Source organism: Scyliorhinus canicula, chromosome 9 (assembly GCF_902713615.1).
Source record: "Scyliorhinus canicula chromosome 9, sScyCan1.1, whole genome shotgun sequence".
In the NCBI taxonomy this organism is placed as follows: Eukaryota; Metazoa; Chordata; class Chondrichthyes; order Carcharhiniformes; family Scyliorhinidae; genus Scyliorhinus; species Scyliorhinus canicula.
The window spans coordinates 138,636,732-138,704,456 of NC_052154.1; the positions used below are offsets into that span (position 1 = coordinate 138,636,732).

Consider the following 67,725-nt stretch of genomic DNA (forward strand, 5'->3'; position numbering starts at 1 on the left):
ACCCACCTCTGTTGGTGGGATGACACCTTGCAGGCTTTTTACAAGCTAAAGGGCAGAGGCCGTGCTATTTGGGCAATCTGTGCTCTGTAGAGTGTCCTCCCCAGTACTCCAAACGTGGTTTCACCCCCGCATCGCCGTCCCAAACCCTGTCACCCAAAACCCTTAAAGGGGCATTCCAGACAGGCCCTGGAGAAACCGTCCACTCACCTTCTAACCCAATTCCATGGCTCTTTGGTGGGGCGGACGGCTTGCAGTCCAATAAGTGGGGCTGCTGGGACGAGAAAACTACCAGCCATCTGATTGGCCGACAGCACTTGGAGGCGAGACCACCTCCCAGGTGCAGGCGGAAGTCTCATCCTATGACAATTAACAGTCCAACTGCCACAAAATAGGCTCAGGGTGATATTCTGGGCGAGCTGGAGGAGGGCTTGTCCTGTCTCTTAAACAGCGGGGTAGGGCCATCGCCTTCTTGCAAATTCAAGCCCATAATTATATTGGTGCCAGGACCACATGCATTATTTTATTTTATTTAGTCAATTTTTAAAAAAGATCGAGCCATTGGAACAGGATTTACAAACAGCCTTTGAACAGAATTGAAGACTATCACTGCATCGGCAGCATGGTGGTACAGTGGTTAGCACTGCTGCTTCACAGTGCTGGGAACACAGGTTCGATTCCAACCTCGTGAAACTGTCTGTGGAGTTTGCTCCCGTGTCTGTGGGGATTCCCTCCGAGTGCTCCGGTTTCCCCCCACAGTCCAAAGATGTGCAGGTTAGGTCATGCTAAACTGCCCCTTCGGGTGGGGTTGCATGAGTAGGACGGGGGATTGGGCTTCGGTACTGTGGTCGGTGTCAGTGTAGACTTGATGGGCCGAATGGCCTCCTTCTGCACTGTAGGGATTCGATGATCCTTAATTTAAAAAAGGAGCACTGTTCTGGATCTGTGATGAGAGAGACCACAGTCGACACTGAACCGAGCATATCACCAAACGCAAGCATAAGAAGCAACTGAAATCACGTGAAATTAAAAGATAGATGTGGGAGACATATACCAGATAACTATAATTCTGTGCTTCCTGTCAGCTGTCCCAGTTCCTTTTTAAACAGCTTGCATCAAATGCCACTGAGGAGTTAGCAGAGAGATACACAAGCCGCATCTTTAAAAAGCTATGGCCGTATGGGATGATTGCTTCAGCATTCCTTCGTCAGGGGACGGGATCCAGGCCTCGAGTGGCACAGGTGCAGCACAATTCCTGGTGGACTTGTGCATGAATGAAGTGGCACCCAGAATTCCTTGGCTTGACGGTGGAGCTGTTCAACACATGAGGCTGAATGTGCCGAGAAATCGTAACGCAATCTCAAAATTATTCCAGGAGACTATCCTGTGTCACTGTTGACCAACCAGTTATTTGAAAGTATAAGGTTTGATTATTGAGTTTGGTTTTAATTTTCACCCTTGAGCTGCCTGCTTTGACTTGGTAAGTAATACTGCCCAGAGTGGGACTGAGCTCCAGGCTAGGAACATTAGCTTCAATCCCAGGTGTATGCTGCATTGTCTGCTTTTAATCCTGGGCAGCAGCATTAAAGATGATCTCATTGCCCCAAGTGGGTTTAGAAAATTCAGATGGGGTTTTGACTACTGATCGCTATTCAATACCTCTGGATGAAAAGTGCAGATAAAGGGATTGATGCACTATCAATTACTACAAAGACGAGAGTAGTGAATAATCAAGGCTTTATTGAGCAAAGATGTGTAGCCTCCTGTAGCTGCTACCAGAATGGGAGCAGCACCGGCGAGCGCACACACTTATACGCCGCCTACTGGGCGGAGCCAGCAGGCAGGGATTTATCCATGTACCTCTAGTACAAGAGTCTTACCATACTACATCTAATATACATCTAATACAGTTAGTGGTGACTACCACAGGGATGCCATAGGTGACGACACAATTAGGTTCACCTTTGGTCCCCCTACAATTTAAATAGCCCACGAACATTCAGTGCTTGTACTCACACATAAAGAATTGCCACTGTTATAAGGTAGAAGGGACAGCCAACAACATAGGAGGAGAAAGGAGAAAATTGATGATCAAAAACCAACTGCAGGCCATTCCTTGTTCATTGTCTCTGCCTAATCTTATTATGGTTTTATAAGTGTCTTGTTGAGGAATCCTTAATAATGGATTCTTGCACTTTTCTGATGACTGATGTCAGGCTAATTGGCCTGGTTCTCAGAGATTGTCCAATTTTGGAACTCTGTCTCAGAAGATAGTGGAAGTGGGGTCATTGAATATTTTTAAGGTGGTATGGTCGTATGTAGTTTCTTGCTTTGTCTCCTCTCTCCAATAGCAGTGTTATGTTTAGTAGCTTACAATCTATTTAGACCATTCCTAAATCTAGAGAATGTTGGAAGATCGCAACGGTGACATTTTCTCCCATGTTAGCAATGGCCGATGTCTGCTGGGAAAAGTGGCTTTGCGGCGCTGATGGCAGTGGCTGTTTTTTCCACCATTTTGTGTGAGACTTTGAAGATAGAAAAGGCAGGTGAGGGTACCATGTCATGTCGCTAACGGGTGGCCACTGATTTGCCCAGCCCATCATTAATTCAGCAATTGGATGATCAGGGTGCCATTTGTAAAGGCCACCCTATGGATCACATCTCCGAGCTCCCCTGGGAGTACTGCTGGTCAGGTGCACGCCTTCCAAAATCATGCTGCTGTCAACTTAATATTTGATGTGGAGATATGATTCTGGCGTATGGGTCCGAAGATAAATTGCAAATTTAGTATAATGAGGTTCCAGATGTTGAATGGCAGGACATACGGCCTGCCACTAGAACATACATAGAACATACAGTGCAGAAGGAGGCCATTCGGCCCATCGAGTCTGCTCCGACCCATTTAAACTCTCACTTCCACCCTATCCCCTTAACCCAATAACCCCTCCTAACCTGGAGGAGTGGTGGAGGGGGATAATCACTTCCTGCTTTTACATTTTTGTAAAACATGACTTCGGCCTCACGCGATATTTTCCCCTCCCGTTGACAAACCCATTCAGCTCGTACAGGAGTAGAAAATCCCGACCACCAACTCTGTGGCTACCTCTTTTCGAACCCCAGGAGGTTTGTCGTAAGGCCTGGGGGATTTTGGACCATAACTGTAGATGATGGAAATCTGAGATTAAAGGAGAAAATACCCAGTCAGGCAGCATCTCTGGAGAAAGAAATGCAGTTACTCTTTCAAGTCAATGATCTTCCATCAGAACTGGGTATAGTTAGTTATCTTGGAACAGTTACAGCACACAGGGAGACCATTCGGCCTTTCGTATCTGTGCCATCTCTCTTCAGGTAATTATCCAATTCTCTTTTGAAGGCCTGGATTTAATAAGCCCTCCACCACAATTTCAGGCAGTGCATTCCAGATCCTCACCATCAAATGCATAAAAACATTTTCCTCATTTTGCCATTGCCACTCACCTGAGACTAGTGTCCTCTAGCTCTCGATGGATCCGCCAATAAAACATTTTCTCCCTATCTAGTCTGTCTAGACCCCTCATGATCTTAAACACCTCTCCTCTGTTAATCTTCTCTTCACCAAGGAGAACAGCCCCAGATTCTCCAGCCCCAGATTCTCCAATCTATTCGCGTAACTGAAAATCCTCATGCCTGGTACGTGAATCTCATGAATAATTTCTGTACCCTTCTAATTCCTTCACATCTTTCCAAAGTGTGGTCCCCAGAACTGGGGGGTATTATTCCAGTTGAGACAGAACCAGTGTTTTCTAGCCTGGCAAGCCATTCAGTTTTACTCAGGATGGACAGCAAATGCTGCTCAGTGACGCTCACATCCCAACAATGAAAATCAAAAAAATGGAAGGACATCGGTCTGAAACGTAGCTTTTTTTCTTTCTCTCTCCACAGATCCCTGACCTGCTGAGATTTGCTCCCTTGCTCTCTCTAGTACATTTCTTGTACTCATATTAATTATTTAAAGTTCCTCACTCTCATTAGCCCTTTGGTTCTCCACTATCTTTGGAATGTTTTTGTGTCTTCTACTGTGAAGACAGATACAAATTATTTGTTTAACGACTCTGCCATTTCCTTACTTACATAGTTACATAGAATTTACAGTGCAGAAGGAGGCCATTTGGCCCATCGAGTCTGCACCGGCTCTTGGAAAGAGCACCCTACCCCCTACCCAAGGTCAACACCTCCACCCTATCCCCATAACTCAGTAACCCCACCCAACAATAAGGGCAATTTTGGACACTAAGGGCAATTTATCATGGCCAACCCACCTAGCCCGCACATCTTTGGACTGTGGGAGGAAACAGGAGCACCCGGAGGAAACCCACGCACACACGGGGAGGATGTGCAGACTCTGCACAGACAGTGACCCAAGCCGGAATCGAACCTGGAACCCTGGAGCTGTGAAGCGATTGTGCTATCCACAATGCTACCGTGTTGCTCCTTCTCATCCTAATTTTCTTGTCTCAGCCTCTAAGGGACCAATGTTAATGTTGCTAGTCTCTTCCTTTCTTACGTTCTTGTATAGGCTCTTATGATCAGTTTTTATATGTCTTGCTGGTTTACTCTCATTCTTTTCTATTCCCTCTTTTTTTTTGTCACTTTTTGTGGCTGCCCTTTGCTAGTTTCTAAACTTCCTCCAAACTTCTTAGCACTGTTCTTTGAAATATTATGGACCTTTTATTTAAGCATAATACTATGATTAGCTTCTTTAGCCAGCCTCCATTGTTGCTGCAGAGGGTGAGTTAGCTCAGTTGACTGGACGATTGGCTCGTGATGTGGAGCGATGCCAACAGCACTATTCCCGTACCAGCTACGCTCATTTATGAAGGGCCCGCCTCCTCAGCTTTGCCCCCTCACCTGAGGTGTGGTGACCCTCCAGTTAAATCACCATCAGTCAGTCTCCCCCTCAAAGGGGAGAGCAGCCTATGATACTCTGGGACTGTGGCGACATTTACATTAATCGTTGCTATGGAGTGTTCAAACAATGAAAATGTCCACCTATTTCACTATATAAAGTATATTTTGCTTTGGAAGTTTAAGGAATAACAGTGGTTGGTACTGTTGTTTCACAGCGCCAGGGTCCCAGGTTCGATTCCCAGCTTGGGTCACCGTCTGTGCGGAGTCTGCACGTTCTCCCCTTGTCTGCGTGGGTTTCCTCCGGGTGCTCCAGTTTCCTCCCACAAGTTCTGAAAGGCATGCTGTTATGAAATGAATGAAAATCCCTTATTGTCACAAGTAGGCTTCAAATGAAGTTACTGTGAAAAGCTCCTAGTCACCACATTCCGGCGCCTGTTCGGGGAGGCTGGTACAAGAATTGAACCGTGCTGCTGGCCTGCCTTGGTCTGCTTTAAAAGCCAGCAATTTAGCCCTGTGCTAAACCAGCTCCTACTACGTAATTTGGACATTCTGAATTCTCCCTCATTGTAACCGAACAGGCGCCAGAGTATGGCGACTAGGGGATTTTCACAGTAACTTCATTGCAGTGATAATGTAAGCCTACTTGCGACAATAATAACGATTATTATTATTATTTTAGTATAGAAATAAAGCTTCAGCAATTTCAGAAATAAAACATATTGGGAGAACAATGTGCGCTAAGAACTTTATATTACTGCCATATTGTATGAAATGTCATTATTTTACCCTGATTCTGACAGAGAGCCACAATACGATCAGAATGTTGTTATTCAGAGGCAATCCCAGAACAACATAATGACCAGGACAAGATCCAGTGCAATCAATCCCTGCAGTGCAGAAAGAAGCCATTTATCCTGTCGAGTGTGCACTGACCCTCTGAAAGTACACCCTACCTAGGCCTACTCTCCAGCCCTATCCCCGTAACCCCAACTAACCTACACATCTTTAGATACTAAGGGGCAATTTAACATGGCCAATCCATCGAACCTACACATCTTTGGACACTAAGGGGCAATTTAACATGGCCAATCCATCGGACCTGCACATGTTTGGATACCAAAGGGCAATTTAACATGGTCAATCCATCTAACCTGCACATCTTTGGACTGTGGGAGGAAACCAAAGCACCCGGAGGAAACCCACGCAGACACGGGAGAACGTGCAAACTCCACACAGTCACTCAAGGCCGGAATCGAACCCGGGTCCCTGGCACTGAGAGGAAGCAATACTATCTATTGTGCCACCGTGTAGCCCCTTCTCCAAATTCTATTTTTCATTCCTTAATTTAATTGTTCTAACTGTTGTGCCAGGAGCCAGCCGACAGCACCAATACAGCTCTTTAAATAAGTTGTGGTTTTGAAAGAAGAATTACACTCTCTGCCAAATCACCTGGTGCTCTTACGTTTGATTTCATGAGTGTCTGGCATACATAAAATAGCACAGTCTAATATGTAATCCTGCTGAAGTTTTTTATACCTCTGGTAAAACAAAACACAATATCAAATATTAAGTTTTAAGCCACGAAGTTCAACTCCATAGCACCTCTAATGCTGGCACTGCAGAAACCCTAACCTTTGGAAATGGTGGCTGGAATCGTTCCAGTGCCAGTTCTCACACAGCTCACGCAGTGTGCCCTCCTCATATTCACATGCCATGCGTGTATTGGAAACATGGAGAGTCAATGGATTATGGTGTTAAACAATGTCTAACAATGATTTAGCACCCAATCTGGCATGTTGTACCTTGTAGTTTCTTTTAGCTCCCACTGTTACTCATTCCTAATGAGGGAACTAATTTTGCAATGGATCACCGTTCATCTTCAAGGTGAGGTGTGTTTGGTTTGCTGTTGTGGAATTTGTGGAACTACTGTGCTAAGTGTTATTGAAGTGGTTGACAGAAGTTTTTGAATTCACAAAGGGAGTGGCACTGAACTCTGACATGGGGCTCAGAGGAGTTGAAAGGCCTGTCAGGAGATGGCCTCCTTTCAGCCACAGGATTATAAATTGCAATTCTTCATGTGCTGCAGCATGTCTTGGAGATAGAGAACAGGCAACTGAGAAGGGAAGCTGTGTGCAGAGGGAGCTGGAGCAGGGCTCTGAACAGAAGGCCCTATACCCCATGGGCCTTCAGAGCGCACTTCAACCACCTCCGCCTCAGCCAGGGGTACCTGACAGAATGCCTGCTTTTTGCCAAGGAGGTGGTGACTGAACTGTGCCATCTCTTGCAACTGGACTTGCAGCCACACAACAAGGTGAGGACGCCACTGTCAGTGGATCTGCAGATAACCATGTTCCTCAATTTTTACCTCACATGGTTCTTCCAGGTGAAACATTTCTAACATTTCTCAGTTTGCTGTGTCTTGCTGCATCAGGTAGGTCACTGAGGTCCTGTGCAGAAAGAAAGGAGATGAGCAGGAAGAACAAGCATGCTGTTTTGCCAGGCTGGTGAGATTCCCAGTGTCACATCAAGCCACTGATTGCAAGCACTTGCCTCTAGGAGGGCAAAAATAAATTATGGTTCCCACGTTTGATCACGAGCTTTTTAAAATTTGTTTTTGAAATGTGGGTAAATCTTCATGTTCACCTTAACAAAATGGTCGAAGTTAAATGCTAGACATATAGATATCAAACAGCTGGCAGATACTTTCCCCAGAATGGGTCAGCTTGTGTAAAAGAAAACAGGGAAAAATAAGCAGAATAAAACAAAATCTGTTGTATTTAACCAAACTCCTGAGGAGTCTACATTTGGGTGTTTCTATGATCAGTCTCAGGTGAACAGTGCAATTATCCCGTGCAGTTCTCCACCGATATCTGATTAACTCTGACTGGGGTCATTATGTTGCCGTATCGACACAGTTTCTGTTCCCAAAATAATATATCATGAATATATTATGCAGTACCTCCTGCCAGTAAGTATGTTATACCCATATGGAGCACCATCAACAGCCAGATCAAATATGCACTTGTGTTGCACCAAGTTTTGTACTCCAACCAAACAAGTTCCACAATAAATGCCATCATAAATTTCAGTTAATATGTCGGCATAGAGTTGCAGAATTGTTGGTGTGCAAAAGGAGGCCATTTGACCCATTGTTTCTGCAATGGCTCTCCAAACAAGCATTATGACTTAGTGCCATTCTCCTGACCTTTCCCCGTGCTCCTGCACATTGTTTCTATTCAAGTACTTACCTACCACACTTCCAGGCAGTGCATTCTAGACCCGAACCGTCTTGTGAAAAAGCTTTTTCTCACCTCACATTTGCTTCATTTGTAAATCACTTTAAATCCGTGCCCTCTCATTCCTAATCCATTAACAACAGAGAACAGTTTCTCCCAATCTACTTTGTCCAGGCCCCTCATGATTTTGAACATCTCTATCAAATCTCCTCTTAGCCTTCTTCTCTCCAAGGGGAACAGTCTCAATCTCTCCAATCTAGCCTCATAACTGACGTTTCTCATCCTTGGAACAATTTTTGTCAACCTGTTCTGCACTCTGTCCAATGTGTTCATATCCTTCGTATAGCGTGGCACCTAGTACACAATATTCCACCTGAGGTCTAACTAGTGTCTTATATAAATTCAGCATAATCTCCTTGTTTTGCACTTTACGTCCCTATTAATAAAGCCCACAATACTATATATATATGCTTTCTTCACGACCTGTCCTGCCACTTCCAATGATCTGTGCACATATTCACCCAGGTTCCTCTGCTCCTGCACTCCTTTATGAATCTTACCCATTATTTTATATTGTCACTCCTTGTTCTTCCTACAAAATGTATCATCCTCACATTTCTCCACATTGAACTTAACCTGCATCTATCTTCCCACACCACCATGTCTATCTCCTTTTGAAGTTCTACCCTGTCCTCTTCACAGTTTAAAATACTTCCAGTTTTGCATCATCGGCACACTTTGAAGCTGCCCCCTGCACACCATTTTTAAATTAATATATACCAGGAAAAGCAAGGGTCCCAATATCGACCCCGGGAACACTCTGCTCCCTATTTTTCCACCATTTTTGCATCCACGCTGCTAATGTCCTTTTTATTCCATGAGCTATACATTTTCTCACATATTTGTTGTGTGGCACTGTATTGAATGCCTTCTGAAAGTCCAAGTACACCACATCAGGAGTGTTACCCTCATCGGCCCTTTCCGTTACCCCCTCAAAAAAACTCCAGCAAGTTAGTTAAACGTGATTTCCCCTTTCGAAATCCATAATCAAACCACATTTTTCCATCTGACTGCTAATTCTATCCAGAATAATTGTTTCTAGAAGCTTGCCCACTACTGATGTTAAACTGACAGGCCTGTAATAACTAGGGCTATCCTTTTAACCGTCTTTGAATAAAGGCGTAAAATTTGCAATTCTCCAGTCCTCTGGCACCTCTCCTGAGCCCAGAGAAGATAGAAAGATTATGACCAATGCTCCCACAAGTTTTGTGGCAACAGAGATGCATCTTAGCTAATTTCTGTGTAAGGGAGATCCAGGATATTCCAAGTTGTTATTCTTAAGTCAATATTTTGGGGCATACCGGTAGGAATTACATTGATAGTCTCTTTGATGAGTAAAGGCACTTGTGGGGTGCAACTTAACATACTGATCATAAGTCCCAGGTTTAACCTTAGCCTGTGAAGAACTAAGGGAATGCAGTTATACAGCAGATTAAAGAGGAACATGGGGCAGAGAGTCTGCACTTCACATCTTTCCCCACACTGTGAAGTATGTGTTTGTGAAGTAAGGACAGTAGAAGTAAAAATTGAATTACTTGCTGATATTTATTTTCTGGGCTGACACTTGAAGAATGGCCACTTGGGTAAGGATAAGGTACCGGAGTTTGGGGACTTCAACCTTAGAAAGAAAGTGCTCTGACTAAACAGACTGAGCAGGAAATAAAAATTAACTGTCTTCAGTCAAATCCTGCAAATTTAATTACATTGTTTATGAATTACAGTGCTTCTGCAGATGATGTTTTCCACAGGATTTACCCCAGTGCCAATTGTATGACAATTTTCAGTTACTGCAATTTTTCCCCCCGCTTTTCCTGGTTCATATTTATGTAATACCATGAATCCTATGTCCCTAAACAGAAGTAAAGGAGTGGATGTGTTAGTAGATCTAAGCTGCATTCCTGGCACACTCCCTTCCAGCTGAAAGAATCTCTCCCTTGCCATTTAAGGAGATGGAAACACAAAATAGTCAAGCATGCAAATACTGTGTGTATGACTTTTTTTTCTTTCCCTTTTTTTAAACCGCTGCTATGGGCAGAATGAGTTGTTATTTTTAACTCCTTGGAATTACTTTAACATGTAAACAATCAATGAAGCAGCTTATTTTCAAAGTGATGAATGAAGTTTCGTAATGGCGCTGAATAAGATCCGTTGCCCAAGAGTAACACATTCGAGTGACACTTTCATGAATTTATTCATTACAAATTTATTAGTAAGAACTACTTATTAATAAATATGTAACTCTCACCCCAAATCTTATTGCAATATTAAAACCAACCTTCCTTCATTTCTGTAGTAATTGTAACACTGTTATTGATATCTGCTGTCCTTCACAAAGTATATCCAACCCCTATCTTATCACTGCAATGCAGAGTCATAGACATTCTTGAGTTAATCTGGTAATACAGATACATACGTTCCTAAATTGCATGTGGCACATCCACATTAACATCAGCTAATAAATCTGCCACAGCACGATCTATCATTAGAAGGGCCCATACTGGTTTAAAAGACCGAATCCTGTAATCTGACTTAAATTGAGTCATACAAAGAAATAACCAACTTTCCTATTTTTTTTGTGTTCGACTGTTTTTCACCCAGTTCCGGTACCTTGGGCCAATTATATCTCCAGCTGCCTACTGCATTCCCCACTGGTCCAGAGTGAGTTAACCACCATCTCACAATGACTTCAACAGAGCTGTCACTCGGTGCCTGATATGCGATATTCCATGGCTGGTATCTGCAGCTGGTCTCATGTCTCCTCCTGAGAACAGTCTAAAGCGGAGAAGTTGCCCTCCGTTTCCAGTGCCATGGAGCCATTTTTGAGAATGCTATGCAGAGGCTCCTGATTTTCTTCATTCTCTTCATTTTCTTGAGCTCTGGCAGCCAGTATTTCCGCTGCCCCTTCGCCTACCAGTGTCACCCCATCTGCCACACATGGCGGGTACTTGGCAGGATTATGATCATATGAAAACAGTTTGAGCTTTGAAAGGTGCTCCATATTAGGGAAATCGGTGATTTTATTTTTGTCCACATCAAGGATTTCTAGAAATTCCATTTTTAGTAATACCTTTGGGAAGTTCTCAAATCTATTGCCATATAACCAAAACCCACGCAGGTTTATGAACCTAACCAAGTCCTCTGGTAAAGTCTTTAGCTTGTTGTCCCCCATCTGTAGTGACCTCAGACTGGGCATATTAATTAACTGTTTGGGAAATTTTCTGAAATAGTTGCTCTCTATCCAGAGACACCTGAGGTTTTCGAGATTCCTAAACTCTGGAGGTATTGTCATTAATCTATTGCTACCAAGGTAGAGTCGGGTTAGGTTCGGCATATTGCATACAACTTTAGGCACGTCCTCAAATTTGTTAAAGTCCAGCGCTAAGATCTTTAAGTTGACCAACTGCTCAAACTCATTAGGGAGGTCCTTCAGCTTGTTGTTGCTGATGTATAGCTTCTCTACATATGTGAAGGAGCAGATTGGAACTGGGAGTCTCTTTATTTTCTTGTGGCAGGCATCCAGCATCCTGTCAGCCATTACTTCATCCATGTCATTCGAAACGCAGCTCAGTTCATCATCAGAGCTGCAAGATAAGACAGAGGCAACCTTCTGAAATGCACTCCCCATTTTCATTCTTGGAGGTCAGCCCTCCCTGCACAGAAGAAAAAACAATATTAGAATTGAAAATTTATAACATAGAACAGATCATCAAAATGTCAATCTGGATGAAAAATCATCAATGATTGTAACACAGTTACAACCTACCATATGATGCAAATTCTAAGACAATGTGAACTGCACAATCACAAAATCAGAAGATCTTATCGTTGAGAGAAACCATTTAGCTCATCTTACTTTATCCATCGAGAAGGACCCTAAAGTCCTCCACTATGGCATCCAATTTTTGTCTAAATGATTCTGAATTAATGCCTCCACCACTCCATCTAGGAATCTATTCTATGTACTGAATATTCTTTGTGTGAATTAGAACTTCCTGACCTCAGTCATAAATTTATTCTTAACTAGTTTGAACTGTGTCCCCCTTTCATACTCTCACAGTTACATATACCATGAGGACACTGCCTCTCAGATAACTCTTTGAAGGCTCACAAACATATGCACTAGATTTTATGCCTCAATGGGGACAGATTGGCAGATGGGATGTGACCATACAATAGGGCACAATGCCATGGGCACCATTCCCAGCACACACCCACCTTTCCCTGCTGAAATTTCACCCCCGGCAGGAAAGGTGTTGGGAGGTCCACCTACCCCAGAGATAAATGAGGCCCTCAAGTGGTCAATTAATGGCCACTTGAGAGCCTCCTTCACCTACTGCTGCAATTATACCCACACTGGGGGAGGCTGGTGCCAAGAGGGCACGTCTCATTGTGTCAGCTTGTGGCCGGTCAAGGTGAGTAATGCCACCTTTACAGTCTTCTTTGCTCATCACAGGCAGCCGCACCTTGATCCCCCGCCCCCCCCCCCCCCCCCCCCCCCCCCCCACTCCCCACACCCCAGTTTTCCACCCTCCTATCTGCTCTTTCCACCCTTCACCCCTTTTGTAGGACCCTGCCAACTTGGCCTTGGAAAATCTCCAGGCTTAGCTCCATCGCAGAATGCCTACTTCAGAACTTACTGCAGTCCCAACAGTGACCACCCTCCCAGTGGCACTGCTGGGACCAGAGAGTTGCCAGGCATTTGATTGCCCAGCAGGTCTCGGAGGCAGGACTTCCTTCCCTGTCAACAGTTAAATTGCTGCAGGACGAGTGGGCCAAACAGGAGCAAGCTCGTCCGACTTTTATGCCGGCGCAGGGATGGGGTGAGAGTAGGGGTGTGCGAAGGCAGGGACTCAACTGTCTCTGTAAAATTCAGTCTGATATTATCCACTCTTTCATGATAACTCAGATCTACAACAGTGATAAGCGACTGGCATTGTCTTGGTTTAAATGCTGCCTTTCTGTCTTCATGGTAAGAATTGAATAGATTAATGAAGATGTAGTCTGACAAGAGCACTATAAAATTTAAACATGTCTTTTCCCTCCTTATGCTCTATTGTTTTGGCTGTGTATTACAAGGCTCTGTTGTGGGCATATGAAGTGTGAGTCTGCAAACACTTTTAGATTTCTTTCAAACTTATCCTTTGTCATTTCATTGCTATTTATGTCATGCACAATGGAAAGGGTACAGAAGCAGTTTACTGGGATGTTGCCTGGTGTGGAGGGCATTAGCTATGAGGAGAGGTTAGATAAACTCGGTCTGTTCTCACTGGAACGACGGAGGTTGAGAGGCGACCTGATAGAGGTCTACAAAATTATGAGTAGCATGGATAGAGTGGATGCTCTTTCCTAGGGTAGGAGAATCAGGTACCAGGGGACATGGGTTTAAAGTGCATGGGGAAAAGTTTAGAACAGATGTGCGCGGCAAGTTTTTTACACAGAGGGTGGTAAATATATGGAATGCGCTGCCTGGTGAGATAGTGAGAGCAGGTACGATAGCGGCATTAAAGGGACATCTAGACAAATATATGAATAGAGTGGGAATGGAAGGATACAAACTCCGTAAGTGCAGACAGTTTTAGATTAGATAGGTACCATGGTCGGCGCAGGCTTGGAGAGCCGAAGGGCATGTTCCTGTGCTGTACTGTTCTTTGTTCATATAGTGCCCAAGTGTAGAACCTGTGCCTATGACATTTCATCTGCCATTATTCTGCTCACTTATATATTTTATCCACATGATTTTGTAATTTTTGATCTGCCGAAACCATTTCCATTGACTTCCACCAGTTTAGTACAATCAGCAAACTTGACTAATTTGCATTGAGCTTCTGAATTGAAGTCATTGGTATTTGTGGTAAGAATGCTGACCCCGGAAGCACTCCATTCAGAACCACCCCCATCTCAGCACAACTCTTCCAACAGGAACCTATTGACTTCCACCCTTTTCTTACTCTTTTATCCATTCTTGAGACATATCCTGAGTCCACACAGCTTGGAGTTTAAACTAACGATATTTTGGTTGGAACTTTGTGAAATGTCTTTCAGGAAACAAGTGGCAACATGTATACAGCTTTCCACTGAATCTTCCCAGCATGAATCCAGGTGCAGTATTATTTACGAGATCACTGTTATAATTTTCAAATTTACTCATAATTAATTTCATTGTTTCCTACCAAATTGAATGAAAATAAATAAATCCACAGTTCTCTGTGTCCTGTTCATTTGCTTTATCTGAAAATGAGCAGAATGTTTATCTACCAGAGTTACAAGCAACTCTAGATCCACAGTAATGTTGTTGACTTGCAGAAATGGCCCAGCAAGGGCAATTAGGGATGGCCAACAAATGCTGACCTTGTCAGCGACATCCCATCAATGGATTTTATAGTGGGCGGCACGGTAGCACTGTCACTTCACAGTTCCAGGGTCCTAGGTTCAATTCCCGGCTTGGGCCACTGTCTGTGCGGAGTCTGCACGTTCTCCCTGTGTCTGCGTGGGTTTCCTCCGGGAGCTCCGGTTTCCACCCACAGTCCAAAGACGGGCAGGTTAGATGGATTGGCATACTAAATTGTCCTTAGTGTCCAAAGGGGTTAGGTGGGGTTGCTGGGTTACGGGTATGGCATGGAGGTGTGGGCTTAAGTGGGGTGCTCTTTCCAAGGGCCGGTGCAGACTTAATGGGCCGAATGGCCTGCTTCTGCACTGTAAATTCTGGGCGAGATTCTCCCAAAACGGGAGAAATCGTAAAGCTGGCGTAAAACCCGGGCGGGTTTTACGGCAGCGCGCCCCTTCCCGACCGGGGACCGATTCTGGTCCCCGGTCGGGGCTAGCAGCCCGACGCCGTAGGCTCCGGCAAGACGGGCTTAACGAAAATCGTTTGACGTCAGCCGCGCATGCGCAGTTTGGAAGACTCCAACCCGCGCATGCGCGGGTGACGTCATCGCGTTTTTGCGCGAAACCCGCGCATGCGCGGGCCGGGTTGCCCCTCAGCCGCCCCGCAAATGGATACTGCGGGGCGGCGGAAGGACAAGTAGTGCGCGGGCATCGGGCCCGCTGCCCGCGATCGGTGCCCACCGATCGCGGGCCCGTCACGGCCGTGCCAATCGGTGCCATGGTTAATAATAGCGAGTTTGTGACGCCGTTTTTACGAACGGCAAGACCAGGTGTGTTTGCCGTTCGTAAAAACGGCGGAAAGGGCTGGGACTTCGGCCCATCTAACAGCTGAGAATCGCTGCCGGCCGTAAAAAAACGGCGGCAGCGATTCGGGTCGGGACTTCGGCGGGGAGGGGGGAGAATAGCGGGAGGGCGGCAAAAATGTCGGGAAGGCCCTCCCGCTATTCTCCCACCCGTCGTGGGGGGCGGAGAATTTCGCCCTATATGTCTACTCCTAATTGACTGGTATGTCAATACAGTGTTCAGTAACTTCCTCAGAATGATTGTCTTGGCCTTTTGGCTAAGATGAGCGTGATGTCAGGTGTAATGCCTGGATCTGGTAAGTCTCTCTTGTGGGGACCATGAATTGGATTCAATTTGAATGGATTTTTGGAGCAGGCAAGGAGCTGGATTAGGGGTTTGCCCCTGCCCACACTGAGCTCTGGCTTTATAACTCTGATAAAGTAATTTTTTTTTCAATCTGATTGTCAAATGTCTTACAAATCTTCAGCAGATGTTTTGCAAGAGAGCACTGTTTTTTTCAGTCCAAAAAGGCCAAACAATTGTGCAAAAGGTCACAGAATTTTAAGTGCAAATCATGTTTCTGTGATTTAGCGCAACATTAAAACCTTTCTGAAGAAGCCAGCTCTGTTCATAGCATTATCATGTCCCCCACAGACCAAATTAATCACCGTTGTGCGATTCTGCTGACTGCACTCGTTTATGGGTGTTATAAGAGTTTCTTTTAGGCAATAAAACACCAATATGCATATTTTAAAGGCTTTTCAATATTATTTGTATTTAAATTTGCTATGAAACTGACCACTTGTGTGCCATTGCACCAAGTAAAGTGTTCTCTCGACTTTAAAGTCATTTTCAGTTACTTAAGAACAGGTTATTCACAGGCAGTTTGATTGAAAATTCCCACATTTTTTGATAAAACCTATTTTCAACAGAGTTCATAAAAGCTCCAGAAAATGATCAATTTCAAGGAATTTATAATGGATTTTTTTGAAAACAGAATTTTTAAAACGCTGCCGGAGAGTAGTGTTCCTTTTTTATTTATTCTTTCATGGAATGTGGGCATTGGCAGCAAGGCCATCCTTAATTGCCCTTCAACTGAGTGGTTTGCTGGACCATTTCAGAGGGCATTTAAGAGTTAACCATGATGCCTTGGGCTTGGAGTCCAGTGTAAGCCAGACCAGGCAAGGGTGGCTGATTTCTTTACCTAAAGGGCATTTGTGAGCCTGACGGCTCTGCGCAACAATCAACAATAGATTAATGGTAACCGCTGAAGTCATGGGGATGTGAGCATTTTTGGTTGAGCCAGCATTCATCGCCCATCTCTAGTTGCCCTTTAGCTGAGTGGCCTGACGGGATTTTCCATCGGCCTCAGTGGACTGGAGCGAGCCTGCCACTGAACTCAGGAACAGGCAAGTTGGCTTTCAATTACAGATTTTGTTAATTGAATATAAATTCCAACAGCTGCCATGGTGGGAGTTAAACCCGTGTTCCTACAGCCCTAAACATAGAACATAGGACAGTACAGCACAGAACAGGCCCTTCGGCCCTCAATGTTGTGCCGAGCCATGATCACCCTACTCAACCCACGTATCCACCCTATACCCGTAACCCAACAACCCCCTCCCCCCTTAACCTTACTTTTATTAGGACACTACGGGCAATTTAGCATGGCCAATCCACCTAACCCGCACATATTTGGACTGTGGGAGGAAACCGGAGCACCCGGAGGAAACCCACGCACACAGGGGGAGGACGTGCAGACTCCCAGACTCCCTGGTTTACCAACATTACCAATAGACTCCCTTATTTTATGGCAATCTTATGGTAATTTTTTTTGTTTTGGATATTAAAGTGAATTTGAGTCAAAACTTGAGGGAAAGCAACTTTTGAAAGGGAAACCAATTTTAGCCACAGCTAACATTGATGGTGCCCAAAGAAAGAAACTATTGGCACTTCTTAGGATTTCTTCATGTTCCGAGTTAAAAGACATCTCTCCCTGGGGAAAATGAACAATATTGTAAACGCTAGAAATCCGAAGCCAATCCAGAAAATGCTGGAAATACTCAGCAGGCCCGACAGCATCTGTGGAAAGGGAAATAAGAGTTATTATTTCAGGTCAACGACCTTTCAGCAAAACTGGGACAAAAAAAAAGAAAGATCAGGCAGGTTTAAAGCAAGGAGAGGAGGGGAGGAAAGAGCAAAAATAATAGGGCTGTGAAGGGGTGGAATTAAGGCAGAAGAGGTTAAAAGCAGAATTTTCATGTCGGACGTGAGATGGGACCATTCCAACCATTGTGACTCCACCTCCGTCTCTAGACTTTTAAAAAACTTAATTCATGCAGTTGTGGGCATCCCTGGTTGAGCCAGCACTTTTTGTCCATCCCTACTTGCCCTTGAGCTGAGTGGCCAGGCAGAAATTTCCAGGGGCCTAGGCCCTCAGTGGCCTGGAGGCTAGCCTGCCACTGAATTCAGGAACAGGCAGGTTAAAAGGCCTGACTCAATTCCCTGAGAAAACCTTGACCTGGTGCTTTTATGCATTCGGTGGCTCCTCACTGTATAGTTGAACCTTCTGACATTTTAAACCCTCTCCATCCCACCCTACCCCCTCACCACCCTTATCCCTCTGCCACTCTCCTCACCCTGCCCTCCTCCCTAATACTCCTCAATCTCACCACCCACCCTCACCACTCCTTCACCCTCATCCCCTCATCTTCAAACCTCTCCCACCTCTTCACTCTCACTTCTCACCATCATCTCTCATCTCACCCCCCCCCCCACTCATCCTCTTTCCCGCCTTATTCCTATCACCCCCTCATCCACTTACCTTCACCTCGTAACCCCCTCACTCCCTTTACTCCTCAGCTTCACACCCTGATGCCTCACCTCCTCATACACACATCCCGTCATCCTTGTTGCGCACATTGAAATTGGCCGGTATGATATTGTGGGCATCAGAGAGATGTGGCTGCAAGGGGATCAGGGCTGGGACCTAAATATACAAGGATATGTGTTCTATCGAAAGGACAGGCAGATGGGCAAAGCGGGAGGGGTTGCATTGTTAGTAAGGAATGAAGTTAAATCGATAGCAAGGAGTGATATAGAATCAGAAGGCATAGAATCTCTGTGTAGAGTTGAGGAATCATAAAGGTAAAAAGAACCTGATGGGAGTTATGTACAGGCCCCTGAGCAGTCATAAGGGTGTAAGGCAGAAATATAACAATAATCATGGGCGACTTCAATATGCACGTGAACTAGGAAAAACAGGTTGGTATTGGATCCCAAGAAAAGGAATTTGTGGAATGTTTAAGAGATGGTTTTTTGGAGCAGCTTGCGGTAGAGCCCACTAGGGAACAGGTAATTCTGGATTTGGTGGTGTGCAATGAGACAGACTTGATTAGGGATCTTAAGGTGAAGGAACCCTTAGGGAACAGTGACCACAATATGGTAGAATTTACCCTGCAGTTTGAGAGGGAGAAGCTGGCGTCAGATGTGATAGTATTATAATTAAATAAGGGTAACTACAAAGACATGAGGGAGGAGCTGGCCAGAGTTGATTGGAAAAGGAGACTAGCAGGGAAGACAGTGGACAGCAATGGCAGGGGTTTTTGTGGTTATTCGGGAGGCACAGCAGCAATTCATCCCAAAGAGGAGGAAACATGCTCAGGGCAGGACAAGGCATCCATGGTTGACAAGAGAAGTCAAGGACAGCATAAAAGCAAAAGAAAAAGCATACAAAGTGGCAAGGATTAGTGGGAAGCCAGAGGATTGGGAATCATTTAAAAGTGAGCAGAGGACAACTAAAAATATTGGACCACTAAAAAATATGGCTGGAGATGTAATAATAGGAAACAAAGAATTGGCAGACGAACTGAATTGTTACTTTGCATCAGTCTTCACGGTGGAAGAAACTAGTGGGATGCCAGAGCTCCAGAAGAATCAGGTGGCAGAGGTGAGTGCAGTGGCCATCACTAAGGAGAAGGTTCTGGGGAAACGGAAAGTTATGAAGGTGCATAAGTCACTTGGACCGGATGGTCTACGCCCCAGGGTCCCAAAAGAGATAGCTGAGGAGATTGTGGAGGCATTGGTGGTGATTGTTCAGTAATCACTGGAGGCAGGAAGGGTCCCAGAGGATTGGAAAGTGGCTAATGTAACACCGCTGTTTAAGAAGGGAGGGAGGCAGAAGACGGGAAATTATAGGCCGGTTAGCCTGACTTTGGTTATTGGTAAGATTTTAGAGTGTGTTATTAAAGATGAGATTGCAAAGTACTTGGAAGTGCATGATAAAATAGGTCTGAGTCAGCACGGCTTTGTCAAAGAGAGATCATGTCTGACAAATCTGTTTGAGTTCTTTGAAGAGGTAACAAGAAAGTTAGATAAAGGAGAACCAGTGAACGTGATTTATTTAGACTTCCAGAAGGCCTTTGACAAGGTGCCGCATAGGTAAAGAAGTGTTAAGATGTTAATGGTAAGATCCTGGCATGGATAGAGGATTGGCTGACTGGCAGAAGGCAGAGAATGGGGATAAAGGGGTCTTATTCAAGTTGGCAGCTGGTGACTAGTGGTGTGCCTCAGGAGTCTGTGCTGGGACCACAACCTTTTACAATGTACATTAATGATCTGGAAGAAGGAACTGAATGCATTATTGCTAGGTTTGCAGATGATACAAAGATGTGTAGAGGAACAGGTAGTATTGAGGAAGCAAGGGGGCTGCAGAAGGATTTGGACAAGCTAGGAGAGTGGGCAATGAAGTGGCAAATGAAATACAATGTGGAAAAGTTTGAGGTTATACACTTTGGAAGGAGGAATTTAGGCATAGACTATTTTCTAAATGGGGAAATGCTTAGGAAATCAGAAGAACAAAGGGACTTGGGAGTCCTTGTTTACGATTCTCTTCAGGTTAATGAGCCGGTTCAGTCAGTAGTTAAGAAGGCATTTGCAATGTTAGCCTTCATGTCAAGAGGGCTAGAATACAAGACCAGGGATGTACTTCTGAGGCTGCATACAGCTCTGGTCAGACCCCATTTGGAGTATTGTGAGCAGTTTTCGGCCCCGTATCTGAGAAAGGATGTGCTGGCCTTGGAAAGGGTCCAGAGGAGGTTCACAAGAATGATCCCTGGAATGAAGAGCCTGTCGTAACGGTTGAGGATTCTGTGTCTGTACTCGTTGGGAGTTTAGAAGGATGAGGGGGGATCTTATTGAAACTTATAGGATACTGCAAGGCCCGGATAGAGTGGATGTGGAGAGAATGTTTCCAATTGTAGGAAAACCTAGAACCAGGGGACACCATCTGAGACTAAAGGGACGATCCTTTAAAACAGAAACGAGGAGGAATTTCTCCAGCCAGAGGGTGGTGAATCTGTGGAACCCTTTGCCGCAGAAGGTTGTGGAGGCCAAATCATTGAGTGTCTTTAAGACAAAGATAGATAGGTTCTTGATTAATAAGGGATCAGAGGTTATGGGGAGAAGGCAGGAGAATGGGGATGAGAAAATATCAGCCACGATTGAATGGCGGAGCAGACTCAATGCGCCAAGTGGTGTAATTCTGCTCCTATGTCTTATGGTCTTATCCTCCTAATTCCCTTCCCCTCACCCTCCTCACTCCTCCCCCCTTCCCTTTCACTCCTCTCACCCGCAACCTGCTCCCCCATAATCCACTGAACAAAAGGAATGTAAAAGTTCCATTATAACAGCTGGGTGCAGTTGAATAGTTCATAAAACCCCCTGGGTAAACAAACAGACTCTTCAAACAGCTGTAATAACAATCAAGCACATGTAAAATGATACGGTATTGGACTATAGCCAAGAACCCATAAAATTCCAGGTGTAAACAAACAGACTTTAGAACTGGATCACAACAGCTGATCTAGACTGAATTCATAAGAGCATTGGGAACAGATTACACATTTACACTTGGTTATCATACTATGTTACCGTTTCAGCTTGAAATATACTCTACCTTGTTACCCATTAGATTAACTTTTTAAAAAACTGATCTGAAGACTTTTCCATAAGTCTTATGGAGAGATGTTTGAAAAGATGGCATTGGGCCCCAAATCAGGGTATCCCGCATGTCTGGCACTCCCCATTTTCACATGCAGAGTTCATGGAGACACGACATATTTAAAAGTGCCCAGTACACCCACACGTTTGGGGGGCAGCACTGACGGGACTGCCGTTTAAACAAGCCCGACACAAATTCTGCTACCTGGGGACCCAAATAGCCCATGACTGGAAAGGGATCCACAAATGGAACCTCACCAGTCTGATGGAGGAAGTAAAAAAGGACCTGCAAAGATGGAACACACTCCCACACTCCCTCGTGGGAAGAGTCCAGACAATCAAAATGAACGTATTGCCCAGGTTCCTCTTCCTACTTAGATCCATTCCGATCTACATACCCAAGGCCTTTTTCAAAGTGCTGGACAAACTAATCATGCCGTTTGTATGGAGGGGGAGGGTGGAGAAATGCGTGGATCCCAAAGAAGGTCCTACAAAAAACAAAATCCGGGGGGGGGGGGGGGGATAGTCCTCCCAAACGTACAATTCTATCACTCAGCGGCGACGACCGAGCGAGTAAGGGGATGGATCCAGGAGCCTGAAGCCGAGTGAGTGTGCCCGGAAGAGGCCTCCTACATGGGGACCTCCGTCCGGGCCCTCGCCACGGCAGCACTCCCATCCCCACCCAAAAAACACTCCAGCAGCCCGGTGGTGATAGCCACCCTCCAATCCTGGAACCAACTACGGCAGCAATTTGGCCTGACCAAAATGTCGGACAAAGCTCCCATCTTCAACAACCATAGGTTCACACCAGCACTGACTGATGCCACCTTCAAAAGGTGGAGGCAGAACGGAGGGACACTGACAGTCAGGGATCTATGCACGGACGGCAGGTTCGCAACACTGGACGAACTGACAGAGAAATTCCAGCTAGCCAGGGGGAACGAGCTAAGGTATCTACAGCTCAAAAACATCCTACGAAAGGAGACAAAGATGTACCCACAACCGCCACGACAGACACTACTGGAAGAACTACTGGACGCAAGCATACTAGATAAAGGAAACTGTAGTGACATGTATGACCAACTGATAGAAAGGGCCGACACCGTACTGGACGCAACAAGAAAGAAATGGGAGGAGGAACTGGGGATTGAGATAGGGTGTGGATTCTGGAGCGAAGCACTGCATAGGGTCAACTCCACCTCCACGTGCGCAAGGCTCAGCCTGATGCAGCTAAAAGTGGTACATAGAGCCCACTTAACAAGAACCCATATGAGTAGGTTCTTCCCGGAGGTGCAGGACAGATGTGAACGGTGCCAAGGAGGCCCGGCCAACCATGCCCACATGTTCTGGTCTTGCCCCTTCTTCAAGGCAAAGTCCAAAGTGGTGGGGATGAGGGTGGAGCCATGCCCGAAAGTGGCAGTCTTCGGGGTTTCGGACCAGCCAGATCTATTCCTGGGGAGGAGGGCAGATGCCCTTGCCTTTAACTCCCTGATCGCCCGTCATAGAATCCTGTTCGGCTGGCGGTCAGCAGCACCACCCAAAGCTGCAGACTGGCTGTCCGACCTCTCGGAATCTCTCCAAATGGAGAAAATCAAATTCATCATCTGAGGGTCAGACGATGGCTTCCACAGAATTTGGGAGCCATTCACGCAATTGTTTCGGGACCTGTTTGTGGCCAACGAACAAGCGGAAGAATAGCCAGGTAGCCAAGAATCAGGGGAAAGTAGCCAAAGCATGAAAGGGAGAGATAGACCAGGAGAGGGGATGGGAGGGGGCGGGGGGGGGGGGGGGGGGGGGGGGGGGGTGTCAGCTAAACCTAAGAGGAAAGAAAGGCGAACCACAGGAGGGGAATGGAAGAGACAGGAAACATGAGAGGAGAACCAGGGAGGTGGGAGGGGGGCAGGGAAATGAGAGCCGAAGGAAGGCACGGGATACAATAACGAACATGGCGGGCGCGATTCTCCGATCCCCAGGCCGGGTGGGAGAATTGCAGGAGGGCCGGGCGACTCATTTCACGCCCCACTGGCACCCCCCGCAATTCTCCCACCCCCGCTCGGAAGAATCGGCACTCGCTGTTTTTCACGACGACCCGGATGGGCCGAGCGGCCTGCCGTTCGCGACCGTTTCACGACGCCGGCAACTACACCTGGTCGCTGCCGTCGTGAACATGGGCGCCAAAGGCCCGTTTGAATCTTGTGGGGGGCGGAGAGGGGAGTGAGCACCACGGCCGTGCTCGGGAGGGGACTGGCCCGCGATCAGTGCCCACCGCAAGCGTCAAGGCCCGGTGGCCGGGAATAACGGAGCGCCACTCCTAGCCCCCCGGGTAGAGGTGAATACGGTGAGAGGAGTGGCCTCCGAGGCCGTCGTGAAACTCGGCCGAGTTCACGACGGCCTTCACGATTTTTCTCGGGAGCGGAGAATTCCGCCTGGCATCTCCAGGAGTAGGGAACAAGGAGAATAAAGATGAAACGAAAGGGAAAATGCTGGAAAATCTCAGCAAGCCTGACAGCATCTGTAGGGAGAGAAAAGAGCTAACGTTTCGAGTCCGATGACTCTTTGTCAAACCTAACAGACAGAGAGAGTGGGAAATTTTTACACTGTGGAGTGAGAATGAAAGATGAGTCATAGCCACAGAAACCCAGGGAAACTTGGTGCTAATGGCCACAGAAACCAAGGGGAAAGAGTGCTAATCGCAGTCCCCAGAGAGGACAAAAGATGTGAAAGGTCAAGCAGCAGGGAAACTAACATCAGAGGATGAACTGTAGGTGTGGGGGGAGGGGAAGGGGGCAGCAAAGAGGAGAAAGGTGCAGGAAAGAAAGAAATGGTAAAAGACAGTTAAAATGAAATAAAACAAATGGGTCGAGGTGGGGCTGATCATCTGAAGTTGTGTCATCAAGCACCAATCAGCGGCTACTGATGTCATCCTGGCGCCTCCGCCATGATGAAGATAGGCCCACCCGCCGATCGGTCGGCCCCGATCGCGGGCCAGGCCACCGTGGGGGCACGCCCTGGAGTCAGATCGCCCCGCGCCCCCCCCCTCAGGACCCCGGCGCCCGCCCGTGCCGCCAATCCCGCCGGTCAGGTAGGTGTTTTGATTCCCGCTGGCGGGAGAGACTTGACAGCGGCGGGACTTTGGCTCATCGCGGGCCGGAGAATTGCTGCGTGGGGCCCGCCGACCGGCGCAATTCCTGCCCCCGCCGAATCTCTGGTGGCGGAGAATTCGGGACACGGCGGGGGCGGGATTGACGCCGGCCCTGGGAGATTCTCCGACCCGGCGGGGGGTCGGAGAATCCCGCCCAAGGTCTGTGGAACTGTCAAGCTGTCTAGTTATTTAAATGTCATGCTCTTTAAATTTTAAAAAGAAAAGGTCTTCTATGTCTCTCAGGTGAAGAAACAAATCAGTGCTTGCAACTTCAAAAGTTGTTTGTTGATGTAAGCCTGAGGGCTATCATTATTGAATTACTATAATAATATAATAATCCTCATTGTCACAAGTAGTCTTACATTAACACTGCAATGAAGTTGCTGTGAAAAGCTCCTAGTCGCCACATTCTGGCGCTTGTTCAGGTTCACAGACGGGGCATACAGAAGGTCCAAATTACCTCACAACACTTTTTTGGGACTTTTGGGATGAAACCCATGCAGACATAAGGAGAACGCGTGGACTCTGTACTGACGGTGACCCAAGCCGAGAGTCGAACCTGGGACCCTGGCGCTGTGAAGCAACAGTGTTAACAACTGTGCTACCGTGCCACCTACTGCTTGACTGCTTCCACAACCTATCATTATCACACTTAATTCACCTTTTGGTTGGCAGTTCAGAGAGTTTGTTAAGGGATGAATTGTCTATGATGTGGGGCTAGGAGTAAAAATGTTTGTTTTATAAAGGATTAATTACTTAAATGCTATTGAATGGCTTTTATCAATCAGATTGTTTGTATAGTGAAATCTGTGATAGGTATTTAGAACTTTATGTTACTTCATCTCAGGATAACTCCTGGGGTCTACTCATGGTGATACTGGGTGAGTTGACAGAGAAAGTGTAAGGAAAAAGAGTGATGAGTGGGTCATGGGTTGACATGTGTACTAAGTTGGCATAGGTGATATAGCATGCCATGGAGGGAGGGTAGAGGTGCATAGGTTAGCATGGGGCCATGTGGGGAGGTGGGTGGGGCATAGGTGACGTGAGGTTGGCATGGGAATAAGGCATGAACAATGCGTGTGGGATATGGGTGTTGGCTAGAGGGCATATCTACTGCATCTGGGATGAAGTCCAGAGAGCCAAGGTGGACTGTGACATTCAACGGACCTTGTGGCTGCACAGTTTCTGGGGCTGGAGGGCCCAACTCCAACATGCACTTGTCTGTCCGGAACGAAAATCTGGCTGTTCAGAGAAGTTACATCTTCCAAACAAAGCACTATCATAAATCACCTTACTGAACATGGATACAATTCATGCTACAGCATTTCATGGTGAATGGTAAAGGAGGCTAAACCAATTTACTTATCTTTTAAACTCTTCCCGCCTCCAATCCATGGTTCATTCCTCTCTGCAGCTACTGTAAAACCTGAAAGTTGCTAAGGTCTGGCTGCCTCCATGAAAATTAAAAATCCGACCTGGGGCGCAATCTCAATGAACCCACAAGGCTGTCAGTTACTTCATTCATAGAGCCTGGTGAGTTCTGGGGCCATATTCCCTACCCTGTGCTCATGAAAATGACTGAGGATAAAAACTGGTGGCGGCCTTTCATTTTTCATAGATTACATAGAATTTACAGTGCAGAAGGAGGCCATTCGGCCCATCGAGTCTGCACTGGCTCTTGGAAAGAGCACCCTACCCAAGGTTAACACCTCCACCCTATCCCCATAACCCAGTAACCCCACCCAACACACTAAGGGCAATTTTGGACACTAAGGGCAATTTATCATGGCCAATCCACCTAACCTGCACATCTTTGGACTGTGGGAGGAAACCGGAGCACCCGGAGGAAACCCACGCACACACGGGGAGGATGTGCAGACTCCGCACGGACAGTGACCCAAGCCGGAATCGAACCTGGGACCCTGGAGTTGTGAAGCGATTGTGCTATCCACAATGCTACCGTGCTGCCCTTTTTCCATTTGGTCCCAGTCAGGACCATTCAAATCCAGCTCATAATAACAAGAGGTGTTTGTGCAAGGCAAAAGGGGACAGTGACAGGGCAAATAATGAAAAGAATTGAGATGGCAATAGCAGAAATATTGGCAACAGCTTCTCTCCAAAAGAAAGGATATCAGAGATTATGATCTGAAGTAGTTTCCTAAGCTTCCACTGAACGTTATTGGAACCATGGAGGAAGATAAAGGAGAGGGTAAAATGGAGCTGGGGCAAAGAACAAAACTAGGAAGTGATCGAATTATCATCGTCATGCTTGAGTTCTGATGGCGATGCACCACTGAACAATCCTCCAATTTGTGTTTGATGTCTCATTGCAAAGGAGACAACATCATAAGTAGCAAATACAGAATATTAAACTAAAAGAAGTGCAAGTAATATGTTCTTTCACCTGCAAAGTGTATTTGTAGCCCTGAACACTGAATCGGGTGGAGGTAAAAGGGCAAGCATTCATTCCCCCGTGCTAGCCTGGGTAGGTGCTGTGGAAATGGGAGGAGGTGATTGAAAATAACTTAAGTTACATCAGAGTGTTGTGGAAGGAGTGGTGCCTTTGGAAAACTTTGGGGTGGGCAGGAGAGGGGAAAATGTGTTTGATGATGACATTGCACTTGAGGTAGACAAAATAACAGAGGATGCTGCATGAATATGGAGCCACATGGGGTGGACGGTAAGGATCAGGAGAGTTCTTTCATGGTTCAAGGCTGGAAGGTCCTGTGGAACAAAATCTTTTGTTGAGGAAAGCAGAAGACATATTGGAAGTGCTTGTATGGAAGGTGGCATTATTTACAATGGAAATAGTGGGAAAATGGAATAGAGTCATTTTGAGAGGACGTGGTGTGGAATAACGTGTAATTATGGGAGACATGTGAATCATTGGGCTTATAATAGATATTGGTTGATAGCCTATCTCCAGAAATGGAGATGGCAAAGTCCCTGAAGATTCAATTGTTTTGAGCTCTTTAATCCTGTCGAAGATTTGACGTACGATTCTCCATTCCTGAGACTAAGGGCTGGATTTTCCGATACTGTGGCTCTGTCCGCAGCATCCGTCTGGCCTTACGGCCAGAAAGTCTGCACCGCCCCCGTACCGATCTTCCGCGCGCTGGGGAACTAGCAGCCATGCAGTGTAAAGCCCCTAGCTTTTCCTGTGGATATGGCCACAGAATAGCTGGGTCCGTGGCCGCGCATGCACACGGCGATGGTTGCGCCACGCAACATAGCGCCGGCCGCGCGGGGGCCCGGCCTGCCAAATGTTGCCTCCCCCCCCCCCCCCCCCCCCCAAGGAACACCGCTCACCATGCCCGGACCACCCCCACTAGTCCACCCAGCCCCCGCCAAAGCCCTCCCCGCCAGCAGAGCGGATCCCCGCCGATTATGGCGGCGAGTCCGTAGTCGCCATGCGAGGTCCCCGAACAGTGTGAGCACACGTGAGCAAGGCCATTGGTGACTCAGCCCATTGGGGGCAGAACATCAGGGAGGGCATCCGAAAAAGTCCTGAGGCCGTCCATAAGCTTGCGTCGTACTCCCCAAGTACATTGTTTTTTGTTGAGGGGGCGGAGCATTGCAGAAATGACGTTGTTCCCGATTCCAGTGTAAACATGGGTTCTCCGGACGCTCGCTGAACACGATTTCGGCGTCGGTGATCGGAGAATCCAGCCCTAAGTGTTGACACCGGGGCAGGATTCGTGGACTTCTACAACAGCAAAATTGGTGCTGCACCTGGACCAATTTAGCGACCGTTGAGTGGTTAGCATCAGCGCAAAGTGGAACACGGTTGATTTCAATGGAAAATGGTGTCGGATTCACCAGGGTCAGGATTGACAAGCTTCAGCCACATATTTAGCATACCACTCCCCACACACACTCATTTTAGCCAACAAGATGTCACTGGTTGTGTCAGAGCGCAACCTATGGCACTAAATTCACAGCGGGCAGTCAGTGGCCTGCACAGCCGCATAGCTGCGGCAATGGCATTCCATGCCCGTTGCACCCCGACCCCACAGCCCACCTCCCGGCCATCCCCCGTTACTTTCCCTGGCCCTGGCAGAAGCCCCCCGGCCAGCGGCACAACTGTCAGCAAACTACGGTGTCTGTTTCACAGTTTACAAAAGCACAAGTAGACCTCGCCACCGGGAATTCCCCCCAGTGGAGAATCGCAGAGGCCCCAGAAAATACCGGATCAGGCCTGCCAACAGTGTATACTGTACGTGCAGAGTGGAACGCATTGGCACTGCTGGCGAGGTCCTGGAGGATTGCGATTTGGGGTGAAACCGGCGCCCGCCACGTTTTCGGCGTCAAAACCGATTCTCCGCCCAATTCACATTTCCCGATTTTGATTTTGGCCAATGGAGAATCTCTCTGTCCATCTTATTTAAGATGCAGCCATCAATAATGTTTTAAATATCTGTGTTTGTGCAGGTAATACAGCTCATGTTTGTATCATGATTCAGCCTTTAACTGTTGTACTGTATTACTGAAATAATTTCTGATTGGTATGTTTGCCTCTGTACCTGTGCTTTTAACTAGGTCTACCTTTGCATCCTATGCCAACTGTTTTAATACACTTATTCGTGTTCCTATTTAATCCAGAGAATACCTGTCCCTTCTTCCTTGCAGGAGTTGAAAGGCTGTTTTTTCTCTTTATTTATTTTCTGTTCATTGCTTCATCTATTTATGGTCATCCACGTTTCGGTCATTTATCCTAAAAGGTCAGCACTATGCCTTGAAATAAATCCCATGATGATAGTTTGATACACAAATGCACTGGGCCGTAAATATGAGCTCATGTTCATAGTTTTCTCATGTGTTTCAGCTCCTTGTATTTGTTGAGGTCATTCGGAACTGGCATAGTATGAAGATTAGGAACTGTCTCAAAGACATTCAGTCATGCTGGATAATCTCATTCTAACCTAACAGTTGTTTGCACGAATGGTACTTTTGCCAGGAAAAATCACAGAGAATAAAACATTAGGGATGTTCAAAATGATATTGGCTACAATAAAGGGAATATTAGTGGAGGGCCAAATAGTTTTTTTGCCTCTTTGACTTCTCTTTTGTCCACCTGTTGGAATATCACAAACAGATGTTCAGATGGGTCAACAGTCTCGCGGAGAATAATACATGAGTAGACAGACCTCGAGAACAAAAAGCAATGCAAATAAAGAAGGGGCAAAATAAATAAATTGCATAAATGTATGTCAAGTTGTGTTCCAGAAACCGGCAAATGCCTTGACAGTGGCTTTGTTAGTTAGATCCCGTAATTGGCCACTTGTGTTTCTCAATCAGAATGAAAGAGTTAATAACATCACAGGGCTGGTTTAGCTCAGGGGTTAGCTCGGTGGGCTAGACAGCTGGTTAGTGATGCAGAACAAAGGCCAGCAGCGCGGGTTCAATTCCCGTAGCAGCTGAAAATTCTGAATTCTCCCGCTGTGTACGCGAACAGGCGCCGGAATGTAACGACTAGGGGCTTTTCACAGTAACTTCATTGCAGTGTTAATGTAAGCCTACTTGTGACAATAAAGATTATTTATTTTATTTATTTATTTTCCTCACGGAATCATTCACATTTCACAACCAGTATCCCCAACCCCACAAAAACTGGTGTCGTTGGAGTTGAGACCTAGGACTTATTTGTCGATATGGAGGCAGTTGCGAACACAACTGCAACCTAAAACTTGCATTTGTATAAGGAGCTAGATTCTCCAGTTCCCCAGCCGTGTGTTTCCCGACAGCAAGCAACTCACTGGTGGCAGCATCTATATTCCCGCCACTTGTCAATGGGATTTCCCAATGAAACCACTCCATGTCACCGGGAAACCCGTGGGCAGGGATGCGCTGCCGGCAGGAAAGTGAACCGCAATGGCCGGAGAATTCCAGCCAAGGCCTTTTACATGCAGGAGAAGAAACAAAAAAAGAACTGTGTGAAAAGAATCAGAATTTAAAATGCCTGACAAGATAGCTCTTTGTGCTTATCAGCATGCGGGATACTGGTGTGATAGAATGGGACACTTTCTAATTTTGAATATTTACAGTATTTCTCCCAATGTGATTGGCAGCATAAATGTAAAGACGTACGCCTTATGGTCTTATGACATCCATGAGAGAAGGTTGACTTTGTCCACTGTGAACTTTCAAGAGCCAGATGCGTTTAATATTTCTCTCTATGTCTGCGTGGGTTTCCTCTGGGTGCTCCGGTTTCCTCCCACAAGTCCCGAAAGACGTGCTTGTTAGGTGAATTGGACGTTCTGAATTCTCCCTCAGGCGCTGGAATGTGGCACCTTGGGGCTTTTCACAGTTACTTGATTGCAGTGTTAATGTAAGCCTACTTGTGATGATAAAGATTATTATATTTATATAATTATTGGATTTGGATTTTTTATTTTCAACAGGTTCCTGCATTTAGGTGGTCACGACCAGCAGGAGAGGAGAAAGGGAGCAAAAGATGACCTCTGGTGTTGATATATCTCCAGAAACAGCAACAACGTTCATTCATATAGCCTCTCTAATGTGGTAAAACATCCCAAGGTGCTTCAACTTAAAAATACAATAATTGACTTTGAGCCAAAGGACACATTAGGGATTAGGGCAGTGATCAAAATCTCACTTAAAGAGATAGGTTTTAAAGGCTGTCTTATAGGAGAAGAGGATTAGAGAGAGCACTCACGTGTTCAAGGCGAGGATGTTTGAAGGCCAGGGTGTCACTGATGAGGTTAACAAAGTGAGGATGCACCAAAGAGCAGCTTTTGAAGAATGCAGAGTTTTTGGAGGGTTTTAGGACTAGACGAGGCTACTGGGGTAGTGAGGCATAAGACCATAAGACCATAAGACATAGGAGCGGAAGTAAGGCCATTCGGCCCATCGAGTCCACTCCACCATTCAATCATGGTTGATTTCAACTCCATTTACCCGCTCTCTCCCCATAGCCCTTAATTCCTTGAGAAATCAAGAATTTATCAGTTTCTGTCTTAAAGACACTCAACGTCCCGGCCTCCACCGCCCTCTGTGGCAATGAATTCCACAGACCTACCACTCTCTGGCTGAAGAAATTTCTCCTCATCTCTGTTCTAAAGTGACTCCCTTTTATTCTAAGGCTGTGCCCCCGCATCCTAGTCTCCCCTGCTAATGGAAACAACTTCCCTACATCCATCCTATCCAAGCCATTCATTATCTTGTAAGTTTCTATTAGATCTCCCCTCAACCTCCTAAACTCCAATGAATATAATCCCACGATCCTCAGACGTTCATCGTATGTTAGGCCTACCATTCCTGGGATCATCCGTGTGAATCTCTGCTGGACCGCTCCAGTGCCAGTATGTCCTTCCTGAGGTGTGGGGCCCAAAATAGCTTACAGTATTCTAAATGGGGCCTAACTAGTGCTTTATAAAGCCTCAGAAGTACATCCCTGCTTTTATATTCCAAGCCTCTTGAGATAAATGACAACATTACATTTGCTTTCTTAATTACGGACTCAACCTGCAAGTTTACCTTTAGAGAATCCTGGACTAGGACTCCCAAGTCCCTTTGCACTTTAGCATTATGAAATTTGTCACCGTTTAGAAAATAGTCCATGCCTCTTTTTTTTTTTCCAAAGTGCAAGACCTCGCACTTGCCCACGTTGAATTTCATCAGCCACTTCTTGGACCATTCTCCTAAACTGTCTAAATCTTTCTGCAGCCTCCCCACCTCCTCAATACTACCTGCCCCTCCACCTATCTTTGTATCATCGGCAAACTTGGCCAGAATGCCCCCAGTCCCGTCATCTAGATCGTTAATATATAAAGAGAACAGCTGTGGCCCCAACACTGAACCCTGCGGGACACCACTTGTCACCGGTTGCCATTCCGAAAAATAACCTTTTATCCCAACTCTCTGCCTTCTGTCTGACAGCCAATCGTCAATCCATGTTAGTACCTTGCCTCGAATGCCATGGGCCCTTATTTTACTCAGCAGTCTCCCGTGAGGCACCTTGTCAAAGGCCTTTTGGAAGTCTAGATAGATAACATCCATTGGCTCTCCTTGGTCTAACCTATTTGTTATCTCTTCAAAGAACTCTAACAGGTTTGTCAGGCACGCCCTCCCCTTACTAAATCCATGCTGACTTGTCCTAATCCGACCCTGCACTTCCAAGAATTTAGAAATCTCATCCTTAACGATGGATTCTAGAATTTTGCCAACAATCGAGGTTAGGCTAATTGGCCTATAATTTTCCATCTTTAAAGGTCATAAGGCCATGAAGCGACTTGATCTCAAAGCTAAGAATTTCAAAAACTTAGAAAGGCTAGCCAAACATAAAATATGTTGCTGTCTCCAATGAAAATCCTGCAATGAAGCAATGTGAAATGGCAATTGATTACCCAATAACAATTTCAATATCTGTTGTGGCCATTTCGTTTTATTTTACACATACTTTATCAACTATTTGTGTTATGCTGCTTCGGATAACACAGGCTGCTACTTGATGCAGTCTTAACTAAAGGATGCTCCAGACTTTGGAATGAGTTCAACGTGTTTATTGAACTATTAACACAGTTCTCAAATGAGTTCTACTCTCTGCTAATTTAACTGTAGTAACTCAATCTAACTATACCAGCTTGCTCTAAGCCACGTGCTGGGGTGTGATGCTGCTGATCAACTCTGTCTAACTCTCTAGATGTCTGTCTATGGAAAGAGAATTGTGTGAGTGCCTCATCCCTTTTATATTGTTTATGTCATGTCCCCTTGTGGTGATGCCACCTCTGAGTGTCCTGACTGCCCATTGGTTGTGTCCTATTCTGAGTGCTCATGACATCACCCAGCAATGCTGGATGAGTGTGTGTACAGATGACAGTAATGTATGCCATTATGGAAACAATAATGACAGAAAATGCGATATACACTATCAGAACATTATTACCACCCCATTTAAATGGCTCCATCTATATTTGGGAGAGCATATCCAGCATCTGGAGGAAATGAACTGAAAATTCCATAGTTTCAGAAGTGCATGGGTATCAGGCAATAAGGACGTTCTAATCATGCAATGAAACATTGCCCAACGTTGGTTAGTATTTCGTACAACTTCTTGCCTCAGGTGTTAGTATCATGTTAGGCCATGTAGCATAGATGGATACAAGATATACAAACATTTCTTTCCCGTCCCTAATTGCTCTTGCAAAAGTAGTAGTGAGTTACCTCTTGAACCTCTGCAGTTCATGTGGTGCACCCACACCGTTGCTAGGAAGGGGATTCCAGAATGTTGACCCACTGACACTGAAAGAACAGTGATATTGTTCCAAACCAGGATGGCTTGTGATTTGGAGAGAAACCTGGAGGTGGTGGTGCTCCCATATATTTGCTGCCTTGTCCTTCTAGGTGACACTTTTGCATAGTGTTTAGCACTGCTGCCTCACAGCGCCAGGGACCTGAGTTTAATTCTGACCTTGAGTGGCTGTGTGGCGTTTAAATGTTCTCCCCATGTCTGCATGGGTTTCCTCCGGGTGCTCCAGTTTCCTCCCATAGTCCAAAGATGTGCAGGTTAGATGGATTGGCCATGTAAAATTGCCCATTAGAGTCTAAAAATGTGGAGGATAGGTTATGGGAGCACGGGGATAGGACAGGGAAGTGGGCCTAGGTAGGGTGCTCTTTCGGTAGGTCGGTGCAGATTCAGTGGGTCGAATGGCCACCTTATGCACTGTAAGGATTCTCCGATGTTGCTCACAGATTTAATGTTGTTGAAGAATTGAAGAAGCCTTAGTGAGTTTCTCCAGTGCATCTTATATATGGTGCACACTGCTGCCAGTAAGCGTTATAGAGGGAGTGAATGTTTGAATTGTACTTCAATATTTTGCCTCATCACATCATCCTTCATGCAACAATGTTTGTTTTGTTCATTACTTTTGTGCTCTCTGAGGAAAGTGCGAGTGAGCACTTAATTACAGAAAGCTTTGCCGCTCTAGATCCAGGCAAATTTGGAACTGGAGTGAATTTGCGGCTCTGGATTTTGACATTTTTTTTAAATGAATGATTTAGTATGTACAAGTGGGATCAGGGCCAGCACATTGTGTAGGTCCTTGCATTTTCCTTTCAGTCCTGGAAATCCAGGTTTGAACCCAGCACATGGTGATACTATAAAAGATCCTTCACTGCCTTTGGGAGTTTTGCATGATATGAATTTGAAGCACATCTCAATCCACTTCCTAGTGGCCGTGGGTTCATAGTGCAAAACTGTTTGTAATTCAGAGCGGGCACAAAGCTAACTCCAGGAAAAAATGGTAATATCATACTAATGCCCTGGGAGATGATTTTCTGAAGCTGGGACTAAGCCATGTGATAGAGGGCACTGCATGATGTTTTTGTTCCTGCTAAACCTCAAATGTTCTCTCATTCTTTCTCCTTGTGTTTAAATCATGTTCTACTTCATCATTTTCTATTGTGACCCATTTTTTCCCCCTGGATCTGAAAACATGAAGCTCTTTGCATCCTTTGACTTTTTATTTCCCGTACCATCTGAAAGCTTTTAATGCCCATATTTCAACCATGATTGTGATGAATGACATAGCAGGCTCGAAGGGCCATAAGGCCTCTTCCTGCTCCTATCTTCTATGTATCTATGTATTTCATAATATTTAACGAAATTTTCTTAATTTATGTTTATCATAGAATTTACAGTGCAGAAGGAGGCCATTCAGCCCATCGGGTCTCCACCGGCTCTTGGAAAGAGCACCCTACGCAAGGTCAACACCTCCACCCTTTCCCCATAACCCAGTAACCCCACCCAACACTAAGGGCAATTTTGGACACTAAGGGCAATTTTGGATACTAAGGGCAATTTATCATGGCCAATCCGCCTAACCTGCACATCTTTGGACTGTGGGAGGAAACCGGAGCACCCGGAGGAAACCCACGCACACATGGGGAGGATGTGCAGACTCCACACAGACAGTGACCCAAGCCGGAATCGAGCCTGGGACCCTGGAGCTGTGAAGCAATTGTGCTATCTACAATGCTACCGTGCTGCCCTTTTTGTTGTCTTTTCAACACTAATGATGTTCTTTGCTGTTGGATTTGCCCCTTTATCTAAATGATTCCAATAATAACAGGTCTCTTTAGAAAAGAGAACACTGTGAGGAGATTTGATCGAGGCTTTCAAAATCATCGGGGTCCTGGACAGAGTAGACAGGGAGAAAGTGTTCCCATTGACAGAGAGGTTGAGAACCAGAGGACACTGATTTAAAGTGATTGACAAAAGGACCAGAGACATGGGGAGAATGTTTTTAATGCAATGTGGGGGTTAGCATCTGGAATGCACTGTTTGAAAATGTGATGGAGGCAGATTCAGTCATGCCTTTCAATCGAGAATTGGATAATTACCTGAAGAGAAAACACTTCCAGGACTAAGAAGAAAGGGCAGGGGAATGGGATGAGCTGGGTTACAGGGGGCCAGCATGGAGACAATGGGCAAAATGGTCTTCTCTGCTGTACCATTCAATGATTTGAGAACAATAATAGTACTCTTGCTGCATGCCTATAGAGTGCTTCATCACACTGCAGCAAAGGATAAGCCAACACCTCCATTAAACAGTGAAAAAATGTATCTAATATGAATACATTGAGCAATGACAACTGTTATCTCCAGGCTAAATTTCTAATTAAGTAGGGAACCTTTCTTTTTTTGTTGCAACTCAATGGGAGGAATGGAGTAATTTATGTGCAGATTGCTTCCTTCACCAAAATGTAGTCATGGAACTGCACTCAATAATACGAGATGTCTGAGACTTGAAACAACAATTAACAACATGCCAAATAGGTGGAAGAATGTACCAGTATTTCACTCTTAAATAAAATCATAATATTGCATATACTGGTGATCTGAAATAAAAATAGAAAATGTTAACTCTTGTTACTCTCCCTGCAGATAATACCAGGCCTGCTGCATATTTCCAGCACTTGCTGCTTTTTTCAAATATATGTTTAGAGTACCTAATTCTTTTTTTTTTTCGATTGAGAGGCATTTAGCGTAGCCAGTTCTCCTACCCTGCACACCTTTTTGGGCTGTTGGAGTGAGTCACATGCAGACATGGGGAGAATGTGCAAACTCCACACGGACAGTAACTTGGGACCAGGATTGAAGCCGGGGTCGCAGCGCCGTGAGGCAGCAGTGCTAGTCAGTGCACCACCATGCCGCCTATTTCTATTTTTATATTAGAATATAACCTTACTTGGGACCTGTGATAAGGTCAATCCCCTAAACTAAACCGGTTTGCCACTGCAGTAAAACTAAGACTCGGGGCTGCAGGCCCAGGATTTCTCAACCAGCTTCTTATGAGCATCTTCTCATTTTTCAAAATAATGTGCACAAACTGCCAGCACTGGTTGAGTGGTAGCATGCTTTGTTTAAGTCAAAAGGTGTGAGTTCATGTTCCATTTCAGAGACATGAGGACGGATTTGAGGCTGACAACGCAGTGTAATACTGAGGAAGTGTTACACTACTGGGGGTGTCAATTTCCGATAATCTGTGAAGTTAAACTGAGGCCCCATCTACTGTTTCAGACCGGCATAAACAACACTATTTGAAGAAAAGCAGTGGAGCTCTCCCAGGCCAATATTTAATCGTCAACATTTAATAGCACCAGTAAGTTAGGTGATGAAATCATTATCAGAAAATGCAATTTTTCAATGGACTTTGGGGCATCCTGAGAACATAAGAGGAATGTATATAAATGCCAATACTTTCTTTCTTTCTTTCCATCTCTCTCTGACCATATCATTCTTATAGACACATCCCAAGAGTGGCTCACAGAAACAAAACTGGACTAGCCATATAAACACTGTGGCTACAAGAGCAGATCAGAGGCTACATATCCTGCGGCAAGTAACTAACCTCCTGATTCCCCAAAGCCCATCCACCATCTACGAGGCACCTGGATGACTGCAATTCCAATAACACTCAAGAAGCTCGACACCATCTAGAACAAAGTAGTCCGAGTGATTGGCACCCCATCCACAAGCATTAACTCCCTCCACCAATGCACAGAAGCAGCAGTGTGTACCATCTACAACAGGATTTCTCAAACTGCAGGTCGCGACCCCCGGGTGGGTTGCGGGCGGGAATCGGAAGGGACATGGAGTGATCAGTCACAGCATTCCTGATCACGGAAGAAGCACCCAATAGCCGCGCCCAGCTTTTAAGTTGCAAATGTTGGCCACGACTGGGTTTTAAATGCAAATGATTCAATCTTCCCACCAGAAGTGACGGCCGAGAGCAGGTCGCATGTCCAGCATGTACACTAAAGTTATGTGCCCTGTACATCTGTGCTTTTGTCTCAAAAACATGGAGGAGAGATTCTTCCATTTTCTAGCTACGAGCAAGCTGTGAAGAACTGAAGATGGATCATTTTGTTATAAAAGAGGGCCAGAGACACAAACAGGCCAGGATCTCAGCTGCATTTGCTGCAGAGAGCTGCTCTGGGGGGTCCACGACAGAATAAAGCTATGCCAGCGTGGGTTGTATACAGAGCTCCAGGGCCTCTGGTGAGCAGCCTACTAAGAAGAAACTGAAATCAGGGACAAACCAGTATACGGATGATTTCTTGAGATATGGCTTTGTTAATTGTTCCAATGCAAATCAGGATGCAAAGCCCATGCAGTTTGGCCAATGAAAGTTTAAAACCCTCAAAACTTCAAAGACATTTGAAGATTAAGCATGGCAAGTTCGAGGACAAACTTCTTGATTTTTTTTCAAAGGATGCAGCGAGAACTTAAATCGTCAGCTTAAGTCCTCAGCAGAAATGTAACACTGAATGACAAATCGTAATTAGCTTGTTACATGGTAGCTTACCGTATACTTAAAGAGAAAATGCCCCACACTATAGTGGAGAGATTACTTCTCCCTGCAGCATTAGAGATGGCTCACATGGTCCCAGATGAGAGGTCAGCTGAAAAACTGAAACACATCCCACTTGGTGATAACACAGTGGCTCGCCAAATTTCTGATATTGCTGAGAATTTTGAAGCCCAGCTTATTTCTGGTTTAAAGTCAGCACAGGAGTTCTCAATACAACTGGATGACAGTTTTTGTCGCTACTTTCCAGAGGAGAAGTTTCAGATTTTGTAAGAGAAGAGATGGGTGAAAAATCCTTTTGAACTTGAGAGTCAGAGTAAATTATTAACTTACAGCTGACTCCAAATGAAGAGTCTGAACTTCTGCACCTCACCTGTGACAGCACGTTAAAAACACATCAAACACTGAAAGTACAGACGTTTCAGATTGTGCAACCTTGCTAGTTTACATTAGGTATGTTTCACACAATGAATTTGTTGAGGATTTGCTGTGCTGCCTGACATTACCAACCAACGCGACTGGCACAGATATTTATTCAGTATAGTTACGTGGTTGGAAAGGGAGGGCTTGACTGCGTTCATTGCAGAGGAATCATAAGCAGTGGGACAGCCAACATGACTGGAGTTATAATAAAGATTAAGGAGGTAGCTGGTCAGGACATTGTTTGGAATCATTGTTTTATTCACCGTGAGGTATTGGCATCAAAAAGAATTCCATCCGATCTTGAAACTGCGTTGAAAAGAATCATGAAAGTTGTGAATTTCATTAAATGCAGCACATTCCGCGGAGTCTGCAGTGCTGAGTAAAACAAGCATTTTGTTACTATTGCCTATCACAATGACCTACATGTGCGAGGTTGGATTTTCCATCCTCACAAAGATGAAGCCAACACAGAGAAACTGGCTGAACTCTGCACCTGATATGTGCATTCCCTCTCCTCCTGTGACCCTGATTGGACTGAGATCATGAGGACTAAGAGGGCTCACCCGTCACACTAAAGATAAGCAAAAATGGTGTTGCGAAGGTTCGGCGTCATGGGTCACGAAGGTCGGCTGGAGTGGGTCACAAATGTCGGCCGGCGTGGGTCCCAAAGATCGGCTGGGTGGTGAAAGAGGGTCTCAGGAAAAAAGTCTGAAAAATACAAATCTACAAAATGCACTGCAGGAGCTCAGCAAAGCTCCTTAGGCAGCTCATTCCAAACCTGTGACCGCTCGAAAGACAAGTACAGAAGACACTTGGGAACACCACCAGCTGGAAGTTCCCCTTCAAGTCACTTGGAATTATACCTTCACTGTCACTGGGTCGAAATCGTGGAACTCCCTCCCTAAAAATGCTATGGATATATCTACACCACATGGACTGCAACGGCTCAAGGAGGCAGCTCACCACCACCTTCTCAAGGGCAATTAGGGATGGGCAATAAATGCTGGCCCAGCCAGCGGCACCCACATCCCATAAATGATTTTTAAAAAATATATGTAATGAACTGTTTTGAAGCACAGTGACTTTGTATTTTCTGCACAATAAGATACTAAAAGCCACAATGGGGCAAGAAGGAGGCTCCTCGAGCAGCCCCATCCTCAATGATGGCGGAACCCAGCACATGACTGCAAACGAAAAGACTGAGGTATTTGTAGTCATCTTCAGGCACAAGTACAGATTGGATGACCCATCCCGACTTCCTCTTAGCATCACAGAAACCAGTCCTCAGCCAATGGGGGGGTTTAGCTATGGGGCTGTTTAGCTCACTGGGCTAAATCGCTGGCTTTGAAAACAGATCAAGGAAAGCCAGCAGCATGGTTCGATTCCCGTAACAGCCTCCCCGAACAGGCGCCAGAATGTGGCGACTAGGGGCTTTTCACAGCATTTGAAGCCTACTCGTGACAATAAGCAATTTTCAATTTAAATCACTAATCGCTCCATGGCATTGAGCACAGAAAAGGCGATGGAGACTGACAAAGTTCTGCCTCTAGTGTTGATGACTTGTGCTTCAGAACTAGACACACCCCAGCTCCCAACCCATCCAAGCTATTCCAGTACAACGAGAAAACTGGCATCTTCCTCAGAACATGGAAAATTATCCAGGTATGTCCTGTCCACAAAAGGCAGGGCAAATTCAATCAGACAATTACTGTTACATTAGACTATTCTAAGTCACCAGGAAAGTGTTGGAAAATGTTATTGACATGGGAATCAAAAGTCATTTACTTAACTGTTCACCAATGCTCTGTTTGGCTTTCACGAGGACCACTTGCCTATTACCTCTTTCTATTACCTCTGAATTGCCCATTTCTATAGACAATTCAGAGGTAAGAGAAAGGGTGGAACTTGGAACAATCAGCATCAATAGGGAAACGATATTCAACAAACTCTTGGGATTGAGGGCAGACAGGTCCCCAGGGCCTGATGGCCTACATCTTAGGGTGTTAAAGAAAGTGGCAGCAGAGATAGTGGATCCATTGGTTATAATATTCCAAAATTCTCTGGACATGGGAAAGGTTCCAGTGGATTGGAGAAATGCTAATTTAAAGTCCTTATTCAGAAAGGGAGGGAGGCAGAATGTGGGAAATTACAGACCAGTTAGTTTAACATCTGCTGTTGGAAAATTGTTAGAATCAATTATCAAGGACGTAATATCAGGACACTTGGAAAGCCAATGCTGTATCTATCAGAGTTAGCATGGTTTTATGAAGGGCAAATAATGTTTGACTAATTTGCTGGAGTTCTTCGAAAATGTAACAAGCAAAGTGGATAATAGAAGTACTATATCTAGACTTCTGGAAGGCGTTTGATAAGGTGCCACACAGTAGGTTCATTCACAAGGTGAGATCACATGGGATTAGGGGTAATTTATTAGCTTGGGTGGAAGACTGGCTGATGGACAGGAGACAGAGAGTCGGGATAAATGGGTCTTTTTCTTGATGGCAAGATACAACTAGTGGGGTGCCACAGGGTTTGGTCCTTGGGCCCCAGATATTTACAATCGATATTAAAGACTTGGATACAGGGGGCGAAATTCTCTGCAGACTGTCGTAACGCCGATTTCCGGCGAGCAAAATTGGTGTAGATGACTCCGGCGTGGGGGCCTTCTTTTAGGCAGCTTTTCTCCGTTCCCGGAGGGGCCAGCAGCGGACTGACGCGATACGCGTCAGTTTCACCAGCTGCGGAAGTGGTGAGACCCGGCGTTTTGGGGGGGGGGGGGGGGGAGCAGAGAGACTGACCCGGCGTTGGGGGGGGGGGGGGGGGAGGAGAGAGACTGACCCGGCGTTTTTGGGGGGGGGGGAGGAGGAGAGAGACAGACCGGCATTTTGGGGGGGGGGGGGGGGAGGAGGAGAGAGACAAACCGGCATTTGGGGGGGGGAGGAGAGAGACAGACCCGGCATTTGGGGGGGGGGGGAGGAGAGAGACAGACCCGGCATTTGGGGGGGGGAGGCGGAGGAGAGAGACAGACCGGCATTTGGGGGGGGGGGGGGGGGTGGGGAGGAGGAGAGAGACAGACCCGGCGTTGGGGGGGGGGGGGAGGAGAGAGACAGACCCGGCATTTGGGGGGGGGGAGGAGAGAGACAGACCGGCATTTGGGGGGGGGGAGGAGGAGAGAGACAGACCCGGCATTTGGGGGGGGGAGGAGGAGGAGAGAGACAGACCGGCATTTTGGGGGGGGGGGAGAGAGAGAGACAGACCCGGCGTTGGGGGGTTTGCGGCGTTGAGTTGAGAGGAGGGGGGGTTTGCGGCGTTGAGTTGAGAGGGGGGGGGGGGGTTGCGGTGTTGAGTTGAGAGAGGGGGGCGGCGTTGGAGGGGGGGCGGCGTTGGAGGGGGGTAGGGGTGGTGAAGGGGGTAGGGGTGGTGAGGGGGGGTTGGGGTAGGGGCAGCGGCGTGCAGAGGAGGGGGGCGACGGATGCCCGGGGCCAACGCACCGTCGCCCCCCTCTGCACGCAGCTGCCCCTACCCCAACCCCCTCCCCTCACCACCCCTACCCCCTTCACCACCCCTACCCCCCTCCAACGCCACCCCTACCCCCCTCCAACGCCGCCCCTACCCCCCTCCAATGCCGCCCCTAACCCCCTCCCAATGCTGCCCCCCCTCCCTCAACGCCAGTACCCCCCCTCTCAACGCCGCACCCCCCCACTAACGCCGCACCCCCCCCACTAACGCCGCACCCCCCCCACTAACGCCGCCCCCCCCCCCACTAACGCCGCCCCCCCCCCCCACTACGCCGCCCCCCCCCCCACTAACGCCGCCCGCCCCCCCCACTAACGGAGGAAGGAAGGGGAGGAGGAGGAAGGAAGGGGGGAGGAGGAAGGAAGGAAGGGGGGGAGGAGGAAGGAAGGGGGGGAGGAGGAAGGAAGGGGGGGAGGAGGAAGGAAGGGGAGGAGGAGGAGGAAGGAAGGGGGGAGGAGGAAGGAAGAGGGGAGGAGGAAGGAAGGGAGGGAGGAGGAAGGAAGGGTGGGAGGAGGAAGGAAGGGGAGGAGGAGGGAGGGGGGAGGAGGAGAGAGGGGGGGGGGTGTGGGGTACCGGCCTTCAGAGGGAGGGGGGGTGTGGGTACCGGCGTTGAGGGGGGGGGGACCCGGCATTGAGAGGGAGGGGACCCGGCGTTGAGATGGGGGGGTTGCGGCGATGAGGGGGGGTTGCGGCGTTGAGAGGGTGGGGGGGGGTGCGGCGTGAGGTGGGGTTGCGGCGTTGAGGGTGGGGGGTTGCGGCGTTGCGAGAGATGGGGGGCGGCGTTGGAGGGGGGTAGGGGTGGTGGGGAGGGGGGTAGGGGTGGTGGTGAGGGGGGTAGGGGTGGTGAGGGGGGGTGGTTGAGGTAGGGGCAGCGGCGTACAGAGGGGGGGCGACGGTGCGTTGGCCCCGGGCATCCGTCGCCCCCCCCTCTCTGCACGCCGCTGCACCCAAACCCCCCCCACCACCCCTACCCCCTCCACCACCCCTACCCCTCCCACCACCCCTACCCCACCAATGCCGCAACCCCCCCCAATGCCGCAACCCCCCCAATGCCGCAACCCCCCCGATGCCGCAACCCCCCCCCCAATGCCACAACCCCCCCCGATGCCGCAACCCCCCCCCGATCTGCCGCCAACCCCCCCCGATGCCGCAACCCCCCCCGATGCCGCAACCCCCCCCGATGCCGCAACCCCCCCCCGATGCCGAAACCCCCCTCCGATGCCGCAACCCCCCCCCGATGCCGCAACCCCCCCCGATGCCGCAACCCCTCCCCCCCCCCGATGCCGCAACCCCCCCTCCCCCGCGGACACAGAACGGCGTCAACCATCATCAATGGTTGACGCCGTTTTAAAGCTACTCTGTTTTTTGCCGACGTGACCCGTGGCCACGTCGGCGGGACTTCGGCCCATCCGGGCCGGAGATTTGTTCAAACAAAAATATAATGACATCCCGCCGGCGCCAGCTGTTTTCAGAGGCTGCCGGCGGGATTTGCACAACGCCGGTTTTTGACCGGTCCGAGAATAAAAAACCCTGCGGGAGCGGGATTAACGCCGCTGCCGGCCGATTCTCCGACCCTGCGTGGGGTCGGAGAATTTCGCCCAGGGATAGAAGGTTCTATAGCCAAATTCGCAGATGACACAAAACTAGGTGGGACAGTAAGTTGCAATGAGGAAATAAGGGCGAAATTCTCCCCCCCCCACGACGGGTGGGAGAATAGGGGGAGGGCCTTCCCGACTTTTTTTGACGCCCTCCCGCTATTCTCCCCCCCCCCCCCCCCCCCCCCCCGCCGAAATCCCGACAAGAATCGCTGCCGCCGTTTTTTTTACGGCCGGCAGCGATTCTCAGCTGTTAGAAGGGCCGAAGCCCCAGCCCTTTACGACCTTTTTACGAACGGCAAACACACCTGGTCCTGCCGTTCGTAAAAACGTCGTGACAAACTCCCAAAAAATAACCATGGCACCGATTGGCACGGCAGTACCACGGCCGTGCCAAGGGTGCCATGGGCCCGCGATCGGTGGGCACCGATCGCGGGCAGCGGGCCCGATGCCCGCGCACTATTTGTCCTTCCGCCGCCCCGCAGTATCAATACGCGGGGCGGCTGAGGGGCAACCCGGCCCTGCGGGTTTCGCGCAAAAACGCGATGACGTCACCCGCGCATGCGCGGGTGGAGTCTTCCCACCTGCGCATGCGCGGCTGACGTCATATGACGCGTCAGCCGGCGCTAACTCCGGCAAGCGGGCTTAACGATTTTCGTTAAGCCCGACTTGTCGGAGCCTCCGACGTCGGGCTGCTAGCCCCGACGGGGGACCAGAATCGGTCCCCCGTCGGGAAGGGGCGCGCTGCCGTAAAACCCGCCCGGGTTTTACGGCAGTTTTACGATTTCTCCCGTTTTGGGAGAATTTCGCCCTAAGAACCTTACAAATGGATATAGATAGGCTAGGAGAGTGGGCCAAAATGTAGCAGATGGAGTTTAACGTGGATAAGTGTAAGGTCATGCATTTTGGCCGAAAAAATGAAAGGCATTATTATCTAAATGGAGGGAAACTTTGGGGTTCTCCGACACAGAGGGATCTTGGTGTCCTCATGCATGAGTCATCGAAAACGAGCGTGCAGGTCCAGCAGATAAGAAGGAAAGAAAATGAAACGTTGCCATTTATCGCAAAAGGAATTGAGTATAAAGGTAAGGAAGCGTTGTTGCAACTATACAAGGCATTGATGAGACCACACCTGGAGTATTGTGCACAGTTTTGGTCCCCTTATTTGAGGAAAGATGTAGTGGCATTAGAGGCAATTCAGAGGAGGTTTACTCGATTGATTCCAGAGATGAGGGTTTTGTCGTATGAGGAGAGATTGAACAGTTTAGGCCTATACTCTCTGGGGTTTAGAAGAATGAGGGGAGATCAAATCGAGCTATACAAGATGCTAAAAGGTATGGATAAAGTAGACGTGGAGCAGATGCTTCCTGTTGTGGGGCATTCTAAAGTGAGAGATCATAATCATAGAATAAGAGGGAGCAAATTTAAAGCAGATTTCAGGAGAAACTATTTCTTTCAAAGGGTTGTGAATCTGTGGAATTTGCAACCACAGATTCGGGATTGCAGGGACAGTGAGTTAATGTTAGGAGGAGTTAGACACATTTTTAATTGGTTATGGAGAATGGGCAGGACAGTGGCGTTGAGGTCAGGATGGGATCAGCCATGATCACATTGAAGGTGTTTAGGCTCTGGAGGAGATGCAATCCAGTTCTTGGTCTGTAGCATTGTAGGTAACAGATGAGGAACATATCAGCCATGATAGAATGGCGGAGCAGACTCGATGGTCCGAATGTCCTAATTCTGCTTCTATATCTTATGAACCTATGAACGTGGCTCCAGGTCTCATTACACCCTTGACATAAACATGAGCAAAAGAGTCAAATTCCAAAGGTGAAGTGCCTGAGTATGACATCAAGGAGCCCAAGCAAAACTGGAGTCAATGGGAATCAGAGGGAAAACCCTCCACTGGTTGGAGTAATACCAAATACAAAGAATGATAGTTGTGGTTGTTGAAAGCCAATCATCTCAGCTCCAAGACATCACTGGAGGTGTTCCTCAGGACAGTGTGCGAGGCTGTTATCTTCAACTGCTTCATCAATGGCTTACCTCCCATCATCAGGGCAGAGCTGGGGATGTTCCACTAGCAACTCCTTAGATAAGGAAGCAGTCCTTGCAGCAAAATCTGAACCAAAATCTGGGTTATTAAATAGTGAGGAGCATCTTCTGCAATACAAATGCCAGACAATAGCCATCTTCAAGGGGAGCGATTCATGCCATCTATCCTTGACATTCAATGTCATTACCATTACTGGATAGCAACATCATCCTGGGTGTCGCCATTGACCAGAAATGTAAATGGATAAACCGCATAAATACTGTGACAAAACAGGAGGGAGGCCAGGAATAACTCCGCTCCTTTTCTCCATCTTCAAGACACAATTCAAGAGTGTGATGGAATATTCTCAAATTGCCTGGATGAGTATAATTGTTGCAATATACATGGCGCTCATCCAGGACAAAGCTTGATTGACATCCCATCCACCACTTAAACACTCACTCTCTCTACCACCATGCAATTTTGTTGCAGTTGATGTACTGCAGCAAGATGCGAACACTCTTTCAACAGGACTCAACAAACAGATGAACGGTACAGCAGGTGCATGGGGACACCACCACCTGCACGTTTTCCTGCAAGTCACACACACCATCCTGAACTAGGACTATGTATATATATATATCACTGTTCCTTCACTGGGTCAAAATCCCGCAGCTCCTATCTTAACAGCACTTTGGCTATAATTATATTGCATCGACTACAGTGGTTCAAAAATGTGGCTCACCGCCATTTTCTTCAGGGCAATGAGAAATAAATGCTGGCCTTGCCTGTGATGTTTCCATCCCGTTAATGAATAAAAATATAACCAGCCCATGTCTTTTGAGTAATATTGTCGACTAGACCCCCAACAGAACTTCCTGCTGCTCTACAAATAGCACTCTGGGATTCTAAATATCCAAATAAACTACTCAAACATATCCAAATAAACTACTGCAACGCAGACATGGGACAAACGGGTCTTGGCTGCCGGCTGGGGGGCAGGCACGACCCCTGCATCGTCTCGTTTCGGAAAGGCCTTCCATAACTTACGCAACTCAGGCACTTAACACGTGGGCCTATCTCTCATGTCAAGGACCCCAGAATGGAAGGCCCACCCCCAAGAGTTGCAAGCCAATCAGAGGTCAGCAGTCCTTCTCTACTCAGTAGCGCCACTAGGAGATGGTGGATGCTTCCAGTACTAACTCACTTATTGGATCGAGGAAGGACTCAGGCACAGATGAGCGACGGTGGAAAGAGGGTTGCGAGAAGGGGATCATGATGGTGGCTGGGGGTTCAGCACCAAGGGCAGGGGGTGTCTTTCAGTAGCCCTTCCCCCTCACCTCCTTCCCGATGCCATGTCCCTCAATCATGCACTGAGTGATTTTGAACAAGGGACACCCCCAGATCCACCATGGCGACCTGCAGGCAACCACCCCAGGATGTGATTTTTTGGTTAATACCAGCAGCAGCAGGATGAGGCCTTAAGTAGGCATTAATTGCTCACTTAACAGACTCAATTGGTCTTAATCGGGGTGGAGGAGGGAAGCTGGCAGGGTTGCCAGCCAGTACACTTGCAACTGATTAAATATCCACCAACTACCAAACCCGCCACGCTGGAGGGCACAAGATTCCACCTAAGCTCTGAGTTTGATATCAAGCTCAGTTGCAATGACTTCAAGTTCCAGTGTGGGATTTGAGCATGCAACCTAAGCTGACATATCAGTGTCCTATAGAGATCCACCTCACAGATGAGGTCTTTAAGCAAGCGCTCATCTGCCACCTTAAAGAGATGTAAAAGATCACCTCATGCAAAAGGGCAGGAAGTTTTCCCTTTGTGTCATTGCCAGAACGTACTCCTGAACTAGCATCATCACAAACATGAAGCTCTCGTTGAAAATCATGGGGCCATAAACATTAGTTTGCCATCCATTTAGTGAACAGGCAGAAGTTCAGGGGTAACAGGCCTGGAATTTCTTAACAAGTGATTGTTGGTCTTCACTGGGAATGCTTTTTTAAAATTAATTTATGGATTGTGGGTGTCGCTGGCTATGCCAGCATTTATTGCCCATCCCCAATTGCCATTGAGAAGGTGGCGTGACTTGGCTTCCTGAAATATTACAGTCCATGCCATCTGGAGGAGGTGGTGGCGTAGTGGCATTGTCATTGGACTAGTAATCCAGAGATCCCGGGTAATGCTCTGAGGACCCAAGTTCAAATCCCACCACTGCAGATGGTGAAATTTGAATTCAATAAAAATCTGGAATTAAAAAAGTCTAATGACAACCATTGTTGAATGTCGCAAAAGTCCATCTGGTTCACTAATGTGCAGTCCATACCTGGTATATGTGACTCCAGACCCACAGCAATCTGGTTGACTCCTAACTGCCCTCAAGGGCATTAGGGATGGGCAATAAATGCTGGCACAGCCAGCGATGCCCATGTCCCATTAATGAATATTTAAAAAAAGGTTCAGCCAGGGTGCTGTTGTGGAGGGATTTTGACCCAGCGACAGTGAAGAAATGACGCTATATTTGCCTCCAGGTCAGGGTGGAAAGTGACTTGGAGGGGAGCTTCCAGGGGGTGTTCCCAGGTATCTGCTGCTCTTGTCCTTCTGGATGGCAGTGGTCATGAGTTTGGAAGGTTCTGCCTCAGGAGCCTTGTTGAGTTCCTTTAGTGTATCTAGTAGATTGTACACATGACTGCCACTGTTTGTCGGAGATGGAGGGATTGAATGTTTGTTGAAGGAATGCCAAACAAGCGAGCTGCTTTGTCCTGGATGATGTCAGGCTGCGAGCATTGTTGGAGCTGCATTCACCCTAGCAAGTGAAGAGTATTCCATTACACTCCTGACTTGTGCCTTGTAGATGGTACAGTAAGAAGTCTTACAACACCAGGTTAAAGTCCAACAGGTTTGTTTCAAACACGAGCTTTCGGAGCACGGCTCCTTCTTCAGGTGAAGGAGCCGTGCTCCGAAAGCTCGTGTTTGAAACAAACCTGTTGGACTTTAACCTGGTGTTGTAAGACTTCTTACTGTGCTCACCCCAGTCCAACGCCGGCATCTCCACATCACATTGTAGATGGTAGACAGGCTCTGGGGAGTCAGGAGGTGAGTTACTCGCCACAGTATTCCTAGCCTTTGACCTCGGCTACTAGCCACAGTATTTATATAGCTAGTCCAGTTCAGTTTCTGGTCAATGGGAAACCCCAGGATGTTGATATGGAGGTAGAAGTGACGTCATGGTATTGTTACTAGGCTAGTAATCAGAGATCGAGGGAATGCTCTGGGACCCGGGTTTGAATTCCACCTTGGCGGAGTGGAATTTGAATTCAATAAAAATCTGAAATTAAAAGTCTAATATGATTATGAAACAATTGTTGTAAAAACCCATCTGTTTCACGAATGTCCTTTCGGGAAGGAAACCTGCCATGTGACTCCAGACTCAGAGCAATGTGGCTGCATCTTGATCCGAGAACCAGTTCTAATGTATCCTTTAAATATTTTTTTAGACTGATAAAGAATCACTGTAATCCATTACAAGAAAAGGTAAGATTTATCCCACAAAAATAATTTGATCCGTTGCCAGCTCGCTCTCGCTGGCCTTTCCAAAATGGTTCATACCCTAGCCTGCTGGTCTGCTCCATGTCAAAGTCACACAATGCTTTCCCTTTCAAAGCTGGTGAGCTGCAGGAGCACCCATTTTGGAACATATTGGTTGTCAAAAGGCCAGACCCTGAAAATGCTACAAGTCTCCTGACTGGAGCACAGGCACTGCATATGCCATGCCCACTTTGTATGTATTTTGGATGCAAGATAAAAAAAAACACTACATGGCATAATTGTGTTCGCTCTAAAGGAATTCTACAGAGTGTAAAAATATATGGCACTCTACACTATATGTAATACTTGTTTTAAGTATACAGCATACAAATGTATGTGCTAAAAATTGCCATTGAGCAATCTAACGTGCGTATCAAATTAACTTTATTCAGCATACTAATGTGTGTTTTTATGGAACCCTATGCACCAATATCTGTGCTAACAGGAATCTACACAGCATGCAAATTTGTGACCGATGTGGACAGTACAGCAGGCAAATGTTTTGTAAGTGAACTCTGCAGTATACAAATGTATAGACGAGTGATAATGTGTCCAGATGTGTTGAAGTGAAATGCATGAATGTTGCAGATGGCAATTTTTTAAAAATAGAACAAATTTAAAAGTTTAAAATAAAATTGTTAAAGATAACCAGATTTATGCATTTCATAAAGTTCTGTAATATATGAAGAAATAGGCTTCCAGGGTGTATGTATAGCTCAGACGTGTCTGAATACAGAAACAATTACTTTGAAATGCAATAATTGTGCTTAACGGGCAAATGTGGCTGCCATTTTATGGATAGCAAATTCCCACAAATGGTTTTTCGGCTTTCTTGTAATATTAATTGAGGGAAGAATGTTGGCACGGAAAATAAAGGTTTTTCCTCACATAATACCACGGGATCTGGCATTTACTGTCTCATCAAAAGTTGATGCAAGCAAGTGGGCATTAGTGATCACGTGACTGATACAAAATGCACTACATGTCTGTTTCTGAGATAATTGGCCATCCTTTGACATTATGTTATACATTTTACATATCAGCTCTGCATTATATTCTGCCTTTGCATCCTAAATTGCACTAGAGGCAATACTTTTTCTAATCTGAAATATATTGCCTATGTCATTCCAACCTTTTTCAACCTGCAGTAAATTTGGAGAGAAACTTTGTGTGGTTGGTTAGGCAGTCAAAAATTGTCTTCCTCTGATTTACTGTACTGTCAGATTAAACGATGGGGGGGGGGGGGGCGTTGTTATTTTGTCCGTAAGATATTGGAAATACTCAGTGGGTTTGACAGTATCTGTGGAGAGGGAAAACAGAGTTAACAAAATTAGCAGGTCAGTGACCTGAAATGTGGGCCTGAATTTTATTAAGTCGTGGTGAAAAGTGGTGGCAGCGGGGTCACCTCCGAAGGTGTCCTCCTGCTTGGCCACCAGTGGGCAGGCTATGGATGCTGTTGAGGACAATTAAGCCTGTCCCTCGTTCGCCTCAGGGAGGCCACCTCCGTTTAGCTGGCGGTCTCCCCCACGCATCAGCAACGACACCAGAAAATGGCCCAATAAGGCCTTTAATGATGACAATTGGCTGACAGTCTCTTTCGAACGGGAAACCTCTCCACATGCAGTCCCACCTCCAGCAAAATGCCCCAATGGTGATACTGCTCTGGAGAGATGACACAACCTGGTGTGCCTGTGATTTTCCAAGCTCTCCTGCCTCCCAGTCCACTTCTGGGAGAACTAGTAAAATCCTGATCGTCAATTCTGTTTTTCTCTTCACAGATACTGCCTGAGCTGTGAAGTATTTCCATCATATTTTCTTTTTTGGATTTGCTTGAGCACAGAATCTAAAAGAGTGCTGCACTCTAGGAGGTGCAGCATGTCACAGGATGTTGTCTGTCTGTCCTCTCAGGTGAAGATAAAGGATTTTATGACATGATTCATTGAAGAGCTGCAGAGTTCTCTGAGCGCCCTATATCACTGAACTGGCATCATCCAGTTATCTGATAATGATCTGCTTGTTGTTTGAGGCATCTTGTTGGCTGCTGTGTTCCTTACACCAATGATGACACTTCCATAATACTTGATAGGATTGTAACATGCTTTTGATATGTCCTGAGGCTCATGAAAGATGCTATTTAGATACATTATCGGTGTGAAAAGACTGAAAGGGTAACAAGGGTAAACTTCTCTGAACTGTTAAACCAAATCCACCCTATACTTCCCTCTGCCTAAGAGAGAAACAAACATTTATCTGTCCCAAAACCTTAATCTGGCATGAAACATCTATGTCTAACGTCGCCTACCTGGTGTAAGGCTCGTTTTATTTCATCTAAAAATATGACCCATTTCGATGCATGGAAAGATAAACAGTTTTCAGTGGGGTTGGATCTGGTTCTAACCCGCATCTCCAGGTGTCTCTCACATGTCGACTGCGTGATATTGCCACTGAAACACTCGGCCCAGGTGAGGAGCTGGGAGAGGAAGGAGGCTTTGGAAAGAAGAAGGCCCGGGGTGTGATATTTCCAGCCCGATGTGATTTGGGGGCAGTTTTTATTTTTGGTGAGCACAGTAAGAAGTCTTACAACACCAGGTGCCAGGGCGCGATCACCTCTCGAGGCTGCCAGCCTCGTCGTACCAACTGCGTGTTTTGTCTCCACGCGTGGGCCTGCTTCTCGATCAGATACATGCCGGGCACAGAGTGAATCGGGCGACCGGCACACAGGAGGAGGAGCCCCAAGAACAGAAGAAAGTTGGTCAGTGCGGCCCCAGAGAGACAGAGTGTGTGTGCCATCAGCTGCACTTCGCCAACGCCAACGTGAATGGGGCGCACAGTGGGAACATTCAGCAACGTCTCCCACAGCAGCTGGATTGAAGGATAGCTAAGTGACCACGACATGCCAATTGTGGTTATTGCAAAGTTACTGAATCCTGCTTCAGCCTGAGTACCACATCGCTGAGAATGATGTCAATGAATAAATAAAAACCCTGCTGAACCAGTAGCCTCTCTTTTGCCCTTTAGTTTCGGACCCCATTCACAGAACCGGAGAGGCAGGCAGCTGGAGGGATTCTTTATTATTTCACACCCTGTAGTATTTACAGAGCCATAGGCCAATCGGACCAACAGGTCTCTCTCTCTTTGCCGGTGTTTCTATCTTTCCGCACCAGCAAAGCAGGAATTAAAATGAAAATAGCAAGAGAGCGAGAGTGAAAAGGGGCAGCGTGGACAGAAACACGACAGCAGCACGGAGGGGAATGGGGTTTAATCCCAATCCCCGGGGTGGCGTTCAGGGCATTTGTAGCTACAAAGGAGTTAATACGTGAGCCATTTTTAAAAACCAGCGGTGGCAGATAGTTGCTGAAATCACATCAATGGTGATGAATGCCCCGGGAGAAGCCATCCTGCAGTTCGAGCCCCGATCCCCATCTTATCCCCGCGCTCTTGTCAATTGTTGACTTGTGCAGTGAAACGGGAAATCGCCACTTGATGTTCACTGTAACAGACAGGAACGGGACTGGAACATTACAGCGCATCAGTACAAGAGGAGGGACACAGCAGCCTTAAGATGACCAAATGAGCAGGAATGCTTGGCGGGCAATGACTTTAAGGTGAGAAATAAACTGAGGCGGAAAGTTTGCCACAGCAGTTTGCGGGGGGGGGGGGGGGGGCTTTTGCAAGAAGCTCTCGATGCGGTCGGGTGGTTATCATAAGGATTGCCCCCCCACCCTCCTCCCTCCCCCTGCTTCCCACCTCCGAGTTTCCTACCTTGTCTATTGTGTGATGGACACTGTCCAAACCAGGGGCAACATCCAGGGGCGAAGGGAGGTGACATGTTCACAAAAGCCCAGGCTTTTCTTTGTCCAGCCAGACCCCGTCTGATCCGCAGACGTCACTTTACTGAGTCCTTGCACAACACACATTACAGTGAAGGGGAAGAAGCAAGCTCGTCCCCGCCTCCTTCCTTCTCTCTGCGCGTCCTCGCCATCACCATGGAGACATCTAAAGAGACAGCATCTCCCCCCCCACCAAAAAAAAAGACGAAGCACTGGTGAGCATGGAAAAGGCATATCAGGTAGCCGCCCCCACCTCCCCTTACCTTTGCCATGGTCCTGACCCCTGGACAGGCTGCTACCTGACTCCTTTCCCCGCCCCTGGTGTACTCAGTCCCCGGGGTGAATGGAGACTCGATTCGGCCAATCTCTTTCACAATGTAATTGACAGCGCGGAGAAGGCAGCAGAGATGATCTGTTGCTAGGATGCGCTACGCCAAACCCGGGGAGCCTTGGTAACCTGGCCGCGGGCCAATTATCTTAAACCATTCATTTAAAAAAATATCGTTCCTTCCTTGGGAATGAGCTTTTCCTTGGGAAAAGAGACGTAGCCAATGCTCGTGGTCAAACTCAATACAGGGGTGTCTTTTTTTTTCCATAAAGTAGAGCTGCCCTGCCAACCATTCGGATGATATTGTCGGTACATCATTGGGAATATTTGAGTGCCTCTCGTTAAGAAGACTCTCTTTAAATAAAGCCGGATTTGTGGAAAATTCAGCCTGACTTGGTAAAACCGCTCGGGTTAAAAATTCTTGATGAATACAAGACTGGCGCTTCCTTACAGTACTGGTGGCAATGCTGCATTTCTTGAATGTTCCCCTTCATTTAACCCCTAACTCCATCTGGACGGTTCAGATGGGTATTATGGATCCCATGATACTCATTGAAGAGTGGGCAGCTACCCAGCATCCTGGTCAGCATTCCGCCTTCAACCAACACCACCAAAGGTAGCTTCATCAATTTTTATTTGTGGAATCCTGCTGTGCGCAGCATAGCTGCCCCATTTTCCTGGAAGGCATAAGCACTTCAAATTCAAAGAATCATAGAACTTACAGTGCAGAAGGAGGCCATTCGGACCATCGAGTTTGAACCGGCTCTTGGGGAAATTTAGCATGGCCAATCCACCTAACCTGCACACCTTTGGACTGTGGGAGGAAACCGGAGCACCCGGGGAAACCCACACAAACACCGGGGAGAACATGAAGACTGCGCACAGACAGTGACCCAAGCCAGGAATTGAACCTGGGACCCTGGAGCTGTGAAGCAACTGTGCTAACCACTGTGCTACCGTGCCACCCAAATTAATTCAACTGCTTCGGCTGCTTCACCAACAACCGTCTGTCCAACCTAAGGTTGGAGGTGAGGATGTTTGCTGATGATTACACTGGGTTCAGTAAAATTTGCAATGCCTCAGATACTGAAGTTGTCCATATGCGGCAAAACCAGGCCAGATTAAAGCTTCGGCTGACAAGTGATATTCATGTCTCGCACGTGCCTGGAAATAACAATCCCCAGCGAGAGTGAACATAACCCTTGACATTCAATTGCATTACCATTGCTCAATTCTCCGCTACCAACATCTTGGGGGTTACCATTGACCTGAAACCTAACTGGATCAGCCAAATCAATATTGTGAGGACAAGAGCAGGTCAGAGGCTCAGAATTATGCAGTGAGTGACTCATCTCCTGACTCCCCAAAGTCTGTCCATCATCAACAAGGCAAAAGTCAGGATGTGAGAAAATACTCTCGACTTGCTTAGATGAATGCAGCTCCAGCAACACTCAGGAAATTGAACATCCAAAACAAAGCAGCACATTTGATCAGAACCATATCCACCACCTTAAACATGCATTCCCTTCACCAGCAATGCCCAGAGGCAGCAATGTGTACATATACAAGATGTGAGCAGTTTTGGTCTCTTTATTTAAGAGAAGATTACAGGTGGTTCAGAGAAGGTTCACTAAAATAATCCTTAATATGGTGGGATTGTTTTATGAGCAAAGGTCAACAGGTTGGGACCCTATTCATTGGAATTTAGAAGAATGAGAGATGATCTTATTGAAGCATGTCGGATTTTTAGGGGGCTTGACAGGGTAAATGCTGAGAGAATGTTTCCTCTCATGGAAGAGTCTTGGACTAGAGGGCATAGCCTCAGAATAAAGGGTGCCAATTTAAGACTGAGATGAGGAGGAATTTCTTCTCTCAGATAGTTGTGAGTCTTTGGAACTCCTTGCCACGGAGTGCTGTGAGGGCAGAGTGCTTCTGTATATTTAAGGCCGAGATTGATCGCTTCTTGATCACTAAGGGAATCATGGGTTCTAGGGAAGGGCAGGAAAATGGACGTTATGAAAGTTGAAACAGCCATGATCCGATTGAATGGTGGAGTAGGCTTGAGGGGGCCAAATGGTCTCGTCCTGTTCCTATTTCTGATGGTCTTATAGAATCGTAGAATCCCTACAGTACAGAAGAAGGTTATTTGGTTCATCGAGTCTGCACTGATCCTCTGAAAGAGCACTCTACATAGGTCCACTCCTCCGCCCTAACCCTGTGCATTTACCATGGCCAATTTACCTAACCTGTACATCTTTGGACTGTGGGAAGAAACCGGAGCATCTGAAAGAAACCCATGCAGACATGGGGAAAGCGTGCAAACTGTACACAGAGAGTCACCCAAGACCGGAATTGAACCCAGGTCCTTGGCGCTATGAGGCAGCAGTGGTTAACCACTGGGCCACCGTGGCGCCATGGTCTTATCTACTGCAGCAAATCATAATTCCCGTGTATGAATTTAAAAAGTACATACACACTTTTGAGAGGTGTTGAATGTATTCATTTCAGTCTTTTAAAAATAAATGGTCGTTGCTGATCTCTGCCCAATTCGCGTGTTCTGAAATGTGCCACATTTTTCCTTCCATTTTCATTCTTTTCCTTCAAAATGTTTGCTCTTTCTAGTGTACTTCCAAAAGCACTTCCTAAGCACCTAGGCGCCATACCTCTTGTGTGAGCATTGAAATTAATGATGGTAATCTGTCCAACAACGGAGGGCATTGTAGCCAAGCACAGAAATAATCAGTGTGAGTCATTACATTTTGGTTAAGGGAGGAACCCCTACCTTAGTTTAGGCATACTGAGATTAACTATCGTGTCCCAGAAGTTGCCTCAATGAAATTAGCTAACTCAGCAAAGCATGGTGATTGAACCTGAGAGTTCCGACCTACACTGGGTAGTAGGTCTTTACTCAGAGGTGCATCAGTGCCTTCACATCATTTATTTTAAACAGCACCTTTTCTTAAAATGATGCAGTTAAAGGGGTGCTAAGAGAATTTGAAACTTAGAAAAAGGAGCTGCCAATACTTTAAACTTGAAATGAATCTGTCAGACATTAGGTTACTTTAAACACAGGGTTAAAAACTCTGCTTGGTTTGTGAAGAATTATTATTTGTTTGGCAGTCGTAGCCTTGAGTTCATACCCTACAAGTCTCAATAAGAAAATGTACGCGCGCATAATTTATCTCAGTGTTCCCTGAGCTCAGGCATTGTGCTGAGCACTTACAACCATTTGGCTGGCGAAAATTTTCTGTTTGTCTTGCTGTAGTAGTAGTAGGAGGTACCTCCGTATGCAAAACAGTGAGCCCATACCTGCCAATGCTTGTTTTCATGCTTCATAAGTAATTTGTCTTGGACTGACCTGGCCTTATTTCTTAAGGTCAATATTACCACTTTCCTAGATAAACATACAGTGCAGAACTGGAACAAGGAAGCTGAGAAACTCTTGCCTGCAAGACAGATGGTTTATTTTATCCACCATTGCCAGTAGAGGGCTTATGTTGAAACCATATTCTTACCACCTGACATGCATTTGCAGGAACACTCCACCCTGCCTGCTCAACTTGTTTCCTCGTCCAACTGACCCAGTAGAAATAAAAGCGCTGGCAGCTGCTTTTATATTTCTAATGGATTAGGTTTTGATTTTCCTTAAATAGGTTTCTAATATGCATGTCGACACATTGCCACGAATAAGCCTCTGAACCTCCTGCACAATTTATGTTTGCCCTATGCTGAGTAACCTCACTCAGAGGGATACATCCCACTGACCCAAGTCTAGCGTTCTTAGGCACAGGTTGGTAGAGCTACATATATGCAGAGGTAACGCCGCTGTTTAACAGGATGAAACCATGCAATTTACCAGGAAAAGCAGTGAAAAACTTTCCACTGCCTGTCTTACTTGAACTACCTTTCTGTTGGAGCACTAATGTGTCCAATCCCTGCCCTTTTTGTGTATAACACAGATTTCCAATTAATTGTGGGATAGGTGTAGAATGCTCTCATTTAAAGACATTATTCCCAGGTCTTTTCTAGCTTTACACTGATTCATGTTCTTCTACGTACTGCCTATATAACCAGGAACATGCAGGGCTGCCAGGCACTGAGAATGCAGCTGCAAAATACATCTGTGAATGATAGTTGGCTTATTTTATCTCCCAGCATTAATTGATGACCTAAATTGAAACTACTTTTCCATTTCACAATGAGCTAGCAAGTCATGCTTCATATGATGCTGCACTGAAGAAATCTGACCAATTACTGGTCCATCAGCTTACTCTCGATCATCAACAAAGTGATGGAAGGTGTCACTGACAACGCTAACAACCTGTTCATCGATTCTCAGGGTTGGTTCCTGTGGTGAATGAGATTCACACGGTATTATAGTTACCAATGTCACTCTGTTCCAAGTATATCAATATTGTAAGTGCAGTTGCACTACCTGACCACCAGGGGGAGTAGCTCTGGGAGTACTCGATAGTTTGTACCGGGCTCCCCCTTGGCTCCGCCCAGAACTCCTCCCCCTGGAGCTGCTGTATAAAGATCCGTGCCACAGAGTCAGCCAGCCATTTCACCGAAAGTTCAACAGCTAACAGGCTGGCTCTGTTGTAAGTATATTAAAACCGCTATTCTAATCCTACAAGCACGTGTCCGTAGAATTGATGGTTCCATCATTGCATGTCAACACATTGCCACGAATAAGCCTCTGAACCTCCTGCACAATTTATGTTTTCCCTATGCTGGGTAACCTCACTCAGAGGGATACATCCCACTGACCCAAGTCTAGCATTCTTAGGCACAGGTTGGTAGAGCTACATATATGCAGAGGTAACGCCGCTGTTTAACAGGATGAAACCATGCAATTTACCAGGAAAAGCAGTGAAAAACTTTTCACTGCCTGTCTTACTTGAACTACCTTTCTGTTGGAGCACTAATGTGTCCAATCCCTGCCCTATTTGTGTATAACACAGATTTCCAATGAATTGTGGGATAGGTGTAGAATGCTCCCATTTAAAGACATTATCCCAGGTCTTTTCTAGCTTTACACTGATTCATGTTCTTCTACGTACTGCCTATATAACCAGGAGCATGCAGGGCTGCCAGGCACTGAGAATGCAGCTGCAAAATACATCTGTGAATGATAGTTGGCTTATTTTATCTCCCAGCATTAATTGATGACCTAAATTGAAACTACTTTTCCATTTCACAATGAGCTAGCAAGTCATGCTTCATATGATGCTGCACTGAAGAAATCTGACCAATTACTGGCCCATCAGCTTACTCTCGATCATCAACAAAGTGATGGAAGGTGTCACTGACAACGCTAACAACCTGTTCATCGATTCTCAGGTTTGGTTCAGCCAGGGGCAGCACGATGGCGCAGTGAGTAGCACAGCTGCCTCACAGCGCCGAGGTCCCAGGTTCGATCCCAGCTCTGGGTCATTGTCCGTGTGGAGTTTGCACATTCTCCCCGTGGTTGCGTGGGTTTCGCCCCCACAACCCAAAGATGTGCAGGGTAGGTGGATTGACCACGCTAAATTGCCCCTTAATTGGAAAAAATGAATTGGGTACTCTAAATTTATTTTTTAAATGGTTTGGTTCTGCCAGGACCACTCAGTCCCAATATTCCCTCTGGAATTTTATTCCACATGTTGTTCAGCCAAAGTGTGATACCAGTCCAAAATGACCTGTTATTAGTTTCATCTAAAATCTCCAATTCCCCTTGCAGGGTAATTTCAATCAATACTTTGAGTTAGATTATTCTAATCTCTCAGCAATCCTAGACTGATGTATTAAATTACTTCTTACATATCGTCATTGAAAGGCCAAAACTCACCACCTTTTCTTCAGAGCCCCATGATACTACAAATCAGGCGATTAATTAAATGCAAAATTTGGGGGATTCAGAATAAACCTTTAGAATGGAAGAGAAACTTACTGAAGAACAGGAAACTGCAATATCAGAAATCTCCTTCCTCATCTTTCTTAGCACCTGGGATAAATACCATCCATCCTTGGGGATTCATTAGTATAGAATTCACATAACCTGGCTAGGGTGATCCTCATCTGTAGTGAAGCTGTTTATTGTGTTCAGGATAGCTTTTTTCGGAGAGTTCCTTGTTGTTCATGTCTTCCCCTGTGAATCCTTGAAAGATGGTTGCTCAGAGTATTTATGTTCACCCCCTGTTTCAAACCCTGTGGTAGTTACCACTGTTGTATTGTGTACACTGCATACAAAGGTATTACGGTAAGGCCCCTGTACTACAGGTACGGGGGTTTATCCCTGCCTGCTGGCTCCGCCCAGTAGGCAGAGTATAAATGTGTGGGCTCTCTGAACTGCAGCCATTTCGGCAGCAGTGGCAGGAGGCTCCACATCTCTGCGGAATAAAGCCTCAATTACTCTCTACTCTCGTCTCGTCGTAATTGATGGTGCATCAATTTATTATGCAGAGATTTTACAACGATGGATCTCCGCATCAAGCCTGATCGCCTGCAGCTGCACCCTCAAGCAGACAACACCAAGTCGTCCTTCGCACATTGGCTAGCTTGCTTTGAAGCCTACACTGGATCTGCGACAGAACCACCCTCAGAGGCACAGAAGCTCCAGATTCTTTACACGCGGCTGAGCTCCGATATCTTTCCCGATATCGAGGATGCACCGAGCTACGCTGAGGCCATGGCGCTACTGAAGGAGGACTACACTCAGCAGACTAACATAATCAATGCCAGGCACCTCCTGTCCTCGCGGCATCAACTCTCCGGTGAGTCTGTGGAAGATTTCTGGCGTGCCCTGCACGTCCTGGTGAGAGACTACGATTGCCAAGAACATTCTGACCTGCTACTTAGAGGTGAGTTCGTTACGGGCATAGGGTCAGCCTACATCCGCCAGTGCCTCTTAGAAGGGGCTACCCTTGACCTCACGGCGACCAAGAAACTAGTGCTCTCGCTCACAGTCGCCTCACGCAATATACAGGCGTATACCCCCGATCGCACGGCCCACCCCATCTGGGCATCGTGGACCCCACCAGCGAACACCCCACCGTGGACCCCATCAGCGACCTCCCTCAGCCAACGCCAGGCCTGCACCGCGTGGCAGCCAACCAACCCCGGGGAACCCAAGTGCTACTTCTGCGGACAGTCAAAACACCCGCAACAGCGCTGCCCAGCATGGAGCGCGCTCTGCAAGGCCTGCAGGAAGAAAGGACATTTTGCTGCTGTGTGCCAGGCCCGGCACCCCCCATGTACAACCCGTGGGCTCCACCATCTTCCTCACCTCAGACCACGTGCGGCCCGTAGGCGCTGCCATCTTGTTCCCCTCACAACACATGCGGCCCATGGGCGCCGCCATCTTGCTCACCATCTTGCTCGCCTCACAACACATGCGGCCCATGGGCGCCGCCATCTTGCTCGCCTCACAACACATGCGGCCCATGGGCGCCGCCATCTTGCTCGCCTCACAACACATGCGGCCCGTGGGCGTCGCCATCTTGCCTGCCTCGGGACACGTGCGGCCCGTGGGTGCCGCCATCTTCCACGCCTTAGGACCCCTGCTCGTCGAGCACCTCATTGGGCTGCTCATCGCCTGCAACCGCCGCCGACCAGCCACGTCTGGCCTACATCACGATCGACCAGTCCCAACTGCACAACCTCGCGACCGCGTCGACGACAGTGAAGGTTGACGGGCACAATATATCCTGCCTTCTGGACTCCGGGAGCACTGACAGCTTCATCCACCCTGATACGGTAAGGTGCTGCTCCCTCGCGGTACACCCCATCATACAGAGAATCTCCCTGGCCTCCGGATCCCACTCCGTGGCGATCCGGGGTACTGCACCGCCACCCTCAGCATCTAGGGCACAGAGTGCAGTGGCTTCCGGCTCTATGTCCTGAAATTCGGCAAGCCCATTCCACCCCTTACTGTATGTGGCCTCACGACCCTTAAGGTCGACCCACCTTCCCTTTTTGTGATCCTCATCCCGGATTGCAAACCCGTCGCCACCAGGAGCAGACGGTACAGTGCCCAGGACAGGACCTTCATCAGGTCTGAGGTCCAGTGGCTGCTGCGGGAAGGTATTATCGAAGCCAGCAACGGCCCCTGGAGAGCCAAAGTGGTAGTGGTGAAAACTGGGGAGAAAAACAGGATGGTCGTTGACTACAGTCAGACCATCAATCGGTACATGCAGCTCGACGCGTACCCCCTCCCACGAATATCTGATATGGCCAATCAGATTGCACAACACCAGGTCTTCTCGACAGTTTACCTGAAATCTACCTACCACCAGCTTCCCATTCGCAAGGCGGACCGCCAGTACACCGCGTTTGATGCGGACAGCCGCCTTTACCACTTCCTTAGGGTTACCTTCGGTGTCACTAATGGGGTCTCGGTCTTCCAAAGGGAGATGGACCAAATGGTTGACCGGTACGGACTGTGGGCCACTTTCCCGTACCTGGATAACATCACCATCTGCGGCCATGACCAGCAGGACCACAACGCTAACCTTTCCAAATTCCTCCACACCGCCAAATCCTCAACCTAACCTACAACAAGGAGAAGTGCGTATTCAGCACGGACCAATTAGCCATCCTCGGCTATGTGGTTCAGAACGGAGTTCTAGGGCCCGGCCCCGATCGCATGCGCCCCCTCATGGAACTCACCCTGCCCCAAGGCCTTCAAATGATGCCTGGGATTCTTCTCGTACTACGCCCAGTGGGTCCCTAACTATGCGGACAAAGCCCCACACTCATTCACTCCACCATTTTCCCACTGACGGCCGAGGCTTACCAGGCCTTCAACCGTATCAAGGCCGACATCGCCAAGGCCGCGATGCACGTGGTCGACGAGACGCCACCCTCAACCAGGCAGGCAGGCCCGTGGCATTCTTTTCCCGCACCTCCAAGTCTCTGAAATTTAGTACTCCTTGAAAAGGAGGCCCAAGCTATTGTTGAAGCTGTGCGGTATTGGAGGCATTACCAGACAGGCAGGAGATTCACTCTCCTCACTGACCAATGGTCGGTTTCCTTCATGTTTAACAACACACAGCAGGGTAAGATCAAAAATGATAAGATCTTGAGGTGGAGGATCAAGTTCTCTACCTACAATTACGAGGTTTTTTATCACCTCAGTAAGCTCAACGAGCCCCCCCCCCCCCCGATGCCCTATCCCGAGGTACATGTGCCAGTGTACAAGTGGACCGACTCCGCACCCTGCACGATGATCTCTGTCACGCAGGGGTCACCCCCATTTATCACTTCATAAAGGCCCGCAATCTGCCCAACTCCATCGAGGAAGTCAGGGCTATCACCAGAGACTGCCAGGCCTGCGCTGAGTGTAAACCGCACTTCTACCGGCCAGACCGTGCGCGGCTGGTGAAGGCCTCCCGCCCCTTTGATTGCCTCAGTGTGGACTTCAAAGGGCCCCTCCCCTCCACCGACCGCAACAGGTACTTTCCTAATGTGGTCGAGGAATATTCAAGATTCCCCTTCGCCATCCCATGCCCCGATATGACATCTGCCACCATCATCAAAGCCCTCAACACCATCTTCGCTCTGTTCGGTTTCTCCACCTACGTCCACAGCGACCGGGGATCCTCATTTATGAGCGATGAGCTGCGTCAGTACCTGCTCAACAGGGGCATTGCCTTGAGCAGGACGACCAGTTACAACCCCCGGGGAAACGGGCAGTTGGAGCGGGAGAATGGGATGGTCTGGAAGGCCGCCTAGCTGGCCCCATGGTCCAGAAATCTCCCGGCCTCCCGCTGGCAGGAGGTCCTCCCCGACACCCTTCACTCCATTCGGTCGCTACTGTGCACTGCGACTAACGAAACTCCACATGAACATCTCTTTGCCTTCCCCAGGAAGCCCACCTCCGGGGTTTCACTCCCAACATGGCTGGCAGCTCCAGGACCCGTTCTCCTCCGCAAGCACGTGCGGCTCCACAAGGCGGATCCGTTGGTTGAGAGGGTACAGCTACTCTACGCAAACCCACAGTACGCCTACGTAGCGTACCCTGACGGCCACCAAGACACAGTCTCCCTCAGGGAGCTGGCACCAGCTCGTTCCCCACACACACCCCCCTCTGCCCCAGTGCCACCCTCCCTACCCCCTGCGCACCCCACCACAGCCCCTGCTCCAGGATGATCCACCCTCCCCTTGGTCCCACCCGGGGATGAAGATGAGGTCGACACGTTCCCGGAGTCACCGACGACCGAACCGCGCCTGAATCGCCACCAGAACTGCGGCACTCGCAATGATGGATCAAGGTGCCCGATTGTCTAAATTTGTAACCTTGTTCTTAAATTTTAAACAACCTGTATGTAAATAGTTTCTACCACCCCCGCTGGGCTCTTTTTTAACAGGGGGTGAACGTGGTAGTCACCACTGTTGTATTGTGTATACTGCATACGAAGCTTTTATGGTAAGGCTCCTGTACTACAGGTAGCGGGGTAGGTCCCTGCCTGCTGGCTCCGCCCAGTAGGCGGAGTATAAATGTGTGGGCTCTCCGAGCTGCAGCCATTTCGGCAGCAGCTGCAGTAGGCTACACATCTCTGCTTAATAAAGCCTCGATTACTCTCTACTCTCGACTCGTCGTAATTGATAGTGCATCAAACCTGTCTTCGTTTTTTGATGGTTTTCTCTTCTTTGATTTCTGTTGTGCTATTGTGATACTGAAATAAAATTTTCTGTGATGCTCAAGCTCATCTGTTATGTTTTTTTCCACAGGTATCTGTGTTCTCATGATCACCCTCTGTACATGTTTCTGCATTTTCTTATCCCATCCCAAAACGGCATTTAGCTTTCTCCTTCAAAAATTGCATAGGCCTTTTTCCTCTTTATGTAACTTTTAATTTGTTTGTTAATCGATTTAGTATCAAGTTTGTTTACACTGAATTCATTTGTTTTTCAATGTATTTATCCCACTGATCAGCAATATATCTTTAATGACAATCAGATTCCTACCAAAGCACTTTTGAACAACTTTGTGTTCAAATGCTCGATTGATGGAAATAGAGGAAATGGAACCCTCATCTCAATATGAACACTAGCCCTGTACCTATTGCAGAGTTGTGTCATTTGGAAAACCTATAGGTCCTTTACGGCAGAGGCGGCTGATAAAACGGGTCCCTTCCACCTTTTCGTGTCTGCAATTCCAGGGAGTTGGTGCATTCTTCAGTTATTGTAATCAGGAAAATTGTCTCCTACGTGTCCCTGTTCACAGGAAGAGGTTCAGCACTGCTACCCTCTCAATTAGTGATGAGGACATAGGGGAAATAGAGAAAATGGTAAGGATGATGTGAGCACTCCAAGCTCATGGCTAGTTTCATCCTTCACTTTTCATTCATTACCTCCTTATTCATTTCCTCTTTCCCTCCTCAAATGCATGGCAATTATGCAGCAACATGCATCTGATCGGCTAAAATTCTGTTTCAAAAGTTATCTTACTGCTAGAACCTATTATATAGTAAATGTAAATGTTGCCACAGTCCCAGAGGACCATAGGCTGCTGTCCCCTTTGAGAGCTAACTGGTAGTGATTGAATCTGAGGATCACCACACCTCAGGTGTGGGACAAGGTTGATAAGCCGGGGCCTTCATGAATAACCTCAACCGGTACAGGAATTGAAACTACACTGTTGGTGTCGCTCCATGTCATGTACCAACCACCGCCTCTCCATCATGTATATTCATCTGCAGCTCAAGGTGACCCAGCTCAATCAAGCTTTTCTACACCATCCCTTCTTACACTGGCAAGCAGCAACACAGATGTACAACATTGGGTGAATGACTGAGCGCTTGTTGAAGTGTGTTTCTTGATTAAGGAGAAGCAAGTGCGTGTGCAGTTAGGGATAGCACTGTCAGAAAGTCAACTTGAGGGGCCCTACAACTTAAACCAGGGATTCAGATGTCACAAGGCATTTGGCAGGAGTTCCTCGCAAATGGTCTAAAATGCCTAATAAATTGTTGTCTTGCCCCAGGTTCAGCTACTCTTTTTACAGACTTGATTTCTAGGTTTCTGCATAAATGTGCACACTTCTGTAATCAAATTGTTTATGAACCATAGTCTTTGAACAGGTCAATTTCAATTTCTGGCCTCAGTGAAAAAAACGGTGCTCGAAAGGCAGAGGAGTGTCTACGTACTGATCAAATATGATCCTCCTTCTCGTTCGTGAGTGATACTAGGATGGATGGCCATATAGATAGAATTAGAATTAGAACAGTACAGCACAGAACAGGCCCTTCGGCCCTCGATGTTGTGCCGAGCAATGATCACCCGACTCAAGCCCACGTATCCACCCTATACCCGTAACCCAACAACCCCCCCATTAACCTTATTTTTGAGGACACTAAGGGCAATTTAGCCTGGCCAATCCACGTAACCCGCACATCTTTGGACTGTGGGAGGAAACCGGAGCACCCGGAGGAAACGCACGCACACACGGGGAGGACGTGCAGACTCCGCACAGACAGTGACCCAGCCGGGAATCGAACCTGGGACCCTGGAGCTGTGAAGCATTGATGCTAACCACCATGCTACCGTGCTGCCCCAAATAGAATAGGGAAAAAAAATCCAGGCAAGCAGACCAGGAGAGTGCAGGTGTGAAAAGGTATTATGTCTCCAATTTCCTTTGTGACAGAACAGCTAAACAGCAAACGAATAAAACAGCTACAAAACCTGCCAGCCAGTGAAACATTAATATCAGATACTGACAATAAATGCGTAAGAGTAAGAGCACAAACAGAAACAAATAAGCTTACTTGTCAATTTTCTATGAGTGTTGTTCCGGCACTCCAGTTAAATTCTAAACCTAACTCTAAGTTAAAAAAATTTGTAGGCCTTATGAGCGTATCACATATGCAGACAAGTTCTACCTGAAATGGCACTTTACCAAGCCTAATGCAGAAAAGCACTACAGACACCATGGAGTGCGTTATTTGGCCCTACATTTATATGCATACTGTTCAGGACTAAGCACAGTAATACAGTTAGCAGTACTGCATTGTTAACACTGCAAAATTAATTAAAATAGAGTTAAATTCACATAGACCCTGAGTCCAAAGATGTGCAGATGGATTGATCACGCTAAATTGCCCCTTAGTGTCTCAAGATGTGCAAGTTATGTGGGGTTACGGTGATAGAGGGCATGGGCCTATGTGGGGTGCTCTTTCAGAGTGTCTGTGCTGACTAGATGGCCCAACTGGCCTCCTTCTGCACTGTAGGATTCTATGATTTGGGCACAGCCCATTACCTGCTAAGTGTTATTGGAATATGATATTGAGTACGTTAATGATTATAATGACTATGCAATATTGACCAGGGTGTAAAAAAAATACAAGGACTAGAGGTGACCTACCTATATTTTCAAGATTATGAAAGGAAGATAAAACATTGTTCCAGGAAAACTTCAAATTCGGAAATTAGTGTCTCGGGAAATCAGTTAACAGTTGTGAGTTAGGTTACCATGGGAAGCCAATCAAAGTGGGCAGTCTATATTGGTACTGAGACAATTTGTTATTGTTTGAAAAGAATAAGAACTAAGGTCTTCCCCATGGTTCAGCTGATCATATGATAAGCATTTAGCTGCGCAAACTGGGATGTCCCAAGCCCATTCCCTTAGTTAAATATTTACATGTGATTGACACACAGCATAAATTATCAAGTTCACAGCATTTGCAACAATGGCAAGATTCAAATATGCCAGTATATTTTGGATTATTATTATATGTTTATATAGGCGAGGGCGTTGGTAAGTATTTGCTTGAAGGGAAAAAACAGGAGAAAGAGAGAGATAGGCGAGTCATGATGTATTGATTGGATAGAAATCCAGAAAGCTGAATCCTCGTGTTATAAACTGAGATAATTATTGTTAATTACCATATATGAGTTTACACATTCACAATGGGAGAGTGCTGATTCAAAAAGGAGAGCAAGAAGAACAAGTATTAAGACTAGTAATTCAGATTAACGTAGAAGAGCACAAAAAACATGAATGATATAAGAGACCAATCTTCAATATTTGCTACCATATTACCACCAAGAATATCTTTCAAAGAGAAAGGTTATCATTTTTGGGTTGAACAATATGGGCCA

General features: G+C 47.0%; 1 protein-coding gene across 2 annotated transcripts; it reads right to left on the reverse strand.

Moving 5' to 3' along the window:
* Nucleotides 1-10,363: 10,363 nt before the first annotated feature.
* Nucleotides 10,364-53,688, reverse strand: LOC119971731 (leucine-rich repeat-containing protein 10B). Of its 2 annotated transcripts, none has more exons than XM_038807693.1 (2): nucleotides 53,582-53,688; nucleotides 10,364-11,830 (listed from the first exon to the last, which is right to left on the reverse strand). In XM_038807693.1, exon 2 carries the CDS (start codon nucleotides 11,809-11,811, stop codon nucleotides 10,930-10,932), a length of 882 nt encoding a protein of 293 aa, XP_038663621.1. In that variant the 5' UTR covers nucleotides 11,812-11,830; nucleotides 53,582-53,688; the 3' UTR covers nucleotides 10,364-10,929. The 2 variants fall into 2 exon arrangements, with proteins under 2 accessions (XP_038663621.1, XP_038663619.1); XM_038807691.1 differs by lacking the exon at nucleotides 53,582-53,688 and adding an exon at nucleotides 53,251-53,446.
* Nucleotides 53,689-67,725: the final 14,037 nt, after the last annotated feature.

Coding starts and splice junctions, on each gene's coding strand:
- LOC119971731 (XM_038807693.1), bottom strand. CDS start 11,811: ATGAAAATGGGGAGTGCATTTCAGAAGGTTGCCTCTGTCTTATCTTGC.